At 37.0% G+C, this 72,089-nt stretch overlaps 1 protein-coding gene across 3 annotated transcripts; it reads right to left on the bottom strand.

The window, feature by feature from the left end:
- Positions 1-24,077: 24,077 nt before the first annotated feature.
- LOC131150627 (vacuolar-processing enzyme-like) lies at positions 24,078-70,645 on the bottom strand. 3 transcript variants are annotated; one of them, XM_058101472.1, is made up of 12 exons: positions 70,424-70,645; positions 32,695-32,833; positions 31,406-31,961; positions 29,145-29,309; positions 28,890-29,046; positions 28,092-28,177; positions 27,802-28,001; positions 27,593-27,641; positions 26,912-27,121; positions 26,021-26,227; positions 25,678-25,865; positions 24,078-24,317 (listed from the first exon to the last, which is right to left on the bottom strand). In XM_058101472.1, the coding sequence occupies exons 3-11, from the start codon at positions 31,637-31,639 to the stop codon at positions 25,683-25,685; spliced, it is 1,491 nt and encodes a 496-aa protein (XP_057957455.1). In that variant the 5' UTR covers positions 31,640-31,961; positions 32,695-32,833; positions 70,424-70,645; the 3' UTR covers positions 24,078-24,317; positions 25,678-25,682. The 3 variants fall into 3 exon arrangements, with proteins under 3 accessions (XP_057957455.1, XP_057957454.1, XP_057957456.1); XM_058101473.1 differs by lacking the exon at positions 24,078-24,317 and adding an exon at positions 25,264-25,594; XM_058101471.1 differs by having other exon boundaries at positions 24,078-25,865.
- Positions 70,646-72,089: the final 1,444 nt, after the last annotated feature.

Genomic DNA, 72,089 nt, shown 5'->3' with positions numbered 1-72,089 from the left:
TCTTAGACTTAAGCTTCAATATTCTTTAAGCTTCCACATGTTTTAAACATCTTGGTCCTTTTGAGATTTCTTTTGATCACTTTGTTGATGGAGTATGGCTTTATGGTACTTGTGTTCTTGAACTTTCATTTCTTGGATCCTTTTGAACTTTGTCATATAAGGTTTCTTGAAATATCATCACATAAAAAACAACTTGTTAAATTAACCTTTATTTGTTATCATCAAAATAAGATTCAAAAGCCATGTTAGGCCAATAGAAAACCCTTGACATCATATTTGGATCCTAAAAGCCTTATGAATTGATATGGAGTGTTCTTGGTTATGCACACTATGTCATGCCCTAATATATATATATTCTCTGATGCATCTATGACCTATAGGGATGACTATACTGGTTGGATGGTAAAATGAATTAATCTCTATCCAGTATAGTTGCTTTAAAAAAAATAATGCTTATTCTGATTGGTATACTTAGAGGAATTAATCTTTGATTAGTATAAGCAGTTCATTACATCTAGGCACGAATTCAAATTGATAAGGGAGCATCTAAAAACAAATTCCTATTCTGTTTTGCTCACCAATATTCTTGAGCTTAGAAATGCATTGAAACGTATTGTGGCACGTGCTTGATTGTTATGTATTTATTGAATACTTTAAGTGAAAAATATATTGCTTAGCCATAGGTTCTTTGGTCTTGTCATATGATCCTTGCATTCAAATTTTCTAATAACTTGGGGATTTATGTGCTTGCTTATTCTAGGTGTGTTATGAATTGTGCTTAAGTGTTTAACCAGAATAATGTTGTTTGCTTGCATTAAGTTAAAGTTTCTTTTTTAGCAAGCATGCCCCTAGTACCTTTTTGAAAATATCAAAGGGGGAAGTTTTTTTCTTTTTTTTTTAATGCTTCATGGCAAGAACTATTTTCAAAACTGAAATTCTTTATATCTTGCCTTGTTGTTTATATGAATATATATACATATTTTCACGTGAATAACTGGTTCTGTGAAATACATATGAAAATACATGCGAACTACTTGGACTGAAACTGTGCTCAAACCTACTATTTGCTATCATATGTCGTGTGTTTTTTAACTCAAATCTTTCACGAGCATTATGATACATTTCAATTGTAATGGTTTGTGAAAATTTTTTGTCTAACTTTGTTTATCATGTGTTTTAATCTCTTATGGCTAGTTATACTATTTTGTGTGATAAGTTGTTATATTTTTAAACAGTTACAAAATTTTTATGCCCAAATATTATATCAAAAGGGGGGAGTTTTTTTTAAAAGGGGAAGAACTTTTCTAAGAAAAATTAAATTTATTTTTTGAAAAGGAGACTACTATTTTAAGTTAAGACTTATTTTAAAATAGTCAAATATTTTTTTCTTAACTTAACCCTTTTGTTAATGCCAAAAGGGGGAGAGGGAGAGCAAAATGATAAAACTCTAAGCTATATTGCATGCTACATGTATGTGCTTTATTTTCAAAACTAAATGCATATTATTTGAGATGTCTTCTTTTGTGAATATACTTGATCTTATTTATTTTCAAGTTATGCATATTCTTAGGGGGAGCCTTTTTTCCCATTTTTCTCTTGGGTGTTTGTCATCATTAAAAAGGGGGAGACTGTTGACTTTTTGGGTCTGATCCTTGTTTTGATGCTGACAAAGCACAAGGATCTAATGTGTGTGTCGAGTTCTTAAATAGGTTATATCTCATATCGCACACATGAAAAGGAGAAGTGAAAGCCAAGACAGAACTTAAAGTGCATACAACTTAGTGTGTTCCACAATGAATTAAAGAGCAAAAGCAGAAGACATATTTGTTTTCACTTGTAATGCATTTGATTTTTATATTTTGGTATGTAATAATGCATAGCATGCATGACATGAATGCCAAAGCTCAGGATGACCGTAGACAGACTCTAGGGACTAGCTCTTTTCACAAAAAAAAAAAATTTTTAATAACTAATTGGTCAGGGTCGAAGATTAGAGCTAAAATGAAGTTTGCAAAGACTTCGCCCGACTGACGTTGGTTTTTTTTGTCATATTAAGACAAAATAGGAAATTTAAATGTCCTCAGTCAACCAACCACCCTTGTGTAATAATCCAACTGTAACGACCTGCTATTTAACTAGGGTTTATATATATACTGCAAAATTTATAATGCTCTGATACCTACTAGATCAAACCAATCCATCAACCTAAGCAGTAAGAAGCGAAATTCATATAAACACCATCAAGAATATATACAATACCAGAGTGCTAAAATATGTCCCCAAAATATACATATAATACTGTTTCCCAAAATACCGTCGACTAGGCTAGGGCTATACATAAATATTCTCAAAAATACTCACTCTACTGACAGAGCAGTACTGAGGCCCCTCTATCTGCGAGCCTGATCTGCTCGGCTACTTGGATCACCTGAAAAATGTTAAAGTAATGGGATGATCCAACGCTCAGTAAGACGAAATATGCTATTGCTAGTGTTTGGAAAATGAGTTACAATACCTTAAAGATTTGTTTCTAAATAATCATGTATAACTGAATATGAGAATACAAGTACAAATAACATATACAACCACCACTTGTACCCATGTTGCTTAGCATATCTGTTTTTATAGGTTTTCTATTCATAATACTTCTACTATACATAAGTACCCCCACTGTTACTGTAAAACAGTATATATATATAATAATAACTGAAAACTTCTCTAGATGGTTGTATGTCATGATTTAACCCCTCATGACAGGGTTGTGCGGCCCAGAGGCAGGATCTCCCCTGGGTGGCCGACCAGGAATAAACCACTATACTCCATCAGTCTGATCAGCCCTCCTCAACCCATATCTGATGGAGAGCCTGTCCACTCCTGGGCATTTAATCAACCTACATACCACGTATTATCTGAATAGGTGGTTGCACCCTATACTGAATATCTATATATAGCAACGGTACCATGCTCTACTGAATCTAATCCATTGGGGTCTGATACTAAATAATACATTACTATATACAATCTATCTATTTTACCATGATTCTATAATATATGCATTAGTCATGACGTTGTGATAACTTGTATCTGTATCAACTATATTTCTAAAATAAACTGTAAAACTATATGTCATGGTACTAAAAACTATATAATCATGGTATTCTGAAAATACTATAAATCATAGTTCCTGTCTGTATAATCTGTAAAACATAATCCTGAAAATACTGTAAAAACATATTTCTATACTATACATATATTCTCATGCCACACAGTAATTTAAAACATTTTAAATGTATTTGATAAATTGTATAAATTCCTGCTGTGAAATCATAATCTGATAAAAGCATATATTTTATACCGAAATCATACTAGTATTACCTAGCATAGCATATTTCCCATACTTGATTTCTGCTAAAATCCCCCTACTGTAGCGGGTCCTAAATCCACAGGGTTCTCCACTCAACACCCTGAAAACCATAAATCCTAAAACAAAACATCATTATTTCTACGTCTACTACATTTCCTACAACTGCTACTAAACCAAATTTTTCTTAAAAGACCTTACCCTGAATTTGGGATGAAATCCAACTTCGTCCCACCGACGATCCGCTCCAGCAAACTTGGAGAGAACTTCCCTGGGAGTATTGTGGTGGCCTCAGATCGTCGATCCGGTGAACGACGAGGCCGAAATCGAAGAGAGATGGAGGTGGAGCCATAGGAGAGAGAGAGGGAGTGAATTTCTGTAAATTTCTACGTAAAAATCCAACTTTCAGCTATTTATAGAGCCGGATTCGTCAATGAGACACGTCACCTCGCCAACAAGTCCTGTAGAAAGTTCGTTGACGAACCTACACCCTCGTCGACGAATTTCAGACTTCTGAAAATCCTCTCTCGGTATCTTCTTGTTGACGAAACTTGTCTTCATCGACGAGGCCCTCTTGTACCCTCGTTGGCGAATCTCCTATGTTCATCAATGAGGACCTGATAAATTCTCTTAGTCATTACATCCCAAAGTGCAACGTCGTCAACGAACGCGAAGAGTTTGGCGACGAAGTTGACTGCCTCCTTCTGTTACTGTTTCCATTTCTATCCCTCTTTATTATTTAAATACCCTTATTTTTTGGGTCACTACACCAACAGTCAACTGAACCACTATTCACCCGGAGTCAAAATGTTGACCATAGCTCGTCGACCGACTCAACTTTGAACTGAGCATCCACGGTCGACTGACCTCTGCTCTACCTTCCTCAGCCAAAAGAACCAGTAGTTCAAAATTACTACGATTGACCGACCTTCTTTGATGGAAAACTTTCCTTTGTTCACAGTCGACTGAACCCATGAAGGGTTCTGGTTCATTTGTCTTTAGGTCGACCGACCCAATTCAATCAAGCTGAGCCAAAAAATTGTTATTTTTGTATTGAACGGTCGAACGACCGGAGCTTAGGTCAACCGAACCTCTCAAGTTAGACCATTTTTACTGCGCTATACCGGGTTAATTTTTCATTTAACAATTTTAAAAATTTTCCTAATACGTTCCTAACGGTTAAATTTTCCCCTGAGTCTATATATACCCTCTCATAACCCAAAACTAAGGAAGAGATTAGATTGAAAATCCTCCAAAATATTTTTGAGCTTTATTTTCAAAATCAAACAAAAAGCTTTATACTCTTTTATATTTTTCATTTGCATATCTGTTTTGAGAGTTTTGATTTGTTCTTTTACTCTCCTCATTAGAAAATCTATTGCTCTTGTGGATTGTTTAAAGAATCATTTGTTTGGGCATATATTCTTACATTCAAAGTATTTTCACTCTCATTTAAGCTTTATTTTTGAAAATCTTTGTGAGAGTATTTCTTGAGTTATATTTCTTTGATAAACATTTGTTGGGAATACTTTTCTTAGCCAGTGAATCGTTGCATTTTCATTAAAAATTTCATAAGCTTACATTGTGTTTATTGCATAATATTTTTGTAAGCAAATCTCCAACTTCTCCTACTATTTTTTGAAAATTATGTTTGGGAGAAAATTTTATTGGGAAATTCTTTGAGTATTCATTATATACATTTTCATTCAAAGATTGAAAAATACTTTTGAGAAAATCAAATACTCACATTGAACTTTAATTCATATCATACGTGAGGGCATTTGTACTTATTGTTGTACATTATCTGTGTATAAGAAACATCTTTATTGTACACAAAAATTGATTGAAAACTAAGGTGTAGTCCCAAGAGGGGGGTGAATTGGGTTTTAGATTCTCAACTTATTGTAAGTTTAGTACTCAAACAAGGATGATTTGAATTATAATATCAGCTAGAAATCAATATTCACTTTTAAAAATTTAAGAATGAGTAAATCAACTTGATCTTGCAGTAATGTTAATTAACACCCAACCAATAAATTGATTCAATCAACACAAACCAATCATTCATAATGTAATGCTTTCAACTTTTGAATAATTCAATCCTCTCAACAAGATAAGCAAAACAAGATTCAGACTAAAGAATGATTTGAGCAAAGCTTTCTAGATTTAGCGAATGACTAACTCAAAGTAGAACCCTTTAATGAAACACGATTGAAAATTCCAACACTTTTCCATAATTCAGATTTTAAATAAACTTTCAATTAATGAGTCATGGGTGTTAATCAATCAACATACTCCCTTATGGTTCTTGCAAAAAGCATTGATCAACCAACTTACTCCCGTTTGGTTTCCACAATCCCAAAGTCAAATTAATTTTTAGTTTATTTAATATCCAATCTACACAATTTATAGATTTGAAATTAACAACCACGTAGTTATGTATGTGCAGAAAAGTAAAGAGAGTTTAGGGAAAGAGAGTGAGACCAAGTTTTTTTACTAGGTTCGGCTTATACCCAACCTACATCCTCACCTTAGGCAAGACCACCTAAGGATTCCATTGTAGCATTCCTTTACGAGTGGAACAAACCATTACAATCCCTCCTCTAGGGTGGAGCCCCCTCTCCAAGCGATGCCCCACGCTTGGTACAACGATCCAACAATCATGAACCGTAAAAAAATATCCCTAGAAAGAATCCCCTCTCGCTAGTCCAACAATTCAATAACCTGAACCGTAAAAAACAACAAGAAACAACAAGAGCCTTGTGTACAAGTAACACTCTCAAAAGAGCTGATTAGTACAATTTAAAAACAATATACTTCAATCAAAATCACAATATAGAAAGATGAAGCTCAAGTATATATATATATCACTAGGTTCTTTCTTAGGTTAAATAACTCAGTAAAAATGCAAATACCCATGAGCTTTTCCTAGCAAAACCGTAGCAAGTAATTCAACAAGAGTATAGGTAAGGTAGTTTTGAAAAGTAGAAAGAATTTGATTAATTTGCTACTTGTAGGTTGTTGGTTTATTTGATCCTTGGGTTTAATCATGTATTTATAGAGTTTAAAAAGTATTTTTCGTGTTGCCCAAATTTCTTGGAGTATTCCCCAAGTTTTATCAAGATTTGGTGGCCAAGAAATCACTTTTGGAAAGTTTCCTAGCTATTAAAATTTGAATTTCGAAGGTTCAGGCGCCTAAACTCAAGGGGTCAGTTGTCTGAACTTTAAATTTCAGCAAATTTTGGAAGTTAGTACAAGGTTAGGTGCCTAAACTCACAGGGTCATGTTGGGCTTTTTGTGGAGCCTAGTTGTGTCTTAATTTGGATGACGACCCGACCTTTGTTTAATTAGAGATATCTATCCTAAGGCTTAGTCCATGGAGAGGCGCTAATGGACTAAGCGGTACAAGCCGTACTTGTGGGAGTCCGGGGGCAACGCCCCCGGGGAAAATTTTTGGAGCCTATTCAGAAAGGAACCCTAGGCACAACATATAAAAAAGGGTGCTTTCGGGTGATTAGGTTCGAGGTGGTTGTATCCGCGAGAGAGCGAGAGCGAGAGAATTGTATCGCCGCACTCTCTGTGCTTTCTTCCTGATAATATTGAAATCCCTACAACTCCGTGGACGTAGGCAAAATTGCCGAACCACGTAAATATTGTCTTGTGCGTGTGATTGAATTTTTCTTTGGCATTATTCTTTCTTTATTTATTTCTCACAGGTTTCGGGAATTTGTTCGTATATTCCTAACAACTAGTATCAGAGCCTAGGGTTAGGTTCGAGTGGGAGCAATGGCAGAGGAAGTAGGAAGGGCGTCTGGAATAGAAAAGTTTGATGGCACAGACTTTGGATTCTGGAGGATGCAGATCGAGGATTATTTCTATGGTAAGAAGTTACATCTACGGCTTCTAGGAGAAAAACCTGCTACTATGAAGGACGAGGAATGGACTCTCCTTGACAGACAGGTACTGGGAGTTATAAGATTAACTCTGTCCAGGTTTGTTGCACACAATGTCGTGAAGGAGAAAACTACAGCAGATTTGATGAAGGCTCTATCTGGTATGTATGAAAAACCATCAGCAAATAACAAGGTACATCTGATGAAGAAATTATTTAATTTAAAGATGACAGAAAACGCATCTGTAACACAACATCTGAATGAGTTCAATACTATCACAAATCAATTATCGTCGGTAGAAATTGATTTTGATGATGAGATTCGTGCACTGATCGTTTTGGCTTCGTTGCCAAACAGTTGGGAGGCAATGAGGATGGCAGTAAGCAATTCTATTGGAAAGGAAAAACTGAAGTATAATGATATACGGGATTTAATTCTGGCTGAGGAGATTCGCAGAAGAGATGGAGGCGAAACCTCAGGATCCGGCTCTGCCCTAAATCTTGAGACCAGAGGCAGAGGTAATGACCGAAATTCAGATCGGGGTAGATCAAAATCCATAAACTATAATCGAAACAGAAGTAAGTCCAGACCTGGCCAAAAGGGACAATGCTGGAACTGCGGGAAAACAGGTCACTTTAGGAGACAATGCAAAAGTCTTAAGAAGAAGAGTGAGGATGATTCCGCTAATGCTGTAACAGAAGAGGTACAGGATGCACTTCTTCTTGCAGTAGACAGTCCACTTGATGATTGGGTTTTAGACTCAGGAGCTTCATTTCATACTACTTCACACCATGAAATCATACAGAATTATGTAGCAGGAGATTTTGGTAAGGTATATTTGGCTGATGGTACAGCCTTGGATGTTGTGGGTATGGGAAACGTCCGGATGTCACTGCCAAATGGGTCTGTTTGGTTACTAGAGAAGGTATGACATATTCCTGACCTGAGAAGGAATTTGATTTCTGTCGGACAGCTTGATGATGAAGGGCATGCGATGTTGTTTGCTGGTGGCACTTGGAAGGTTACAAAGGGAGCCAGACTATTGGCTCGTGGAAAGAAATCTGGTACTTTATACATGACGTCAAGTCCAAGAGATACAATTGCAGTTGCTGAAGCAAATACTGATACAAGCTTATGGCACCGCAGACTTGGTCACATGAGTGAGAAGGGGATGAAGATGCTGCTGTCAAAAGGGAAACTGCCGGAATTGAAGTCTGTTGATTTTGAATTGTGTGAAAGCTGCATCTTAGGAAAGCAGAAAAGGGTGAGTTTCTTGAAAAGTGGCAGAACACCGAAGGCTGAAAAATTGGAGTTAGTGCACACAGATTTATGGGGTCCTTCTCTTGTTGCATCCCTTAGGGGTTCAAGGTACTACGTTACTTTCATTGATGACTCAACCAGAAAGGTATGGGTTTATTTTCTGAGAAATAAATATGATGTATTTGAAACTTTTAAGAAGTGGAAGGCTATGGTTGAGACTGAGACAGGTTTGAAAGTAAAGTGTTTGAGGTCGGACAACGGAGGAGAGTACATAGATGGAGGGTTCAGAGAGTATTGTGCTGCACATGGAATCAAAATGGAAAAGACCATTACTGGGACACCACAGCAGAATGGTGTGGCTGAGCGCATGAACAGAACTCTCAACGAGCATGCCAGGAGTATGAGGCTACATGCTGGATTACCAAAAATTTTTTGGGCTGATGCTATCAGTACTGCAGCTTATCTAATAAACCGAGGACCTTCAGTTTCCATGGAGTTTAGACTTCCTAAAGAGGTTTGGAGAGATAAAGAGGTAAATTTTTCTTACTTAAAAGTTTTTGGTTGTGTTTCTTATGTTTATGTTGATTCTGATGCTCGTAGTAAACTTGATGCAAAGTCCAAAATATGCTATTTCATTGGCTATAGTGATGAGAAATTTGGCTATCGATTTTGGGATGAACAAAACAGGAAAATCATCAGAAGTAAAAATGTGATATTTAACGAACAGGTTATGTACAAGGACAGGTCAACTGTAGTGTCAGATGTCACAGCTATAGATCAGAAAAATTTTGAGTTTATTAACTTAGATGAGTTGACTGAAAATACTGTCCAGGAAAGGGGTGAAGATAATAGGGTGAATGTAGAATCGCAGGAAATTCAAATTACACCTGTAACTGCGGTCCGTAGATCTTCTAGGGCCACTAGACCTCCACAGCGTTATTCACCTGCTTTAAATTATCTTCTGCTAACTGATGGTGGTGAGCCAGAGTGTTATGATGAAGCCTTGCAGGACAAGAGTTCAAGCAAGTGGGAGTTAGCCATGAAGGATGAGATGGACTCCTTGTTGGGGAATCAGACATGGGAACTAACTAAATTTCCAGTAGGGAAGAAGGCTCTGCACAACAAGTGGGTATACAGAATAAAGAACGAACATGATGGTAGCAAGCGCTACAAAGCCAGATTAGTTGTCAAAGGGTTTCAGCAAAAGGAAGGCATTGACTTTACAGAAATATTTTCTCCAGTTGTGAAGATATCAACAATTAGACTGGTTCTGGGAATGGTGGCTGCAGAAAATCTACATCTTGAGCAGTTAGATATGAAAACGGCATTCCTTCACGGTGACTTGGAGGAAGACATCTACATGATTCAGCCAGAAGGGTTCATTGTCCAGGGACAAGAGAATTTAGTCTGCAAATTGAAAAAGAGCTTGTATGGTCTAAAACAAGCTCCAAGATAGTGGTATAAGAAGTTTGATAGCTTTATGCTTAAAATTGAGTTCAAGAGATGTTGTTATGTTAAGTTCTTTGACAATTCTTATATCATTTTACTGCTATATGTAGATGATATGCTTATTGCAGGGTCTAACATTGAGGAGATTAATAATCTGAAGAAGCAATTGTCAGAACAATTTGCAATGAAGGATTTGGGAGTTGCAAAGCAAATCCTTGGAATGAGAATTATTAGAGACAAGGCTACTGGTACATTGAAGCTTTCACAGTCAGAGTATGTGAAGAAAATTCTCAGCAGATTCAACATGAATGAATCTAAACCAGTGAGCACACCCTTGGGGAGTCATTTCAAACTAAGCAAGGAACAGTCACCAAAGACAGAAGAAGAAAGGGACCATATGAGCAAGGTGCCCTATGCTTCAGCTATTGGCAGCTCGATGTATGCTATGGTGTGTACAAGGCCAGACATTGCACATGCAGTGGGAGTCGTGAGCAGATTCATGAGTAGGCCAGGAAAGCAGCATTGGGAGGCAGTAAAGTGGATTCTGAGATATTTGAGGAGTTCATTAAATACATGTCTTTGCTTCACTGGTGCAAGTTTGAAACTGCAGGGTTATGTAGACGCTGATTTTGCCGGTGATAATGATAGTAGAAAGAGTACTACTGGATTTTTATTTACTTTGGTTGGTACAGCTATATCTTGGGCTTCTAATTTGCAAAAGATTGTTACTTTGTCTACTACAGAAGCTGAGTATGTTGCAGCAACTGAAGCTGGAAAGGAGATGATTTGGCTGCATGGTTTCTTAGAGGAACTAGGTAAGAAGCAGAAGATGGGCATTCTACACAGTGACAGTTAGAGTGCAATTTTTCTTGCTAAAAATTCGGCTTTTCATTCAAAGTCAAAACATATACAAACAAAATACCACTTTATCCGTTACCTTGTTGAAGATAAGCTGGTAATACTTGCAAAGATATGTGGATCTAAGAACCCAGCAGACATGTTGACTAAGGGTGTTACTATTGAGAAACTGAAGCTGTGTGCAGCTTTAATTGGTTTTCTAGCTTAAGGAGAGGAGGTTGAGTTGCAAGGATGAGGGATTGTTTTTTAGGAGGATTGCAGTTGATATTGGTGATTGAACTAGTCTCCAAGTGGGAGATTTGTTTGGGCTTTTATGGAGCCTAGTAGTGTCTTAATTTGGATGACGACCCGACCTTTGTTTAATTAAAGATTTCTATCCTAAGGCTTAGTCTATGGAGCGAAGGCTTGGGTTGTACTCGTGGGGGTCAGGGGGCGTTGCCCCCGGGGAAAATTTTTGGAGCCTATTCGGAACGGAACCCTAGGCGCAACATATAAAAAAGGGTGCTTTCGGGTAATTAGGTTCGAGGTGGTTGTATCCGCGAGAGAGCAAGAGCGAGAGAATTGTATCGCCGCACTCTCTGTGCTTTCTTCCTGATAATATTGAAATCCCTGCAACTCCGTGGACGTAGGCAAAATTGCCGAATCATGTAAATATTGTCTTGTGCGTGTGATTGAATTTTTCTTGGCGTTATTCTTTCTCTATTTGTTTCTCACAAGTTTCGGGAATTTGTTCGTATATTCCTAACAGGTCAATCTCTTGAAGTGGTTATGTCTGCTGTTTAGGCGCCTGAACAGATAAGGTCAGCCGCCTGATAGTTTTAACCACCTTTCAGTGTTTTGGTCATAACATTTTCTACGAAACTCCAAATTAGAAGTTTTTGATATCAACAGAAAGCTAAGATAAAATCTCCACAACTTTTATGTTGAACACTTTTTAAAATAAGGAGTTTTTGATAGAAAAAAGTACACATCAATGTAGATATAGAAAAAATAACAGAATTTAGAAATCCTGTTTTGGTGCTTTTCATTCCAAAAATAATTTTAACCATTTTGAAATAACTTTTAACCTTATAAAAATATTTTTCAAGTATTTTAATAGGTATCTAGGTCCAAGTAATTAACCTAAGAGCTTCATGTATCCAAATTGAAATTGCTTGAAATACTTACATAAAGACTTCTTAAGACTTTGACATTCTAAGCACTTAAGTCTTCATGCTTTTCCATCTCTTGAGTCTATCTTGACTTCCAACTTCAATTCACTTTAAGCATGGATTCAAATCATCTTTGAATCCATGCATTAATAGTATAAGCTTTATGAGATCTTCTTTCTTTGGAGTATAAACTTTCAATAATTCTTGTGTGCACTTGACCATGTATTCACATACTTGAGTCTTGAAATATCACCACTTAACCAAATATGTTAAGTTCCTCTGATTTGTTATCATCAAAACAAGATTTTAAGCCTTATAAGGCCAACATTGATATATATTGTATTCCCGATGTGTGATCGTCAGAAGATGATTGCACTAGCCTGTAACGTGCACCAGATTGTTTAGACCCAGTTAAGAAAATGAGGTACACCTTTATAAGGTGTGCCCTATAAATTTGACCTGGATTATTCCCTTGACCAGTAAGGAAAGGGTAGTGTAATTAGTGTCGCTCCACCCATTAAGTGAGCATTTAGTGAATCCTCTTACTTTTTAGCTTGAGGCAGTGACGTGGACAAGTTTGGCCGAACCCCGATAACATTTCTTGTGCCTGATTTTAATTTCGGCAATTTAATTCCTGCACTTGAATGTTTATCTTTTATCATTGTGTATGATTGTGAATTACTGAGTCTGCTATATATGCTTTGAATATTTGCTCAGTTAATTGCTTAGGGTATTGAGACTGTTTTAGAAAGACCCTAAGTTGTGTATTACTGCTTATGGTTTAATTTGACCTAGGAAGAAATTTTTAATACCCAATTCACCTCCCCCCCCCCCCCTCTTGGGAATACACCAATTCCAACACCGTAGCTAGAATGGAAGCCATAAGAATGATATTAGCATATGCATCTCACAAAGAATTTAAACTATACCAAATGAATATGAAGAGTGCATTCCTAAACAGATTCATAAATGAAGAAGTTTATATAGCACAACCTCCATGATTTGAGGATATCCATAACCCTGATCATGTGTTTAGGTTAACAAAAGCTTTATATGGGTTGAAACAAGCCCCTAGGGCTTGGGATGAGAAGTTGAGTATATTTTTACTAGAAAAGGGATTTTCTAGAAAAAAAATAGATAGCACATTTTTATTAAAACTAAAAATAAAGATATGCTTATTTATGTGGATGACATTATTTTTGGTGCTACAAACAAAGAACTATGTAACGACTTTGCCAAATGTATGCAAAAAGAATTTGAAATGAGTATGATGGGAGAATTAAATTACTTCTTAGGACTTCAAATTAAGCAAACCAAGAATGGAACTTTCATAAATCAATCTAAATATATAAGGGACATGCTTAAGAAGTCTGACATGGAAAGTAGCAAGCCTATTGGAACTCCAATGAGTACATTCATAAGTCTTGATAAAGATGAAAAGGGAAAATCAGTATAAAGTATTACCGTGGCATGATAGGAATTCTACTATATTTGACAGCTAGTAGACTGGATATAATGTTTAGTGTATGCTTGTGTGCCCGATTTTAGTCAGCCCCTAAGGAATCTCACCAAATAGTCGTAAAAATAATTTTAAGATACTTGATAGGTACTATTGACTTAGGTCTATGGTATCCTAAGGACACCAGCTTTGAGATGATCAACTATTTAGATGCTAATTATGTTGGATGTAAGATTGATAGAAAAAACACAAGTAGGACTTTTCACTTTCTAGGGCGGTCTTTTGTCTCTTGGTTCTCTGGTTCTCTAAGAAACAAAACTTCGTAGCTTTGTCTACCTTTGAAACTGAGTATGTGGCAACAAGTAGTTGTTGTGCACAAACACTCTATATGAAACAAAAATTAAAATATTTTAATTTAGAATATTCAACAATTCTTATAAAGTCTAACAATACAAGTGCGATAAACGTCTCTAAAAATCCTATATCATACTCAAGAACCAAGCATATAGATATAAGACATCACTTTCTAAGAGATCATGTGCAAAAAGAAGATATCGTACTTGAATTTGTTAATACAAGTGACCAATGGGCGGATATTTTTACCAAACCTCTTCTTGAAGATAGATTTATATCTACAAGAAGAGAACTTGGCTTATTACACAATAGGGAAGTCGCTTAGAAGGATACATGATGAATTCTAAGAGAAACTTTGAAAGATAGGCGAGGTCAGGCAACTGATCCTTAAGCCCCAGTCAATTGATTCCTTTGAATTTATCAATTTTTCAGGGTGATCAAGGTCAAGTGACTGGCCCTTAATCCTCATTCGACTAACATGCTACTATCTGGAAAAATATTAAAATATGCTAAATATCAGGCGACTGACCTCGAGTTCAGTCGACTGACTGACGGGATTTTAAATACGAACAGTACGCAAACCCCAAAATTTCAAGCCCCCAGTCAACTGACCCTAGTATGCTCCCCTCTTCTCTTTGATGAGTCCCTAAAATGCATGATTTTAGACCCTCATTTATCTTTTTTTATCTTCATTTTACTATGTAATTTCCCAGAGTTATTATTGTTCAGAGCTGTGCAAGGTTTGTTTGTCTTTTTAGGAAAAATAGGTTAAAACCATAGAGTTAGGCATTACGAGAAGCCAAGGAGGATTTGAAGGACTCAAAACTCAAATCAAATGCTCAACCAAGCTCCTGAAGCTTCATTTTATCAAGGGACAAAAAAGATGATGCTCGACCATGTGGTGCGACTAGCAACACACAGGGGCGACTTAGTTTTCCACTGCAGACTCCAAGGTTCAGACTAAGATCAAATTTCTACAAGGTTCGACCAAGTCCTCAACCAAGTGACTCTCCGAGGTGACCACGTTGAGATACTAAGACAGAACTGAGAGCAAAATTACCGAGAGCCTCAACGAAGTGTTTGACCAAGAAACCTTAAGGGGCGACTATGTCGAGTTCCTAAGATTTCCTGAAGATTGAGATCCTGCAAGTCTCAACCATCAGATTAACCAGTAAGACCCTAAGGCACGACACAGTCGAAGACATTGAAGATTTGAATTCCTAATTTCCCGCGAGTCTTGACTAAGGCGTGCACAATAATGACATAGGGGCGACTTGGTTGACAGCGACAATCTTCTACACGAGAGTTGATGCAAACTTTCCTAACTTGTAAAACAAATCTTGTAAACCCTAGAGCCTATAAGTATTCACTATGAACACAAACTTTGGGTTCCTCTTTGGCCTCTCTTAGGTTAGTGACAAACTTAAGATGTCATTGAGAGCCACTTTAGATTAGGAGTAGAGTAGATTTCAATTCCTATTTTGGTTCTTGCATGAAGTGTCTCACGGCCTGTGACAACTAGCGGCATTCTTGTGCTTCCGTGTATATTACACGATCTTCTTTCATACTTCCTAGAATTAGTGTCAAACGAGATGAATGCAAAGGGATGATCTTTTTACATGCTTTCTTTTTACTACTTTCATTTATTGTTTGGATGGTGATGATGTTTAGTGACAAGATTAGCACCTCTATTGCTCCAGTCAGGTACACATATTAGGCTACAGTCTCCCATAAAGGTTCTCATGATTGTTTATGATAGAGGATACCCTGGTTCCCAATCATACTTCAAATGGCTGGTGCACCCTTGCTACTCTATGCCATCGAACGGCTCCTTGGATTGTTTAGTCAGATTCTGATTAGTTTAGTACGGTAAACTCACTCAACTTAGATCACACAAAACAACATCCTAAACTATATTCATGTCTAAACACTGTTTTGTAGGATAAGGGTTAACTTAGATTTACTTGCTTTCTTTTGCATGCTTTCTTGTAGATTGTTAGACTCCACCCATTGAAAAATATAATTTTTTTACTTCTCTTTGATACAAGGCTATAGTAAACTAATTAGGAAGAGGTCTCATAACTGTGCTTTAAGTCTCCATGGATCAACACCCAACTTACCCACTTTCTACTGAACTTGGGATTAGTTAGGTTATATAAATTTTATCTTTGGTAGTTAAGAACCAAAGCCTTGGTGAGCCTACCACTCTTCATTCTCCTTTGATCCAACCTTCGATTAACCTTTGAAACTCATCACCCTAGGGTTTTATCGTTTATTTTTGAACTCACGATGCCTAGAACAAAGATAGTTGGGCGTAAGACTTCAACACCAAGAGATGATGATTCGTCAATCGAGCAATGGCTCATCACTCCTCATGCTAAGCGTTTATACAAAGAGCATCTTTGTTTGACGGATCCAATTCTTGGTAAATTCTCGATTTTTCATTTTTTGAAGAAGATTTTCTCAACATCCTGCCCATGTTTAGGAACCTTGGTTGGAAAATTTCATTACCTACCAAGTTAAAGGCCATTTTCCTAAACTTGTAAAAATTTTCTATGCCAATTTGGTAAACGGGAGTCAGTAACCACTACTGAAGTCTTGGGTAAATCCTTTGCACTTACACCACAAACCCTGGCTACTATCTTCAATATACACCAAGGCAAGTTCGAATTTCCTCCTTTTGGACAAACATGGATCATGGAGCAAGGATTTACTCCCGAAGAATTTTTACCACTGATTATGGTTGAAGCTCCTACTTACTTCGGACATCCTTCATTGTACAAACAACTGAATCTCCAAGCCCAAATCCTCCAAAATATCATGACATACAACAACCTCCCTCAGGTTGGTTCTCATGACTATATGACATACCAAGACTATTTCGTTATGTGGTGTTTGCTGAAAGAAAAGATGCTAGACTTATCGAGCTTAGTCCTTAAATGGACCCGTACTGAAGCTCGCCAAGTAACTCTTCCTTATGGAGGCATTCTAAATCTCCTCTTCACTCATCTTCATGTTGCCTCTCCTACTAACCTATTCATTAAACGTACCCATTATGCTTTTTTTTTTTCAACCACTCTCAAGCAAATGGGTATGAAAAACACGAATAAGGTTGGTTTCCCAAAGGAGGTAGAAGGCAAAGACAAGCCCCTGAGCTGCAATCACCAGTTCAACACCCTGCTCCTCAGGATGATGCTGCTCCTTCCTGGTTCCTTCCCTTTCATCACCAATTCACCACCTTTAGTAGTGACATGAGATCAAGACTTCAATCTCTTCAAGAGAATTTTGCATCTCTTCAAACCAACTACTCCTCACTTGATTAGAGGGTTGGTCGTATTGAAAAGTATCTAACTAGTTCTTCACACGGCATAGATCCTATGGACATTAGTTCTCCCAATGCTAGTGAATATGGTTCTATTGAAGAAGAAGAAAATGCAACTAACAAGGAAGAAGGTGATGATGAAAGTACTGGAGAAGATGAAGGTGAAGCAGCTAATGATGATGAAGCTGCAGATGATTGATGTTTTTTTTTTTTTTTTTTTTTGTTGCTCTTTGTGCTTTGTAACTCAGTTCTATATTTTTGTATCTTCTGATGTTTTTACATTGCGTACACATCTAGATTAATATAATTCTCTGTTTTTGCGCTATTATGTGTCTTCATTTGACTTTTCTTTGATCCTCTTCTCTTTCTGATTGATGTCAAAAGGGATAGAAAGCTTTGAGAGCAAAATTGAGATAAAAGATGGAAAGAAAAAACTGAGATATGACTATGTAATGATGATATTGAAAAACTGAGATATGATTATGTAATGATGATATTTTTTTTTTTTTAGTTCAACTGAGATTCAAACTGAGATATGTACATTGCTGACATTCATGAACACTTATACATGGTTGATATATTGACCTTAGAATATGAACTTAAACTAATTTTGATAACATCTGATATTTCATTTTTCAAATATTGTTAAGAGTATACTTATTGTAAGAGGGAGCCTTATTAAGGTTCACTCATTTTTGCTCCTTATTTGTCATCATCAAAAAGGGGGAGATTGTTGGCCTAACAAGATTTATGAATCTTATTTTGATGATAACAAATCAAGGAAAGTTAACATGTTTGGTTAAGTGATAATGTTTCAAGTAACTCAAGTATCAAGATCAAGTGACTCAAGTGATCAACATCAAAGTGCTTGACAAAGTCTATGAAAAGCTTGAACTTAATGTGACAATATTTCATGAAGCTAAAGACAAAGCTAAAAGTGAAGCTCAATATGAAGAATGGAAGCTATACATGAAGACTTAATGATTAGAAGAGTCATAGTATTTAAGAAGTCTCATGTAAGTACTTCAAACATTTTAATATGAATGAATGAAGCTCTTAGGAATCTTTTATTCACTTAGAGACCAATTTTTGAAAACCCCGAAAAATATTCTTTAATTAAGTTACATTGAAGTTTTTCAAAAATTGAAGAATTAAAGTCTTGAAAATCAAAAAAATTGTGAAAAGTTGCACGATCAAGCGACTAACCTTTTTATGCTGAAATAATTTGGGAAACAGAATAGGCCCAATTGACTAACCCTATGAGTCTAGGCAATTGACCCCATTCTAACTTTGAAATTTTGCTGGTTTTTATAAGATCGGGCGACTGATCTCGATAGTCCAGTCAACCAACCTTTGTAACATTCAAATTTAAACAGCGAAGAAAAGTTTTTAAATTAGATTGCTTGACCCCCAAACTTTATGAAAACTTGGGAAACACTCCAAGTAACTTGGGGAATACGAAAATTAAACTTTTTCTATCTATAAATACATGTTATATCAAGGATTAAAGACACCAATGCATACAATCAGCATTCAAGCATAATATTTTCTACTCTTCAAAGGTCATTTTGCTACAACACTCTTGCTGAAGTTTTCTACTGAAAATCTGCTAATCAAAGCCTACGGTTCTTTGCTTTTTCTATTGAGTTTCTCAATCTAAGAAAGAACCCCAGTGATAAATTCTTGAGCTTTATCTTTCTATATTGAATTTGATTGAAGTATATTTGTTTTAAATTATACTAATCTACTCTTACTGAGAAAGTTTCTTTGTACACAAGAATTGTTCTTGTTTTTCTTGTTGTTTTTTATGGTTCAGGATTGTTGAATCATTGGACTACTGAGCGTGGGGTATCACTTGGAGAGGAGGGCTTCATCCTACTAGAAGGACTGTGTAAATGGTTTGCTCCGCCCGATTAAGGGAGCTGTATAGTGAAATCCTTGAGTGGTTTGCCTAAGGCGAGGATGTAGGCGGGTATAGCTGAACCTTGTAAAATCTCAGTGTCTTTCTCTTCCCCAATCTCTTTAATTTTCTACATATATAAATTGCATGGATATTTACTTAATTGCTGAAAATTAAATAAGTTATTGGGAATTGCAGAAACCTTGATTAAAGAAAGTATGTTGATTGCGAAAATTTTGATTAAATGAAGTACGTTGATAAATATCAAAAGTTCATTAACATACTTAAATTCAAGTAATTTTTTTGATATCAAAATCTAAGTTTTTGGAAGCTTGCTGAAATTTTTATTTTCTTTCATATTGTGAAATCAAGCTTACCTTATTGATTGGATTGATATATTGAAAAACGGAATTCTAAATATTGAAGTTCTAACCTTTATCATCATTCCACAATAAATACTAAATCTTGGATTGAGTGTTGGTCTTTGCAAATCAATTATACTTGTGTGATTGCTGAATATAAAAGAGTTGGGAAAGACTTAATAAAAAGATTTGTAAAGAAATTTTTAAAAGCCTAATTCACCCCCCCCCCCTCCTCTTGGGAGTACACCTTACTTTTCAATTGGTATCAGAGCATTAGGTTATAGTAAATCTTAAACTAGAAGCTACATAAAGATCCATATGGCACACCTAGGAGTATCTTCCTTTACTGAGGGCCAATTCTCATCTAGACCACCTATTTTTTGCGATGTAAACTACACCTTTTGGAAACAAAAAATGAGAATTTATTTGCAAACTATGGATTTGAAAGCATGGAAAGTTGTCACACATGGTGACCTTATCCCCACTAAAATTGTGGATGGTAAAGAAATACCTAAAGAAGAAAAAGAGATGACCGAAAATGACCATAAGATGTTACTAGTAAATTCAAGCGCTATGAATGCATTATATTGTGCTCTTGATGTAAATGAATTCAATAGGATTATGGCATATAAATTAGTTAAAGAAATCTGGGAGAAACTTGAAGTAACCTATGAAGGTACTATTGATGTAAGAGATAATAGAATCGATATGCTCACTAGCGAGTATGAAACTCTTAGGATGAATCTTGATGAGACCATTACTAGTATGTACACTAGGTTCACCCATATAATAAACTCCCTCAATGTCTTAGGAAAGAATTACTCAACTTATGAAATGATTCAAAAAATCCTTAGAGGACTTCCACCAATTTGGGGACCTAAGACATCTGCTATAACAGAAGGAAGAAACTTGAAAAACACTTCCCTAGATGAATTGATAGGATCACTTCCCATTTATGAGATGACAATAAATGAAAGAAATTCTGAGAATAAAAATAAGAAATCAATAGCCCTTAAAGTTGTTAAATATAGCTCTAGCGAAGAAGAAGAAGAAGAAGAAGAAGAAAATGAATTAGACGATGATGAAATAGCCTTCATCACTAGAAGACTTGGAAAGTTTTTCAAAAAGAATAAGAAGTTCACTCAAAAGTTTAAAGGTTCAAAACCTGACAAAGGGGAGACAAGTAAAAAGGAAACAAAGAATGAACCCCCTACTTGTTATAATTGTTAGAAAGTTGGACATATTAAACCTGATTGCCCACAGCTTAAGAAGGACTCTAAGAAGAAGAAAAAGAAGGCTATGAAAGCTACATGGGATGACTCAAGCTCAAGTGAATCAGAGGATGAATCAAGTGATCAAGAAATAGAGAACATTTGCTTCATGGCAAAAGATGATAAGGTAAACTCCTATATTAGCTCATCTAAAGAATCTAGTGATGAGTCATGCAGTGATTCGTGTGATAGTATGCCTTCATATAGAGAAATGCAAGTTGAACTATTTGCCTTACATAATAGGTTCATAAAAGTAATTAAAAGAAACATAGCACTAAAAGAACAAAATGAAATACTTAAAAATCAACTAGAGACTTCAAAATCAACTGAAAAAGAAAAGGACTCTCACATTAGTGATCTAATGAATAAAATAAATGAGATGTCTCAAGACCTAGTAAAGTTATAAGTAAATGGTAAAAGCAAGAATGATTTAGAAATAAGCAACCATAAAAGTAAAATTGAGGATAAAGACAAAATAATCTTCAATTTTACAAAAGGAAAGGAAAACTTTGAAAAGCTAATAGGTACTCAAAAAATATCACTAGACAAAGAAGGAATTGGATTCAATGGAATTGAAAACAAAAGGAAAAAGAATCTTTACATGAGGTACTTTGCAAAGGAATCAAAATACTATGCAAGCACATCCTCCACCAATGCTTTTGAATACACTACTTGCTTCTTGTGCAAGAAAAAAGGACACATAAAGTTTGAATGTCTATTTAAAGGAAAAAATAAAATCAAAAAAGTATGGAGAGTAAAAATTGAAACTAAACCTGAAACCAAAAAACCTAAAAAGGTTTGGATACCATAGAGTAACATCTTGAAACCCTCTTGTGGGTATGTTTTAGGATCACTCCATCAAAGACAAATGGTACTTGGATAGTTGGTATTCAAGACACATGACTAGAAACAAACCCAAGTTCACCACATTAATGCTTAAGGATAGTGGATATGTCACTTTTGGAGGCAATGCCAAAGGTAAGATAATCGGTATCAGAAAAGTAGGTAAAAACCTATACTTGACTATTGATGAAGTCTTATTAGTAGATGGATTAAAGCATAATCTACTCAGCATTAGTCAATTAAGTGATAAAGGATTTGAAATAATCTTTAAACAAGACAAATGCATAGTTGAAAGCAAAGATAAGAATAAAATCTCATTCATTGCAAAAAGAGTTGATAATGTGTACTGCATAAACTTTGAAAACTTGATCTCTCAAGAAGTCACTTGCTAGACAGTTATGAATGAAGCATGCTGGCTGTGGCATAGGAGACTTGGACATGCAAGTATGGATTTACTTTCTAAACTAGTTAAGAATAACTTAGTCAAAGATCTACCTAGTACTAAGTTTGTAAAAGACAAAATCTGCGATGCATGCCAACTTGGAAAGCAAACTAAGACTAGCTTTAGGCTTTAAAAGCACCAAGTGCCTTACCCTTATCAAAGAAGAGGTAGAGATACATATATCTTGTATGGTTGTCCATAGCTAAGATATAATATTTATGTCTATTCAAACAAAGTGGAGTAGAAGGTACACTAATATTAATGTATGATTTCGAGAATTCCTAAACTCTTTTTAGCATCTTTAGTGGGTTTGTTGATTTGTTTTCCTTTTATGCAATCCACACAAACTTCAAAATTTGAAAGGTAAGAGTTAGTAAGACTCCATTATTTATCAATTTCTTGATTCTTTCTCTAGAGATATGTTCCAATCTCTTATGCCACTACATAAGGAATTTTCCTCGACAATACATGCTTAGCACTAACAATACTGTGCAAGGTCATGAGGCTACTTTCATAGGTAGAATTTAAAATAAATTTATCTATACCATGAACTAAAATTCCACTAACAATTGCAACGTAATTTTTTAAACAAGATAAAATTCTAACTAGAAAAGTTAAAAGAAAATCTAAGAGGTACTAGTATTGAAATATGAACCTATTTCAAGAAAATGAAAAAACATAGAAAACATTTTCTAAATCCAAATTTTATCTAGATCATGATAAAAGTCTAAAGGTTCTTATAGCCTCCACACGTGAATGCACTCTATTTCTTGACTAGATGCCTTGTGCTCTATAAGGTGTTGGCGATGTGAACTGTACAACCAAAACAATCCATTAGGTATTATTAGGAACATTAACAAAATTAGACTCATAACACACAATAGACATGAGATTACCTTTTCTACCATGCCATTTCTTAAATTTGGAGCGGTCTTTATTTATGTGACCTCTTTTCTTGTAGAAAAAGCATCCATCTTTATTACCATTTGGTTTCATTAGCTCATTATTAGTTTTCTGCCCTTTAGAACCACCACTTTTACCCCTTTTGTCATTTCATCTATCATGGGCCACCATAGTAGCACTTTCCATATTCTCATTTTTCAATCTCTTTTCCCTCTTGAACACACATAGTCAAAAGTTATATTTTATGTCTAATAGCCTTTTCATTAGGGTGATGGCTAATGCCTTATCAAAACACACGAATTGATCTTCTATAGACTTTATTGAAACCTTCACCCTTTCCACATTCTCATTTTTTAATCTCTTTTCCTCTTTAACACACATGGTCAAAAGTTATATTTCATGTCTAATAGCCTTTATATTAGGGTGATGCCTAATGCCTTATCAGAACACACAAATTGATCTTCTATGGACTTTATGAAAACTTTCACCCTATCGCTCACTATTTGGGATAGAACCTCTAATGCTCTTATTTGTACGAGACTTTATGAGCATTTGACTTGGATGATTAGAGTGATCCTAGTTGTTATATATGGCAAGTTCTACTAGTGTACTAGTTGACCCAGTGTTATCAAGTGGTTCATCCACACAACACACTAAGATCAATATCCATGCACCCCAACTTTTTTTTTTCGAAGAATTTGATTATTCCATTCAAGAAAATTTTAACCACTTAACAAATGATGATGCGATTCATAATTAAAAAACATATGAATTAATTACAAATAAACAACCAATGAACGAACAAACATCATGATCAAACTTAAATATAAATTAATCAATGTTAATTCAAAAGTAAGTTCAAATCTTGTTATGGGTAGAGAGGTGCATAATGCGTCAAATTTTCTTAACTAGTAATAAGACTAATGAACGAAAACATTAAAACAAAAGATTCCATAACTATTTGTTCAAATTATTAGCTCCAAAGATTGATCCAAGTCTTGAGCAGTGATGAAATAATTCGAGTTCTTGAGTAGTTATATAAACTTCCTTTTAATTCCTTATGACCTCTACACTTAATGGTATCTGAAGGGCCTATATATATAGCTTAGGCTCAATGACCCTACTAATAGTGCATAGGAAACTTAAAAAGATTTTTATCCCTACAAAAAAAAACATCATTGATAACATTATATCCACTAGATATGTTTAGGAATTTGTGATGGCAGTTAATTTTATCATCCAGTAAACATATATAATGTAAACAACTTTATTCAGGTCATTGGGCTACATTATATTTCCTTTGGAATCAATACATAAACTCTCTCTGAAGGGACAGAGTCTCCATTTGAAAAAGTACGGAAATATTTCCAACATCAAATATTAAGTTTTCTTGGGAGACACAAAGTCTTCATTTGGAAATGTGCGAAGATATTTCCAACATGTAATAGATCCAATTTGCTTCCAAAAGCTTGCATTGCTAGTGAATTCCCTACAAAGTCATTATAGTAGCCCAATTAATGATTTAAGATAAATCCACAATTCACTATAACATTTTAAACAAGGTTTCCATTTTAGCGAAGCAAGTAAGTCAACTTGTTAAAGAGAGATGAAGCACAAAGTATAAGAGCCTTGTGTAGAAGATGCGAGTATTTGATTGATTCCACTCTCCTTAATAACAATTTAAAATCAACAATATTTAGAGAAGCATCCCTTTTCGAGCGAATATGCAATTTACTACGACTCTTCAAATCACTCATCAAAGTACACGACAAATCTCAAATTAAATTTGTAATAAATATACTAAGAGACCGATTCAAATTTTCACTAATCAACTAGACAGTTAAAGAGATACTTTCCAGTCACCAAATAAGCCAATAGATAAGAATTTAAATTCTATCTAGTAAAAGTCAAAATTTTCTTATATAAAAGATAAATTATTTATAGAAAAAAAATTTACTTCAAGCAAGTGGGACAACGTGATAATTATAGAAAAATATTAATCCAATAATATACGAGATATTACAGCATAATAATCATGTTCATGTATTGCAAAATTAGCACGTGAAGAAAAAATTCAGCGGGTAGGAGTATTCTGCCATGCATGAGATGTTCCAAGGGGGTTTTGTCTCATGACCAATCTAACTAATAATCTCATGACCTGAATTTTTCAATTGTCAAGCACCCTAGCCACATTAGCCCGTTAACTATAAGGATGGCCTAAATACGAGTTGAGCATGGCGATCGTCTTCCCATTCAGTTGACGTTGAAATATTTTTTTACAATCCAAACAGTACGCTTGGACTGAAAAACAATTCAGACTCATGGAAGTTCACGCAACAGCACCCCATACACATCTGTGCGAGCGTGTGAATGAAATGCATCACGCAAGAAAAAATATAACATCAACTACATACAAAACATAATAGAAGAAAGTATCCGATAAATATTTTCCTTTTCATCTCACACACAAAGATTATTTAGTCTGTATTTTTATTATGCATCACATTCCTCTAACTGGATTGATGCATGAAATAATACATGATTAATCGACCAACATTGTAAATTTGCAATGACCAGACCAGTCTGTAATACTCAACACTACCTTAAATAGGTTGATTTGTATGTATATATACACAAATTACAAAGGATGCATTGCCATGCACACACTTAGTAGTAAAATAGTTACATTGCACCCCTTCATAGAGTATCGAGACATCCTTCTGCGCTGGTATTTACACTGAACTGAAGCAATCAAAAGAAACAAGCCTAGGAAAATGCCAATATATTTCAGTATATAGGAGATAGCAATCAAAATATAAAGTATCAATGGTTTGGTTTGCATTTTGTACCGCAATCATGCACTAAACCCCCCATAAAGAGAGCTCCAGCGACCAGAGGGAATGCTGATGCAGGCTTGGGCAGAGGCCTCAGCCATATGCTCCATTTGAATTCCAGCATTACATATGTTAGCAAAGGAACGCATGTGTTTCATCCCGTACTGGGATAGGGATCCACAATGTGTCTCAAAAGTCCTCACCTGCATAGAGGGTAAATGCATTTTATTCACGGTTTCTCTTCCAAAGAAAGAGAGGGGAATTGGTGGGAATCGCAAATTGGTCAAATATAAATTGAATAAGATGGACTAGAAATTCTTCATAGTTGCTAACATTAGGCCTGGTATAGGGAATTTACCAGTGTTTTGAGGCAGTCCCAGTCATCGACAAGGGGTTGCCCTGCAGGCCGAACTGTGCCCATCACCTCAGGACCTCTTTCAATTCCAAATAAAAGCTTTCCAACTAGTGTCAGGGTCTCGTCTATGTGCATTCTGTGCGATATTGCTTCTAGAAATTCCTTTTGAGCTTTAGTTTTCCTAGGAGAACCTTCGGGGGCCTTGCGATACTGTAATTTTAAAAAATAAAAAATAAAAAGCTTGAGTCTCACAATTATTAGGGTTAACAAAAGTGGCTGCCCTAACACCTAAACTTCTTACCCAGACTAAATTTTTTTTTTTCTTTTTTTTTTTTGGAGATCTAAAATCTGTCCACATGTACTAATTCATTGTTCGACATCCAGTTAATCTGCACTTTTGCCTTTCCCACTAACTTTAAAAAATTCAACTTGAGCTATCAGCTTCCCAACCTAGTTTAATGGTTTTCATTCTTAAATTTACAAATCATTATTTCTTGTTACCCATTAATCCATCATTGGGCAGCTTTTGATACCACAAGGAAAAGGTAGATCTAGTAAATGGTTCCAGAAACTCCTGCTCCCAGAATGCTGTTATTATTCGAGTAAATGCACTCTATCTCGTGTGGATTTGTTTTTCCAATAGTACCCACAGCCATTTATCATTTTTTTTTTTAATTCTTTCAATTTTGTAATACTTCATAAGAAAGAATAATTATCTGAATAACTAATTAAGGGGAAAAATAATACAAAGCTTGGAGGAGATCTCCAACTAAAGGCAGCAAGTGCAAGAACCAAAACTAAACAATTAAATAATTTTGGTTTTCCAACAAAAGATTCATGAGCAAAGGCAATAAATTGGTTCACTACATTTAAAGGAAAGTTAAAAGCACAAACCTTGTCCCAAAAATGGAGGAGATCAGCATCACGCTGGTTAACAGCTTTTGAAGGTGAATGTAACGAATTCTCATTCACAAAAGTGTAGTTCTCATTTGCAGGATTTGTACCAATATACTGGAAAAGATCATCCTTGCTAAGCCCAATGTCACCATATTGCATTACATGTGAGGTATAATATGAGTGGGGATCTGCAGTTCTCTTCTTAACCTGAAAATGCCAGCACAACGAAACCACAAAAATCAATGTAAGCAATTGATAAAAGCATGTAAAATGTGAGGGCATCAAGCCTCTTCTCCAGCTAAGCTTTTAGGACACAACAGGATCCATATTATACCAGCACTCATGGTTTATGTGAAGTGAGCATTTTTTTGTTCATTAATATATTTGGATAAGAGACCAAACTTTTGAAAGGAAAAAAACAGTTCAAAGAGAGAATTCCAGAAAAGGGGAACCCAAGAAAAGAATAAAAGTGAAACAAGCAAGTGAAGGTAAATGATCATCAACAAAATAGTATTGGCTCCTCCTATTACCAAGTAGTCTGTTTAATGATTAACAATATTTCTGCCAATTCATATGTATCAAAATGTTTGATTTAGTCAAATTGTCATGGAAAACATGAGTAATCGTAGCTGCTCCTTTATAATGAAAAAAACACCACAATCAAATCTGAGCTCTTACCAGTTCATACTGCTGATGCAAAGTTTCCGTTTTCAGATTGTGTATGTCACTGTTCAGAAGCTCCAAATATTAGTATTCACAAAAAAGAAAGAAAGAAAGAAAATAAAAAACGGTGCGTCTGCATTTCTGACATTTCGCGTTGCACGTCTCTATCAACTTCACTTCAATAACAAAATGTAATGCATATATAACAGAAATGCAACACATACCTGTCCTCCATCCAGGCAACACTGTACAAGTCCCCCAAACAAGTATCATATTCTGGGGGAGGACTAGGAGACTCGCCAGGGCAATAGGTTCCCCAACTGCTTTCTACTGCATTAGAGGCTGTAGTTGCATATATATTTAAACCTTCTGGAAGAAGACCCTCAAATATACTTCCAGATTCACAAGCTTCAAGATAAAACACCTAAAGATTTACAGATAAAAGGCCACCATAATTAAATTGTTCACCAAGTTTTATATGTTGCATTTGACTGGTAAGGGCTAACAAGTTTACCAGACTCTGATAAGTTCCAGCAGCGTGCTTCTTTTTCAAGACATCTATCAAATCTTTGGCATAAAGGTAAGGACCAGTTGGCATCCCTGATGATAAATCATGAGACATTACAATTGAGTATTACTTGGATCTGTACCATGGATCTTCCTTACCCTACCCCAACCTTTTTATTGAGGATTAACTGACAATGTTGAGTTTAGATAAAACTATGTGCAAGTTATTAAATCAAGTTTTAGTCCTGGACAAAAAATTATAACCAGATAAAATCATATCTGCTCAAGATTAGAAATTGGGAGAGTTCTATCTTTTCCCCCTTTCTTAACAGATTTTTATCAAGGAAAGATCTTCTACAGCTGTGATTTAATTTCTAGTAACATGAGACCTTTTGGAAGATGGACAGACAGAAAAATAACATTTGCAAGATGGTTTCCCAGCTGTATGCTGTAAGACCAACAATTATTTTCCTTCTTCCACCCATCCCCCCGCCCCGCCACTTAAAATAAATTAAACTTGGATGAAGCATAAGGAAAAATTTTAATCTAAACATATGCTCTATCTCGGAGTACGGTGCTCAAAGCCCATGCTTCTCATTAGATGTACATTGGCAAAATGCAGTTTTTCTGGCTGCTTAAATAAGGCATAGACCATATAAAGAACCCACACACCAATAAAATAGAAACCACATGGAAATGAAATTTTTTAACCATGCCAACCAGAAGTAAACCATGTGAGTAGTCCATCTAATCAACGAAAGCAGACAGCAGTATTTTTTAGAGCAATTTCTATACTAATACTAACCAAGTACCCCCGGACCACCATGGTCAGTATAGTATACAAATATGTGATCTTCTGGACCACTATCCACAACCTTCCCGCTACCCCCCGTAAGTGCAGTTTTGTTTCCAAGGAGAACAGCTAAAAAGTTGCCAACTGTAACATCTTCTCCAATATAATCCTGCCACCAGAAATTACCAACACGAGGAATTAGAAAAGAATTTACAAACATTATCAGCAGGCTACTACCAGTATACATATTACAGAGAGAAATTAAACCTTTGGAACTCCTTCATAAACATCGGCACCTTGTGGATTATTAATGATGACTCCAGGCCTAGGGTTCTCTTCATTAAAAGCAATATCATCATACATAAAGACAATGATGTTTTCATCTTTCAGCCCACCTTTCTTCAAGATTTGATAGGCATGACAAACATCAGACTGAAAAACACAAAAGCCCACCAATATCATCAATCAGTGAACAAAATGGGAGATAGAATCCATGTGCATGCCCACATACAGAGAGAGCGATGACCTCACTGCATATAAACACAATCACTAACAAGAAGCCCAACTCGTACTTTTGATAAGCATGAACATATTATTAATATTTCAGATATCAATGTATGAATATGCATGGACCAGTAATTAAATTTTAATCTCCTTGAACAGTTCCATGCTTGGGGCTCCATCCAGCCACTGTTTTAAAAAAATTAAAACTGAAATTCCATATACATTTCTAACTTTCTTTGATAACCCATTTCCTACTCAAATAAATGAATTAAATCTTATGTCCATTACCTACTCAAAACAAAAAACAGTCACTTCTTCCATATTTTTTTAGAAAGGAAAGAAAATAATAAGAGAGGGAAAAAGAAAAAAAAAATCTCTAATCCATAATTGAGACATAGTTATCAAACCAATCAAAACACTGGACATTGATAGCACACCCCAAAATTGGAACTTTACAGCAGTTTACTCACGAAAGATTTACTGGAACTACTCCAACCTGTAATGAATCATATTCAAACTACAGCTTGGCAGCTAATTTTCCACGAGCAGACCACAGTGGAAAGCCAAGACCAGTAGATGAAGTGCAATGACAAGATTAGTGCATATATCCAAAATCCAAAGTTCGCAGTGCCAACCATAAAGGGCTCAAAAAAGCATTAGCTATTCTCTGAAGGTTCAATGGCTATTATTGAAATGTTTACCCCCATAAGTGATCCTCAAAATTTTTAATACAAAGTGAGGTATTAAAGGTCCCATCTATTATAACAAGTAAATAGCAATCAAAAGGCTGTCTGCCTAATGCTTCCTAGAAGATGCTTATGCGTTAGCTATGCCCTGCAATGGCTTCGGGAGTGCATACACTTAACACTTGAAGTGAATCACTGCATCCTTTACTCATTCCTCTATGAATCTGAATGTCCAAATTAAGACTAGAAGGAATGAACAACGAAGCCCATTATTTATACCCAAAGCTCCATAAGGTCCATGAATTCACCAATTAAGCACATTCTAGGAAGCAAACAAGGATTAACAATATACAAATGAACTTGGATTGGGTGATTTGGAGAGAAAAGAAAAGATATCATATTCTCCCCCCCTGAAATCACTCATTTGGATTGCACTCTATAAAACAAACGGTTAGGAACAGTGACATTAATACACTTTTTCAAATTTGAAGAGAAAAGAGACTACTTTAATAATAAAATGTCGAAAAAATATATATATCCCATCAAGTATGAAACTTAAAAATAAAAGGAAAAAACAAAAGGCAAATTTTGTAAAATAATATCAATCCCTTTCTCCAGTGATCCAAACAACATAGGAGGGAAATTACTCTTCCTTTATTTTCTCTCCATTAAAAGAAACCACTATTATTTATTTTCTTCTCTCTCACAGCTATATCTGTGACAATAAAGAAAAAATACCACTACATATCTTACTTTCATTCATTTTCCAAGTTTTTATAAGCAATGAAAAAGCATCGAAGAAGAACAAAACTCAGAAAAGCAAAAGGTGGCTTGCACCAAAAGCCATATTAGCTAGCCGACAGAATCAGAGCTCCATTTTCAGACACAATAGCCAGAGAGAGAGAGAGAGAGAGAGAGAGAGAGGCAAACAAACAAGAATATAACTAAACCCAAGAATAACCATATCCATATAAAAAGAAAAGAACAAAGCTAAATACAAGTAGGTCATAGTTAGATATAAGACTTAACAGAACAATGGCAATTCCACAAATTAAGCAATAAGCGCTTAAATTCAAATAAATAAATAAATAGCAACCAAGAAATAGCTGAAATTAATAAAAATAAAGTAATGCAAAACCACTTTAAATCAAATCTAAACAATACGTCAGTAATAATTAAAAAGACTAGAGATACCTAGAATCAGTACTGCAACCCGCCAGAAACAGAGTAAAAAAATAGCTCAAAATAAAATATCGAGCATTTCAAGAACAAAACGAAACCAAATTAGGAAATTGCACAAATAAATCAGGCTTACGTAAAATAAAGGGAGATAACCACCTGATGCCTGTAATTCCAGTAGCCAGACGAACCAGCAATCAGAACAGCCCATCTGGTCCCCACAGAGCCCTCATCGCTCGTCTCGTCAGCATCATTTCTACCACCATGGAAGAACCTAGAAGCTTCAGACGGCAACCTGATGAGGCCGTCTCCAGCGGGGTCCCGGATCGCAGACGCCAAATAGGAGTGGGCGAATAGTACAAAAGCGACAATACCGGCGGCGAATGGAGTCATCGCTTCCCAGCGAAGGAGCGATGAACCGGTACAACTAGATTGACGATCCTGAAGGACGGGAGTGGAGGGGAAAGGAGGGGTGGGCTACTTATAACATTGCGCTACGCTATGCGGGAGTGATCTGGCGTGGCGCTGAAGGAACCGTTGATGACGTTTGATTCCGTGGGCTTCGTTGGTGGGCCCAGAATATTAGTTGGATTCCATGCCCTACTTCAGGCCCGCAATGCGCTATTGCTTAAGCCACGGTTTCTGATTGGTTACAGTAATTTGGTGTCGTTTTTGTCGTTTTGTCGGGGTGTCCCTCGGGTTGAGCGAAAGCAATCTGAAGGGATAAAGGGGGAAACGGATTTCAGGGATAACTCAATTCGGTGGAGAAAAATAAAATAAAATAAATTAATTAGTGAGGCTATTAAAAAAATCTAGATTTTATGCTGAGATTCTAAGTCAAATTATTAATGTTTTAAATTAAATTAGATAGTCAATTTTAAATTCTAAAGTGATGTGCTTCACCCCTTTCCAACTGATTTAATAGTCAGTTTTTAATTTTTTTTATTATATGAAATAATTTAGAGTTTTAAGAATTGTTTCAAGCAGCTTATATAGAAGTGATTTTGAAAAAAAAAATGTTAAATTCAGTGAGCGTTTATTATAATTACTGAATTGAAAAAGTATTAAAAATTATAAGTGATATTTGATTATTTTTAAAATATGTGGTGTTTGAATACTTACGAGCATTATATAATTATTTTTAAGTATTAATTAAACTTAAAAATACAATATTTTTAATTAATAATTTTATTAATAATTGTTTTTAATTAATATTTAAATATTTTTGCTAAATTAAATAAAATAATATTATTAATTAAGAATCTTGTCATTAATGTATATTTATAATATATGACTATCATATTAATTTACAAATAATAATAATAATAATAATATTATGTCCTAAAATTATACACGCATACACTCAACAAATACAAAAAAAAAAAAATTAGAGAAAATCAAAAGAGAGAAAAAGAATATGAATTTACATGATTCGATAATATGCTTACATTTACGAAGTCCTTATACAATTTTCACTTTCAAATGAACCTTACGGTTTCAATCCTTGACTACAATGTGTATATATAGTCTCATAAGAAAACCCCAAAATTTCCTCATATGAAGACGCTTTGAAACTTGTTCCTCCACCTGAAATCACACAACATTGATTCAGCAACTTGTAATATGGAGTAAGTTCAAGCAATGTAAGAACTTTTCCTTACTAACAACATTCGTCAACATATCAGCTACATTTTCTTGTGTAGCCATCTAAACCAACTAAATTTTATTAGTACCAATCAACTCTCGTATCTGCAATGTGTTTTGTTCTAACAAGATAAACTTGGTTCATTGCTAAGTAAATAGTATTTTGATTGTCACAACACATGTAGCGCCCCAAACTTAGTGGGGCCCAAAGTGCTATTTCCTACACATATATCTCTGATACCATGATCATAACAACTCGAACCCAAACAAGGGGTCCCGAGTGTCCCTGTCCATAACTCAATACAAACATGCAACGAAAGATAATTAAACCTCAAAACATTTTACCAGAGTTCTAACCATCCCAATTAACGATATGTGTCTCCATGTTATATATTACATCCCAAAATAAAACATAAACATAGTAACCCAGTGTCTTGTTTACACTTACAATAACTCAAAAATCTAATCCCACCCCCGTAGCACACTAGGCTCAATTCCCTATAGGACCTAAAAAATGAGTTGGGTATTGGGTGAGACACTTCTCAATAAGACATATTAGATTAGCATTAGTGTGTCGCTATCATAAGTTTTAGTGTGATTATAAAACATTCATATATTTAGACATTTGAAAACTATACTCACACCTGAATAACTGAAAATACACAATTTCCCTGATAACATAGTATCGGCTCATTATAGCCCATTTTTCATAAATAACATATATGCATAGAGAACCCTCCTGATTGGACTATCATGTAACATAATATAACACCATGTATAAACCTTCATAATCGGGTTGTGCGGTCCGAAGACTGGACTTAGCTTTGGTTGGCCTACCACCAAGCTAAGTCAACATGATTTATTTGCAAATACGTCTACAGGAACAATTTGCCTTACCACATCATGGTCTAGACTCAGGAGGGTACCTCAACTCTTCACAGGTCAAATCGCCTGTCTACCACCTACATTTCTACTACAATGTGGCTGCACTAGTCTTTCTTACTAGTTACGGTACCGAGCTTCCATAGTATCGAGTCTCTCAAGGTTCATAAGCCATATATATAATTTACATAGTAAAAACAGTAACATGATCTCGTTTTCATAATTCAATATAAAACCATCATATTCATAATTCTATGTCGAACCTTTCATTTTCATAAATCGGTGTAAAACCATCATACAATGACTTTCGGTATAAAACTGGCATATCATAACTCTATATAAAAACTGTCATTTCATAGATCCACATTATTCTTAACATTTCCTGAGATTAGTATAAAAGCATATCTTTCACTGTGTAATACCATAAAAACATAAGGTTTAATTATACAATAATAATGAACATTCTCATGCCACACGTTCTGAGTGATACACCATAATATCATAAACCGAGGAAAATATAATTTACTAAAAATAAAGGTATAATCATCTCTAAGGTCTAATTTAAGTCAAATATATGATTAATAGGAAAAAGGAGATGATTACCCTACTTACTTTAGTTTTCCCCACATACGTATAATAACCAAAACTGACATTTTCATATACTCGGTCGACTCATTCAAAAAATCATATATAATATTCCCGTAATCATATACTTCAATTTAATCAGTTCACATTTAAAAAATAACTGACATAATCTAATCCCCTTACTTGATCCTGAAAATATGTCTATAGCATTTAGAGGACATAAACGCTAGCTTCCTTAAATTGCCGAGGAGAGAGAACCGACTAGTCGAGAGGAGGGAGAGAGGACCGGAGAGTACGTGTGGAGAGATCCTGTGTAGGGACCCGAATTTGAAAAATAAATAAAGAAAAGAGAACAGAAATTAAAAAGTATGAAACAGCATAGCTCGTCGACGAGGCTCCATTTCTCGTCGATGAAGTCTCTTCAGTTGTTCGGCGACGAGACGCAAAGACCCATCGACGAAGAGATACCGAGGTATTTTTAGAGATTCTGAAATCTCAGGCTTGTCGACGAGGTCACTTACTCAGCCATGAGCGACTTTCTTCGGCTTGTTGACGAGAACTCCGACTCATCAATGAAGCTAGCTAGGTCAACCTAGTTATAAATAGAATATCCTTTTCTTCCTTGCCAAGTTATTCCATTCTTTCTCTCTCTCTCTCTCTCTCTCTCTCTCTCTTTCTCTCTCTCTCTCTAGAACTCGAACCAATCCTATCTCTCTCCCTAGGATTCCATGCCATATGTTGCTGGAATCAACAATCTAATATCACTACGTGGATTAGAAGGAGAATCTTTATAGTTATAGCGAATCAGATTTTCGATTTGAGGATTTTTGGGTTTTTCCCCTAAAATCGAGGTAAGCACCTAATTTTGTTTCTAATTCGGTACATATGTAGTAGTCGTGATTATAATGAAGTAATGTTCTTTGGTTTCTAGGTTTCGAGGATCCCGGGTCGTTGTTTTGGATCGATCCATTTGTGTTTCGATTTTCGGGATTAAGGTAAGGAGATTTGTTTACATCAATATTTTTAGAAAATTGAACTACTAGAAAGATAGATTATGTTTTACTGCACATTTTGACTGCTTATCTGCAAAATTTTACCAGGTATAAATGATGTTTCTTACAATTTTACGATTTTTGGCAAAAATAAGGGTTTTGGCATATGAACTCCAAATTTTCCAAAACTACTTTAACTGCTTTAAAACTAAGGTAGGAACTGCTTGATACCCAGGTTTGTGGTCTAAATGGTATTTTTTCGAATTATATATTGATTAAAGTGGTTTTTGATGAAACGAACGTGACATGTGATATGAACTGGAACATACTAAACTTTTATTTTTGTGAATGGACTAAGAAAAACTGAAATTCCATTTTGTTATCTGAAAAAGTGGAAAACAGGTGTCGGTTAATCGCCTATCTTTATAATGTAAAAAAGGTTGAACCGAGAGCATTTGTGCCGATTAACACCACTGACTGATAGAAAATAAAAATGCATAAAAGATTGCATGATTACGGTTGTGAAAATATTGGAACTGAACATGTTGTTATGTATTACTGTAAATTATATATATGATTGATTGGGACCACAACTTGTTACTAAAGGATTTGAAAGACACTCCAAAGGAGTTGAAAGATACTCCAGTTTATCAGAGGCTTTAAATAGCCAGAGGCACAGTTCCATTGCTTGTTAAGGTACAGTGCAACCACGCATGTGAATTAGTATGGGTATCGAAATAGTCGGCTTGCATGAGTGAATGGGGCCACTAGTGAAATAATGGACCAGGTGGGGCAGTCGGACTATATATGTGATACTTGACAGTGCCTGCACGAGCAGGGTCCTGTCAGAGTTATCAGTGCACAACCCGTGCCATGGGGTAATTAGGCATATTATGGAAGTTTCAAAGCTGGTCATTGTCCTAAATTTTCATATACATGATTTAAAAACTGAAATAGGCAAAGTCACAGGGTTGAGTACCATGTGGAGGGAATCGTACAACATATGAGCCTATACCCTACCCTAACCTTGGGGATTCTCGCTTGTAATGATCTTGTATTATGTTGATATATCTCTGATAGTACTGTACTGTGTATGTAATTCTGTGCAACTGTTTTTAACTGGATTAAACTCATGTAGTCACGTGCTGTCGCAATATCTTCCACCTTACTGAGAAGTGTCTCATCTTAATATTACAACCTTTGTTTCAGGTCCTATAGGACATCGGTTCTAGTTCTCCTAAAGGGACTTTGGCGCGTATAGTGTTGTCAGTAGATGTAAGTTTTTGTATCAGTTCTGGGTAGTTAGCCTGGTAGAATGTAAGAGAGTGTAATATGTTTATGTTTTAAACATGGATCCTTTGTATTGAGGAATATATATAGAACTCTGAATGTGTATGTTTATGTTTTCCGCTATGCATGAATACATATATATATGAGTTACACCTATTTGTCCCTGTTTAGGGCGAGTTATTTATGTATGTTTATCATATACAGGTATTCCATATGTGTAGTAGCACTCTGGGTTCGTATAATGGACCGGGGTGTTACAGCATGGTATTAGATCCCTTAACCAGTAGGAAGTGTGATGTGATTCATACTGCCTGGTTAAGGGTATACTTAGAGCTTAGGTTACTAGGTTCTGTAGTTTAGAATATACCAAAGTTTAGGATGTGAATAAGATTAGCGAGTGTTGCTTTGTATACCTAGAGATATAAATCCATTGACAGACTTCTATGCTTTTTTGGATCATTCGAAAGGTTCAAAAAATCACAGCAATCTATTGGTGGTTTTGTTTCTAAGTAGAAGGGTAGAACTCGAGTAAGAATGAGCATGTGAGTCATTAGGGTACGTCAGTACTAGGACTGTTATTATAGGAAGTAAGTTTGAAGTATTGTTGTGCCAGTTGGTTAAGCTTTTAATTGATTTCCTCAATTGCTTTTCAGGATGGAATCAAAAGATAATATTGTCAATGATGGAGGCAATAGTAGTGAGGGAGCTGGCCTTGAGGCTAGCAGTGATTCCACGAATGTTCTGTGGGACTTCGCTCAGCAGTAGATGGCTGAGGTGGTTTCGATGAATAGGGGGTAGGATCATCCTATGGCTAAGTTGGGCTATTCTATCGATCAGTTTACGCAATTAAAGCCTCCTATTTTCATGGGAAATGCAGATGCAATTCAATCTAGGAATTTGGGGAGATTGAGAAGATTCTGAACGTTCTGAACTGCATTGAGAAGCAGAGAGCAACCTTTGTAACGTTCAAGTTGTCGGGCGAAGCGGAGAGATGGTGGAAATCTATAAAGATGCTTGAAGAACATCGACCCATCCCTGTAGTAGTGACATAGGCTAGGTTCAAGGAATTATTCTTTGAACAGTATTTTCCAATCATGGTCAAGAATTCCAAGATGGAGGAATTTATGAGTTTGGAGTAGGGGCAGCTGACAGTTCAACAGTATACTGCCAATTTTTAGGAGCTATCCCGTTTTGCTCCATTCATGGTTTCGGACGAGACAATGAAGGCCTAGAAATTTCAGAGGGGCATGAGGAAAGAGATTCTTAAGCAGGCTACAATCTGGAAAATGCAAGACTTTGTCACTCTAGTTGACAAAGACACGGTAGTTGAGGAGAGCCTGCAAGAGGATGTCATTCAGATCTCGCAAAAGAGACTTACGCCTTCCAGTTCTTATAAAGGGGCAAAGCAGGGCAACTGGAAGAAGAAGAACTGTAGTGGTACTTATTAGAGTACCACGTCTACTTCTGTTTGTTCTATGTGTGGGAAACTTCATGCAAGGCAGTGTTGGAAGGCTATGGGGGCTTGTTTACGATGTGACAAGATGGGACGTCAAGTGAGGGACTGTAATTTGCCGAGGTATGGCAGAGCTCCACAGCAGCCTTATAGACGTGGTGCGTAGGCTCCACGAGATGGGCAGTAATAGGTACTGCCCAGGCTAGGGTGTACTCCTTGACTCCAGGTGATGCAGAGAACGTTGGGGATGTGGTAACAGGTAATATTTACATGCTTTCCAATAAAGTTGTTATATTGTTTGACTTGGGAGCAACGCATTCTTTTATCTCCTGGGGATTTTTTAAATTGTGTGGATTAGATATGAACTGGTAGTGGCTACGCCATCGGGATCGGTAATTATATGTAGCAAAGTAGTCCGTGACTTTCCCATAGTGATTCAGGGAAAGGTATTACCAGTTGGCCTTATAGTATTTGACATGTATGGCTTCGATGTCATCCTAGGGATGGACTGGTTGTTTTCCAATTATGCCAGTATCGACTACCACAGGAAAGAAGTGATGTTTAAACCTCCAGAGGAGTAGGAATTCAAGTTTGTAGGGTTGTGCGTGCATTCTGTACCACAGATCCTTCAACTTTGCAGGCTGGTAGATTGCTTCGGAAAGGATGCCAAAGGTATCTAGCGTTTGTGAAAGACACGCCAGCAGAAGAACGTAAACTGGAGACCATTCCTGTAGTGCGAGACTTCCCTGACTTGTTTCCAGAGAACTTGCTAGGATTACCTCCAGACCGTAAAGTGAAATTTGTTATAGAGTTAGCTCTAGGTACAGTGCCAACATCGAAACCTTCATATCATATGACTCCAGCTGAACTGAGAGAGTTGAAAGAACAGCTTCAAGAGCTGCTACACAAGAGATACATTCGACCAAGTGTTTCTCTTTGGGGAGCACTTATGCTATTTGTGAAGAAGAAGGACGGGTCAATGAGGATGTGCATCGATTATAGAGAACTTAACAAGGTAATGATAAAGAACAAATACCTGTTACCCAGGATCGATGATCTATTTGACCAACTACAGGGCACATATATTTTCTTTAAGATTAATCTACAATTTGGGTATCATCAGTTGAAGGTGAAAACGGAGGATGTTCCAAAAACAGTTTTCCGAACTCGGTACGACCATTACAAATTCATGGTTATGCCATTTAGTCTGACAAATGCACTTGAAGCATTTATGGATCTAATGAATCGGGTTTTCCATGAATACTTAGACTAGTCTGTCGTGGTATTTATTGATGACATCCTAGTGTATTCTAGGAATGCTACAAAGCATAAAGTTCATCTGAGACTGGTACTGCAAATGTTTAGGGAGAAGAAGTTATTTGCTAAACTAAAGAAGTGTGAGTTCTAGCTAGAACAGATTGCATTTCTAGGGCATGTAGTGTCTAAAGAAGGAGTATCAGTGGATCTGAGTAAGATAAAGGCAGTAGTGGACTAGGCAAGACCGAAGAATGTTCAAGAGATTAGAAGTTTTCTGGGTCTTGTAGGTTACTATAGACGTTTCGTAGAAGGGTTCCCCAGTTTAGCAAGTCCATTGACGCAACTCGTGAGGAAGAACGTGAGGTGTGATTGGACTGATGAGTGTGAGCTGAGTTTCGAGGAGCTGAAATGGCGACTGGTTACTGCTCTAGTCCTGACCATTTCATCTGGGGATGGCGGATTTATTATCTACAGTGACGCCTCTAAGAAGGGTCTCGACTGTGTTCTAATGCAGTAGGGCACGGTGGTTGCGTATGCTTCTCGTCAACTTAAAGAGTACGAGAAAAACTAGCTGACACATGCTATGGAATTGGCAGGTATAATGTTTGCATTGAAAATATGGAGACACTACCTGTATGGTGAAAGGTGCAAGATTTTTACTGATCATAAAAGTCTTAAGTACATTTTCACCCAAAAAGAGCTAAACATGAGACAACGTAGGTGGCTTGAGTTGATAAAAGACTACAACTGTACTATTAGCTATCATCCAAGGAAGGCAAATGTGGTAGTTGATGCTCTGAGTCGGAAGTCAGTTGATGCGTCAGTCTCAGCAGTGGAAGTTCAGCATCATATCTATATGGACCTGGAAAGGTTGGGCTTTAAGGTAGTGGAAGGAAATCATCAGGCTATTCTTGCTGCTTGGTGGTACAATTGACCTTACAGGAGAGGATCCGAGCAGCGCAAAAAGAGGATCCAGAGCTGGTTGAGGTTATAGAAGGAGTTCAGAGTGGGTTAAAGTCGGATTTCAGTATCTCCGGTGATGGGATTTTGAGATTTCATAATAAGGTATGTGTACCAAATGATGTCGGGATCAAACGGGCCATTGTGGAGGAGGCACACCATTCATTCTACACCGTACATCCTAGCAGTACGAAGATGTACTGGAATCTGAGGGAATCTTTCTAGTGGTCGAACATGAAAAAAGAGATTGCCCATTTCATATAGCAGTGTCTGACATGTTAGCAGGTTAAGGCAAAGCACTAGAGTCCAGCAGGACCACTTCAACCACTTGACATTCCCAAGTGGAAGTGAGAATACATTTTGATTATGGGATTACCTGCAGCGATGCATAGGTAGAATGCAATATGGGTTGTAGTTGATCAGCTGACTAAAACTGCACATTTCATTCCAAATAGAGTCAGTTATTCTTTGAATAGGCTGGCAGAGCTATATATGCAGGAGATTGTACGACTCCACGGTGTTCCCGTTTCTATTGTTTCAGATCGAGATCCACATTTTACATCTCATTTCTGGAAGAGTCTACAGGATGCTTTGGGATCGCAGCTCACATTCAGTACGTCTTTCCACTCGCAAACGGATTGGAAATCTAAGTGGACTATTCAGACGTTGGAGGATATGTTACGGGCTTGCGTACTGAACTTTGGTAACATTTGGATACGATATCTATGATTGGTTGAGTTTGCATATAATAACAGTTACCTAGCCAGCATAGAGATGGCACCTTATGAGGTTTTGTATGGTCGTCTGTGTCGATCTTCGTTGTACTAGGATCAAGTAGGTGAGCGGCAAATACTGGGTCCGAAATTAATTCAGCAAGCCTCTGCAAAGGTCGAGTTGATCAGGGAGAGAATCAAGGCAGCTCAGAGTCGGTAGAAGAGTTATGCTAATACTCATCAACAAGAGCTGGAATTTGAGGTAAGAGATATGGTGTTTCTGAAGATCGCTTTGATGAAAGGGATAATGAGGTTCGGAAGAAGGGGAAGCTAAGTCCTCAGTATATCGGGCCTTTCAAGATCCTAGAAAGGATAGGTTCGGTAATTTATTGGGTGGCCTTACCCCCAGCACTATCCAGAGTCCATGATGTGTTCCACGTGTTAGTGCTGAGGAAGTACGTATCAAATCCATCACATGTGCTGAGTTACGAACCTCTAGAGATCAGTGATGCTTTATCATATGAGGAGGTACCAGTGCAGGTGTTAGATCAGAAGGTTTAGCAGTTACGAACTAAGGGAATACCACTAGTGACCATGCAATGGAAGAAGCTTCATGGGAGTTAGAAACTAAGATGCATTAGAAGTATCCTCAGTTGTTTAGAGACGGATGAATTAGTCAGGTAAGTGAATGTATGTATGTTAGTGCGTTTGGTAAGTAGATATGACCTTCGAGAGAGTTTTGTATGTATATTGTAAGCTCTCAAAGCTTTATATAGTAACCATGGTATTCCTCTGCCATAAGTGAGGGTAGATAATAAATTTGGACCGAAGCTGCTTTATGGGTAGTTGCCAACTCTTCTATAGATCTCTGGCGTAAGGTAGAGTGATTTTGGTATCAGTTGGCGAATTTCAGGGACGAAATTCTTATAAGAAGGGGAGACTGTAGGGACCCAAATCTGAAAAATAAATAAAGAAAGGAGAAGGGAAATTAAAAAAGATAAAACAGCAAAGCTCGTCGATGAGGCTCCATTTCTCATCAACGAAGTCTCTTCAGTTGCTTGGCGACAAGATGCAAAGACCCATCGGCGAAAAGATACCAAGGGATTTTCAGAGATTCTGAAATCTCAAGCTCGTCGACGAAGTCACTTACTCGACCACGAGCGAACTTCTTCGGCTCGTCGATGAGAACTTCGACTCGTTAAGGAGGCTAATTGGGTCAACCTAGTTATAAATAAAATATCCTTTTCTTCCATGCAAAGTTATTCCATTTTCTCTCTCTCTCTCTCTCTCTCTCTCTCTCTCTCTCTCTCTAGAACTCGAACCAATCCTCTCATCTCTCTAGGATTTCGTGTCATCTGTTGTCAGAATCAAAAATCCAACATCACTACGTGGATTAGAAGGAGAATCTCTACAGTTATAGCAGATCATATTTTCGATCTAAGGATTTTCGAGTTTTTCCCTAAAATTGAGGTAAGCATCTGATTTCGTTTCTGATTTGGTACATATGTAGTAGTCGTGATTATAATGAAGTAATGTTCTTTGGTTTCTAGGTTTCGAGGATCCCGGGTCGTTGTTTTGGATCGATCCATTCGTGTTTCGATTTTTAGGATTAAGGTAAGGGGATTTTGTTTACATCAGTATTTTTAGAAAATTGAACTACTAGAAAGATATATTATGTTTTACTGCACATTTTGACTACTTATCTGCAAAATTTTACCGGCTATAAATGATGTTTCTTACTATTTTACGATTTTTAGCAAAAGTAGGGGTTTTGGCATATGAACTCCAAATTTTCTAAAACTACTTTAACTGCTTTAAAACTAAGGTAGGAACTACTTGATACCCAGGTTTGTGGTCCAAATGGTATTTTTTTCGAATTATATACTGATTAAAGCAGTTTTTGACGAAACAAACATGACATGTGATATGAACTAGAACATACTGAATTGTTATATTTGTGAATGGACTAAGAAAAACTGAAATTCCATTATGTTATCTGAAAAAGTGCAAAACAGGTGTCGGTTAATCACCGATCTTTAAAATGTAAAAATGGTTGAACAGAGAGCATTTGTGTTGGTTAACACCACTGACTGATAGAAAATAAAAATGCATGAAAGATTACATGATTACAGTTGTGAAAATACTAGAACTGCACAGGTTGTTATGTTTTACTGTAAATTATATATATGATTGATTGGGACCACTTGTTACTAAAGGAGTTGAAAGATACTTCAAAGGAGTTGAAAGATACTCCAGTTTATCTGAGGCTTTAAATAGCCAGAGGTGTAGTTCCATTGCTAGTTAAGGTTTAGTGCAACCACACATGTGAATCAGTGTGGGTATCGAGATAGTCGACTTGCAAGAGTGAATGGGGCCACTGGTAAAATAATGGACCAAGTGGGGCAGACGGACTATATATGTGATACTTGACAGTGCCTGCATGAATAGGGCCCTGTCAGAGTTATTAGTGCACAACCCGTGCCATAGGGTAATTAGGCATATTACGGAAGTTTCAAAGCTGGTCCTTCTCCTAAATTTTCTTATACATGATTTAAAAACTGAAATAGGCAAAGTCACAGGGTTGAGTACTATGTGGAGGGAATCACACAGCGTATGAGCCTGTACTCTACCCTAACCTCGGGGACTCTCGCTTGTAATGATGTCGTATTATGTTGATATATCTCTGATAATATTGTACTGTGTATGTAATACTTTGCAACTATTTTTAACTGGATTAAACTCATGCAGTCACGTGCTGTTGTAAGATCTTCCACCTTACTAAGAAGTGTCTCACCCCAATCTTACAACCTTTGTTTCAGGTCCTAATGGACGTCGGTCCTAGTTCTCCTAAAGGGACTTGGGCGCGTATAGTCTTGTTAGTAGACGTAAGTTTTTGTATCAGTACTGGGTAGTTAGCCTAGTAGAATGCAAGAGAGTGTAATATGTTTATGTTTTAAACATGGATACTTTGTATTGAGTAATGTTGATGGTACTCTGGTATATGTCTAATAGAACCCCGAATGTGAATATTTATGTTTTCCACTGTGCATGAATACATATATGTATGAGTTACACTCGTTTGTCCCTGTTTAGTGCGGGTTTTTTATGTATGTTTATCAGATACAGGTTTTTCGTATGTGTAGTAGCACTCTGGGTTCGTATAGCGGACCGGGGCGTTACATCATGGGCTAAAGAGAGTGAAACCCTAATTTGGAGAGAGAGAGAGAGAGAGAGAGAGAGAGAGAGAGAGAGAGAGAGAGATCAAAGTTATGAAAATTTAAGCTTACTTCTCACTTAAATAAGCTCAGCCCAGGGAAAACTGTCGATGGTTATCTTGAAACCGTCGACGATTTGGTCACTTACCAAACCAATTTTCCTGGTTTCTTATATAAAAACTCTCAGTTGGTTAAACAGTTGATGGTTTTCCTGAGTTCCCTGAAACCGTTGACGGTTTGGTCCTATGCCAGACCTTTTTCCTTCTTTTCTTTTTTCTTTCTTCTTTTCTTTTCTTTTCTTTTCTTTTTCTTTTCCTGGTTTAGGTTCCTACAACACAAATGCATAGTCTACTATTTTATTTCAAGTTCAGTTATCAATCCCTTCAACCACATAATCTCCTTTACAGCCTCTTTCACTACCATATACTTTGCCTTAATGGTAGATAATGCAAAAACTAACTGTAACATGGATTTCCAAAAAATAAGTCCACCTGCCATAGTGAATACATAACCAACGGTGGACCTTCTATCATCTAAATCTCCTACATAATCCACATCAAGGAATCCTTGTACTAGAGCTAAATATTGTCTTGTACAAAACTCAATTCCAAAATTTGTAATGCCTTTTAAGTACTTGAGGATCCACTTCAAAGCACTCCAATGTTCCTTGCCTAGATTTGCAATAAACTCACTCACCATACTAACTCCATATGCAAGATCTAGATGAGTACAAACCATGACATACATTAAGCAACCTGTTGCATTGCGTGTGGTACCCTCAACATCTCCTCCACATCCTTCTTTGATTGCAGACATTTTTTTGAAAATAACTTGAAATGATTTGCCAATAAGTAGACACTGGCTTAGCGTTGCTCATGCTAAATCTCCCCAACATCTTCTCTATATAAGCCTTTTGTGAGACCCAGGGATTATGATCTTTCTTGTCTCTCTATATATCTATCTCATGGATCTTATTTTTGCAGAACCAAGATCCTTCATCTCAAAATCTTTACTTAATAAGAACTTTAAACAATTGACATCATAGATATTTTTTGTAGCAATCAACATATCATCAACATATAATAGTAGAAAGATAAATGAACCATTAGATAAACTTCTAAACTAAACACAACAATCATTCTCATAATGAGTATATCTGATATCCATCATGTATGAATCAAAGCACTTGTGCCACTACCTTATCAATTGCTTCAGGCTATACGATGATTTCCTCAATTTATGAACATAATTCTCCTTGTTATGTTCCATGAAACCTTTTGATTATTTCATATAAATTTTCTGTTTTAAATCACCATGAAGAAATGTTGTTTTAGCATCCAAATACTCCAACTCCAAATCAAACTGACCTACCATGACCAATAAAACCCGAATGGAGGTATGTCGAACAACAGGAGAAAATACTTTATTAGAGTGTACCCTTTCCCGCTAAGAGTACCGTTTTACTAGTAGTCTGACCTTGAATCGTTACCATTTCTTTATTAAATATCATTTTTTTTTTCCTAAACACCCATTTGCATCTCATTGCTTTCCTTCCTTTATGAAGTTCCACCAACTCCCAAGTTTGATTTTTGTGTAAAGACTCCACCACCACTAACTACAATAAAGGAGACCATATCCTTAAAACCATATCTTTACGGTGCATGGATAAGGTGTTTGGGTTTGTCTATAGCTACATAATGGTCATCTGATTGCCACTAATCATGTTGCTCATATGACCATAATGCAGCTATAAACAAAGCATTCATTGCACTTGAGTTTATTTAAAGTTGTTTCATATCAATTTCACTTAATTCAATTTCTTCTTTGGGATCTTCCTTGTTATTTATAATCCTAGAAGGCACATAATCACCGTGGGTCACTACTTTCCAGACTTTCTAATCCATAGTTTGCAAGAATATCATTATGCATTGTTTCCAGAAGGTGTAGTTAACACAGAAGAAAATAAGAGGTCTAGATGATGATTGCCCTTCACCGAAAGGGGATACACCAATGTTTGCCATTCCAATCTTTACCTAACCACTTATTACGCACTGCTACAACTTAGGCTTTGACACCAATTGAAATATTGAAATTAAAGATGTAATCGCAAGAGGGGCGAAATGCCCCGGACCCACCACATGGGGCCTAGAGTGTTATAAGACAATACATACGTCTCTGATACCATTCACACGAAAGAACTAACTAAACAATCCCAAATAAAAACTAGAGTACTATATATATTTACATATGCAAACCCATAAAAAGGTACAACCATATTCACCATATTACATAACTAGAACAAAACATTAAACATAAAACTATACACATATCCTTTCTTTTATCCACCCACAAAATCTAACCCTGCCCTAAAGCTTTCTAAGCTCCATCACCTGAAGGACCTAAAAAGATTAGTAAATTCGTCGGGGTGAGACATCCCTCAGTAAGGAAGAAATAAGTTACAACAGTGTGTGGCTGAAGTGTTAAATATATAATTACAAAGTATACATATGTTTATGTTTCACTATCAATAGCAGCTAAGAAAAATGCATCTATTATCACATCATTATCGACTTCTCTGTTACCTAATCACATACACACATACATAATTACTTTTACTGATAATTCCTAAGAATAGGGAAGTCTACCCACCCATACAAGTAGCTTTCTTCTGCTTTAGTACTGAAACCAGGGCACTCACCTTCCTCAGTAAGCCCTTGGGTTATGTATCCAGGTAAAGTCTCTGAGGTTAAGGAAGCTTACCTGACCATACAAGTAGCTTCCCTCAGCTCTAGTACTAACAAAAAATTACCAAAGCACTCGCCTTCCTAAGTAAGCCCTTGGTGGAAAGTTCTACTTTACCATGAATACCCATGCAATTAAAGTTACATGCAACTAATGCTAATCACTTCACAAAGTTCCACATGTACATGCAAATCACAATCAATCCACATAAGATATACACATACCTTATTCACACCCACAAAGGGTCCATATACACATAGAATGCAACGTCCCCACACAGGACTCTAATCCATATAAAATACACATCCACACAGGACTGGTCCACAAAAGACTATCAACCACACGGGTTACTACATAATCTTCTCAACCACACAGGTTACAACACATACCACCTTGTTCATGGTAAATAGGTAAAACAAACTCCTCATACCACTTCCAATGTTTTACCCCCTAATGTAAACGCTCAAATAACGACCTCCTCATACCACTGCCAACGTTATATGACGGTTATATCAAGTATGATATAACGACCTCCTCATACCACTGCCAACACTATATCATAATTTACATGAACCATAAAACAATACACATCCAGTACAGCCCATTCATAGTATTTATTTATCCAAACAACATCATAACCAAACAAAATTCGCAATCCAAACAGTAACCACAAACGAACAACAAACGAAATCAAGCAGTACCCACAACCATTTAATTATCAAAGTTATTTTCATGTCACACAGTTTTTTCCCAATATTATATATAATCAAAAACAGAATTTTCAATGCCAACACTATTCAAAAAATTATACCTAAATTTATAGAATTTATACTCAAATTTAACTAGTTTTAATAATAATAAAAAAAATTGTTATAATGTATTTCCCTTTACCTGCTCCTCAAGTTCCTGCCTAAACTGAACGGAAAACGAGACCCTGTAATCCAAAATTCCCAACTCACTCAAATCTCCGAAAAAAATACTCATTTAATACTTCCTAGGCTCCATATAATTATATTTAACAAGAAAACTCCAAAACATCTCACTTACCCTGATTTTGGGATGCTGCCCCAAAACCCCAAATCAACAATCTACTCCGGCAGCTTTGCAGAGAACAATCCTACAAACCTCATGGTGGTCTCAGATCATCAAACTGGGCTAAATCCAAGCCAGCTTCGAAGAGAGAAGGTAGAGGGGCCGTTTTTAGAGAGAGCAAATGAGATAGGAGTGCTTTCTTCACTGACAAATGAAATAAATCGTTGTTTATAGGCAGGGACTCATCAACGAGACATGTGGATTCATCGACGATCCCATAAAGAACATTTGTCGACGAGACCGTAAAGTCATCGACGAGTTTCAGTATATCTCAGACCTCTTGGTAAATCCTCGTCGATGAGACATATGCCCTCATCAATGGGCCAAGGAAGAACATTCGTCGACGAGACCAGTTGGTTCATCAACGAGGCCTCCCTGACACTCCTTTTAAAAATTCCTTTTTCTTCCCTTCTTTCTTTCCTTTCCTTTCCTTTTATTATTTTTATTAATTAAATTTTTCGAGTCGTTACATTCTCCCCTCCTTTAGAAAATTTCTTCCTCAAAATTCGTTAATCACCCATTTTTCACAACTAAAAAACTAACTAACCACATTCATACATTTCAATCATTTCTAACATATGCAACATCGAATCATACAAAGTCAAACAAAATTAATACTCATGCTAACATAGACATATTACCTGTGTCTTTAGCATTGTCCTCCTCAAGTGTACCCAACATATAAAGATGTGCCGGGGCACCGCCGCCGCGAGGCATCGGGTTGTTCCTCTGATTCTTAATTAGAATAGGTGCATTGTTTGGCAATTCTCGACACTCTCGAGCTATATGGCCATATTTTTCGCATCTGTAGCACATGACACCTCTACCTCGGCATTCTCCCCAATGCCTTTGATTGCATCTAGGACATTGGGGGTGTAAAGTATCAACCTGACGTCCTCAATCATTCCTTTCTGACCTCTGACCTACAATATCTCTATCTCCCCTCCATGACCCCTGTTTGACATTTGCATGAGGACTAGAAGACATAGGTCTTTTCCTTCATTTTGACTCCTTTGCACCTCTCTGCAGACTCGATTATGCAATAATGGCTTTTTCCACCAGTTCCATGAAATCCTAAATCCACAAACATATCATGTGCTCGTGAATCCTCTTATTTAAGCCCCTTTCAAACCATCTCGCCTTTTGGTGTTCATCTGGAACCATAGAAGGTGCAAAGCGAGAAAGTTCTAGGAACCTAGCAGTATACTGCTGAACAATGAGGCCCCCCTTAGTCGGGTTGAAAAATTCCTCCGCCTTCGCATTCCTAGTGGTAACGAGAAAGTATCAGTCATACAAGACCTACTTGAAATGACCCTAGGTCATTGCTATAGGTACTACTCGCTGTTCTTCCAACAATTTCATCATAGGCCACCACCGTTCAGCTTCTCTGGCCAGCTTAAAGGTGGCAAAAAGAACCTTTTGCTCCTCAGTGTAGTTCAACACTGCCATTGTCTTCTCCATCTCTTGCATCCAAGTCTTAACCTTGATCGGATCAGTACCACCCTCAAAAGCATAGGGTTTCAAGTGGGTAAATTGATCAATCGTGCAATCCTGGTTCACTGGTGGGTAGCTTGATCCCCCGATATCTCGTCTCATTTCTTCTCTAACCTGACGAGCTATACCTCGCAACAGTCGGGACGTCTCAATATCATCATTACTAGAAGCTCCCAACTCATTTCCTCCTCTATCATCCACGCCTTCGCTTCTCGGATCCATCCTGAATATATATATAACAAAGGCAAGTTTAGAATTTTTATAGCTTAATAAAATTAACATAATTATAAAACAAGAAAAAAAATTAATGTCCAAATCTTCAATTAAACATCCAACGTCCAATTATCCATAATTATATTAACCATCAAATTCTAATTCCAAATTATAGTCTCTCTGCTTGGAAACATCACCGTCGATGGATTTGCCGTGGTCTTCTGAAATCATCAATTGATTCATAAAATCACAGAAGTCCATAACTCAAATTCCTATCAGTACCTTAATCTACCCATTCCTACCCTTATTCAACTCAAACCTATACTCTAGTATTAATCCTCCTAAAGTCTGTGGAATCAATAACCTAAAGCTCTGAGCATTTCCAAAACAAGGCAGTGTGAATCTTATCACACTTCCGGGTAGCTATGGCTCTGATACCAACTATAATGCCCTAGACCCGCCACGTGGGGCCCAGAGTGTTATGAGACCATACATACGTCTCTGATACCATTCACGTAGTAGAACTAACTAAACAATCCCAAATAAAAACTAGAGTACTATATATATTTACATATGCAAACCCATAAAAAGGTATAACCATATTCACCATATTACATAACTAGAACAAAACATTAAACATAAAACTGTACACATATCCTTTCTTTTATCCACCCACAAAATCTAACCCCACCCTGGAGCTTTCTAAGCTCAATCACCTAAAGGACATGAAAAGATTAATAAATTTGTCAGGGTGAGACACCTCTCAATGAGGAAGAAATAAGTTACAACAATGTGTGGCTGAAGTGTTTAATATGTAATTACAAAGTATACATACGTTTGTATTTCACCATCAATAGCAGTTGAGAAAAATGCATCTATTATCACATCATTATTCAATTCTCAGTTACCCAATCACATACACACATACATAATTACTTTTACTGATAATTTTCGAGAATAGGGAAGTCTACCCGCCCATACAAGTAGCTTCCCTCTGCTCTAGTACTGAAACTAAGGCGCTCACCTTCCTCAGTAAGCCCTCAGGTTATGTATCTAGGAAAAGTCTCCGAGGTTAAGGAAGCTTACCTGCCCATAAAAGTAGCTTCCCTCGGCTCTATACTAACATAGAATTACCGGAGCACTCGCCTTCCTCAGCAAGCCCTTGTTGGAAAGTTCAACTTTACTATAAATACCTACGCAATTAAAGTTACATGCAACCAATGCTAATCACTTCACAAAGTTCCACATGTACACGCATAACACAATCAATCCACACAGGATATACACATACCTCAGTCACACCCACACAGGGTCCATATCCACACAGAATACAACGTCCCCACATAGGATTCTAATACATATAAAATACATGTCCACACAGGATTGGTCCACACAAGACTATCAACCACACAAGTTACTTCATAATCTTCTCAACCACACAGGTTACAACACATACCACCATGTTCATGGTAAATAAGTAAAACAAACTCCTCACACCACTGTCAATGTTTTACCCCCTAATATAAATGCTCATATAATGACCTCATCATACCACTGCCAATGTTATATGACGGTTATATCAAGTACGATATAACAACCTCCTCATACCACTACCAAGGCTATATCACAATTTACATGAACCATTAAAAAATACACATCCAGTATAGGTAAACACATCATTACATTCCCATTCACAGTATTTATTTATCCAAACAGCATCACAACCAAACATAATTCGCAATCCAAACAGTAACCATAAGTGAACAACAGACGAAATCAAGCAATACCCGTAACCATTTAATTATCAAAGTTATTTTCATGCCACACGTTTTTTTCCCAATATAATATATAATCAAAAACATATTTTTCAATGCCTGCACTGTTTATAAAATTATGCCTAAATTTATAGAATTTATACTCAAATTTAACCATCTTAAAATAAATAAATAAAAAACTATTATAATGTATTTCCCCTTACTTGCTCCTCAAGTTCCTGCCTAAACCGAACAAAAAACGAGACCCTGTAATCCAAAATTCCCAACTCACTCAAATCTCAGAAAAATACTCATTTAATACTTCCTAGGCTCCATATAATTATATTTAACAAGAAAACTGCAAAATATCTCATTTACCCTAATTTTGGAATGGTGCCCCAAAACCCCAAATCAACGATTTGCTCCGGCAGCTTTGCAGAGAACAATCCTATGAACCTCGTGGTGGTTCTAGATCGTCAAACTGGGCTGAATCCAAGCCAGATTCGAAGAGAGAAGGCAGAGGGGCCATTCTTAGAGAGAGAAAACAAGAAAAGAGTGATTTCTTCTCTGTAAAATGAAAGAAATCTCTATTTATAAGCAGGGACTCGTCGACGCAGCACGCAGATTCGTCAACGATCCCATGAAACATTCGTTGACGACACCGTGGGTTCGTCGACGAGTTTCAGAATATCTCAAATCCTCTTGGTAAATCCTTGTCGATGAGACATGTGCCCTCCTCGACGGGCCAAGGAAGAACATTCGTCAACGAAACCAATTGGTTCGTCGACAAGGCCTCATTGATACTCCTTTTAAAAATTCTTTTTTCTTCCCTTCTCTCTTTCCTTTCCTTTTCTTTTATTATTTTTATTAATTAAATTTTTCGGGTCATTATAAGGGGGGTGAATTGGGTATTTAAAAAATATTTAGCAAAATCTGAGTTTATTTTAAACCTTTAAAATTAAACCAATCACGACCTCACACCAATGTCAAACAATTAACTAATTAGCGATCATACTATACCAATTGACAATCCTAGATATATATATATATGAGAAACTGAAAACATAATCCAAATTTTGATCTTCAGCAATTTAAGCAATCAGTTAGTTCAATATCCAAATCTAAATTTCAACAATAACAAAATATTCTCTTACGACAAAAATTCAATAATCAGATAAGTTATATAATTATTCTTTGAACAATATAAACAATCACCATAGTTTTTACCTCAGCCAACCACAAACAGATTCAAGTATCAGTACTTGTCTGAATTTTTAGCCAATGATATATCAAGGAATCAATTTATTAACTTGAAGTAAGCACAATCAATCAACGTTCAGAAAATTTCTCAATAAATTCAAAACATGCACACATATTATAAATTACAAAATTTAAAAGATAGGGAAAGAAAAGTGAATACCAAATTTTTTACAAGGTTCAGCCTATAGCCTACGTCCTCGCCTCAAGCAATGTGCTATGATGATTTCCTTTACCACTTCATTCAATATGTGAAGTATTCCTCTCTTCGTTGGTAGGTGGAGACCCCTCTCTAACGAGAACACCTTCTTGCTAGGCAACGATTCAAAACACTGAACCATCAAAGTTGCAAAAACAGCAATACAAGATATTCGTACAATATAAACACTCTCAGCGGAGCAAAAATTGTACAAGTTAAAGCACTATATACTTCAAATAATCAATATAGAATTAAAGCTCACGAAGATATCTCAAGTATTCTGATTGTAGGATGAAGATTTAAGAAAATAAAATCAGAATTTCATCTAGGGCTTTCAGTAAGAACTTATAGTAGATTTTCAAAATGAATATCAAGAGTATAACAAGAATTTCAATTGTATGTGTGAGCATTGGTTACCCTGATTTGTGAAAAAGTAATATTTATATAGAGTAAGGAAGATTGTCATTTTCTCCAAGTTTCGAAACCAATCAATTGAATTTGGAAAGAAATTGGCACTTTTGGAAAGTTTAAAACATACGCTTCAGTTGCCTAAACTATGAGGTCAACCGCCTGAGCTAATTCAATTTAGCGCTTTAGAACAAGCAGTTGCAGTTCAGTCGCCTAACCCCAAGAGTTCAATTGCCTGACCCTGTTCTGTTTCTTTATTAACACTGCATTAGCATATCAATCTCCTGATGGAAAATTATCAGTCGCCTGACCACTAAACTATTTAGTGTTTTTCATATTTTGATTCCAAAACTTGTTTTTGTTAACTTTGAAAAGAATTTTAGACCTTATAAAAATATTTTCCATGCTCTAAATCGGGTCTCTAAGTCCAAAATAAATCCTAAAAGCTTCAACCACAATATGGAAATTAGAAGTACTTATATGGGACTCTAAAACGATAAATACAAATTGATTCCTAAGTCTTCATGTCATATAGCTTCAATAATTGTTCAAGCTTTGATCAACTCTTCAATACACTTCTCATTCCTCATGACTTGTAGCTTTAAGTTTAAGCTTCATTCAATCTCTTCAAGAAGGATCACTTTACTTTGTAAAATACTTTATTCCTAAAACTTAACTTGAAAGCACACTTAGTAACCTTAATTTTTTATCATCAAAATGAGATTAAGCCTTACTAGGCCAACAAGAAGTAGCTGGAGACAACCTATCACACTCTATAATATTTTTCTTGATGACATGTGAGCATTTTTTATGAGATCAATGAAAAGGGTTTTTTTTACCTTTCTATTCTAAATTGTTGTCTTATGGGTGAAATCACGATGTTTTGATCAAATGATGGATGGTCATCTTTGGCCGACCAGTATGCTTAAAAGAACCAAGTAATGGATTGGTAACCTATTTGGAACCTTAATTTTAAACCAAAATTTTCTTAAAGTTAGTTTACTAAAAATTTAACCTGGGATTGGGTTCCCTAGTGTCTGGCAGTTCATTTAAGGCAATGGTTGGTACTGAAAGGAGGGCAGACTATCATTCTGCTACCCAAAAAAAAAATCAAAGAAGAAATCCCTTCCCAGTGCTATTGATCTTGAAAAATTTATTTCTTGAATACACCATCAAAGGATCACCCCCCACACTGGGGCAATTTTAAGAAGATCAATATAAAGCCCCAAGTGAATCCCAAATAAAAAAGGAAATTAAGATCCCTTCACAAAAAAGGAAAAGAAAAAGATATAATAAAAAATTGAAATACAAAAAAAAGGAAAAAAAATTAGGGGCATACTTCATTAGGTGATCCTTGACAAATACTACCCAAACAAAAATTATGACTTTGAGCCTTGTTAAATTTTTTCCTTCTTTAGCCTATACCCTCAACCTGCATTACTGTCCAAAATGAAAGTCCTAGCCTAATTGGTAGAATTTGAACTACATTATAACCTGCTCCTAATAAGATACATTGACAGCTTGTTCAAAGAACAAATTCGGTCAACCTTGTGCACTACTAAGGCCATAAATGTCATTTTGAGAGGGTTTTTGAGCCTTAGTTTCCCAATTCTTTTGGAAACATGTATCCTTAGCCTACGTTTCATCTCGTGTCTTAAAGCCCACCATGAGATTCGAATACTAATAAAAATACCTGATAAAAAACTAATTGTAAGTTAGGATGAAAAGCTGAAATAGGCTATGAAACACAAATCAAGAAAGTACTATTAAAAGTTGGCATCTAATTTATAGTGGAGTAGTGTGGAAGTGGGTACAATAGATGGAAAATATCAATTCTCTCAAACAGAAAAAAAGTTCAGGATAAAAAAAATAATTAAAAAAACAAGTTTGGGTTGAAAGAAAAAGGTGGTTGCTTGTTGATTTGGTTCTCAAAGTTATCATCAAAGTTGCATGACATTCCTGTCACGCCCCGAACCCGGAAATGGGACCCGGGGGTGAATGTAATCTAACATGTCCCTGTATCCGATAAAACATCCAAGGATACAGTACAAAGGATGAGGGTCCAACCCCATGGGGTTCCCAGGCACCCTAAACACATCCAAACACAACAGAATATACGCAGCAGAAAAGGTCATTATATATATATATATATATACAGTACCATACCAGAGTCTATACATGAGCAGAACACGGCTCTATCAAAAATGTACAAACGGGTGCCCAAATACATCTCAAAATGGTAACCCACCAAAAATACAGTCCTAGCACTTACCCAAGCACTAACCACAGTACACCGACCACTACGCTCCTTACACTAAGACGCTAGTTTCGGTTACTCGAAGGACCTAAAAAAATGTACGTACAGCAGGGGTGAGACACCTCTCAGTAAAGAAGAACACAGGTTATATCGGTGTGTGGCATTTGAGTGTTATCATGATACAACATACACGCAGTTAAATACACTCACACATACACATGATCAGCAATTCCAGTGTCGTCACACCCTTCGGCCTGAAGTTGGCCGGCGACATACGGTGTTGGCCCGTAGCCATCCCGTGAACACGGTGCCACCGGCACATGGCTAGTCCCCGACTCCCATGGCATCGTACCGGTGCTAACTGGTGGATCCACACCCTTTGGCATGATCTGCCAGAATAGGCTCACGCCCTCGGATATAGAGCCAGACACTTTTTCCTACGTGGCAAGCGATAAACACACACCCTCGGATATAGAGCCGGACACTCTTAGTACCTGGAGGAATTCGAAACCCCGTTCCTACTAGCATTTCAACAGTCACACACACATGCATGCTTATATAACCAAAAAAACCACACCCATTTGGTAATCTAAATCATGGTTTTCCAAACAAATACAGTTTAAACAAGTCAAGGCACGACCATCCCAATAACCCAGTATAAATCAACATATAAGCTCAGTTTTCAACAAAACATGGGATGCAACCCGTCGCCCCCCTTTTTCCCAAAACTGTAATAATGAAAAACCCATAGTTTTCCCCATTAGATCCCCTCAAATGAGTAGCCAAAACACACACAGGACTGTAAACCACAGTTCTACCGAGTTCGATTTCAAAAATAACCAATATAAACACAGTTCCCCTTACCTTTTCCCCGAATAGCAAATCCCGAACTCCAAGGCCCCTAAACAGTGAACCAAGTTCCAAAACCTACAAATCACAATACAGAATATACTCACAAGATTGTTTCCTACAAAACTGCCAGATCAAAATTGAAAATCGAGCCTTACCTCGATTTTACGCCAAAACCCTAAAATCTCCGAAATGGGATTCCGATTTGTAGAACTTGAAGAGAATCCTTCCACGATCCTCGTGGTAACTTCAGATTCACGATTCTAGTGACGAACAGCAAAGAAATCTAGAAAGAGGAAGTGTAGGGAGAGTTCTAGAGAGAGAGAGAGAGAGATATTTGAGTTTTCTTAGTAGTTAAGCAATGAAATTTCTATTTATAGCCCCTTTGACCCAGGCAAACTTGTCGACAAAATGGTGTCCTCGTTGATGAGGCTCTATAGTCCTCTCATTGACGAGATAGAGGATTCGTCAACGAACCCTAATATCACCTGTTCTCGAAACTCCTAAGCTTCTCCTCGTCGACAAGCCTCTGAACTTCATTGATGAGAGATGCATGGCCTTTGTCGATGAACTCTAGCTTCATCGACAAAGCCTGTTCAAATACCAATTTTACCTCTCTCTTATTTATTTAAGCCCGCTTATCATGGTTCGAGTTCTTACAATCTCCCCTCCTTACAAAAATTTCATCCTTGAAATTTTCCATCTCTCATTCACAAACTCATACACAGAATACATATACACGACAAATGTCAACAAGAAACTGGCAACTACTACAACGCAGTCCCATTACACACATACACATACACATACATACCCTCACTTATGGTGGAGGAATATCGTGGTTTATATACAACTGTCTCAAGAGTTCACAATACACTCACTCCAGACGAATAACCACCTATCCCAACCCAAGTAAGATAATGTACAAGTGCTCAAAACAACTATGGATACTTCTGGCGTATTTCCGTTTTCAGTTCCCAGGAAGCTTCCTCAACCTCGTGGTTCTACCACAATACCTTCACTAATGGTATATCTTTAGTATGAAGCTTCTGAACTTTACGGTCCAGAACCCAAACAAGTATCTCCTCATATGCCAAAGTATCCCCAATTTCTAACTCATTGTAACTGATAACATGTGAAGGATCCAACACGTATCTTCTCAACATGGATACGTGAAACACATCATGGACCCTCGAGAGTGCTGGAGGTAATGCAATCCTGTAGGCTATCGGACCCACTTACTCAAGAACCTCAAATTGTCTGATATACCTCGGGCTCAACTTGCCCTTCCTCCCAAATCTCATCACCCCTTTCATTGGAGTAATACGCAGAATTACCTTACCCCCCACCTCAAATTCTAAATCACTGCGGCGAATATCTGCATAACTCTTCTGCCGACTCTGAGCTGATTTAATCCTCTCCCGGATCAAACCTACCTTCTCAGATGCCTATTGCACGAGTTCAGGTCCTAACACCTGACGTTCACCAACCTCATCCCAATACAAAGGAGATCGACACCTCTGACCATACAAAGCCTCGAACGGTGTCATCCCGATACTAGATTAGAAGTTGTTATTATAAGTGAACTCTATAAGTGGCATAAACTGTACCCAGTTACCACCGAAGTCTAGCACACAAGCTCGCAGCATATCTTCCAATATCTGTATCGTCCTCTCCGACTGTCCATCAGTCTAGGGATGGAACGTTGTACTGAAAGTAAGCTTCGTCCCTAGTGCTTCCTATAAACTCGTCCAGAATCGAGAAGTAAACCTTGGATCTCGATTTGAAACAATGGACACCGGTACCCCATGCATTCTCACAATTTCATACACATACAACTCCGCCAGCCTACTTAAAGGATAACTAACTTTCATCGGTATGAAATAGGTAGATTTCGTCAATCTATCCACAATCACCCAAATAGTATTCTGCTCGTGAAGTGCTGGCGGCAATCCGGTCACAAAATCCATGGAAATATGCTCCCATTTTCACACCGGAATAGATAAAGGCTATAACAGCCCTGTCGGCCTCTGATGTTCAGCTTTCACCTGCTGACACATCAGACACTGCTCCACGAACTGAGCAATCTGCCTCTTCATACCAGACCACCAAAAGGTCTCGCGCAAGTCCTGATACATATTTGTACTACCATGATGTACTGTATACAAAGAACGATGCGCTTTCTCCAGAATCATCCTTCTGATCCCATCATCGTTCAGAACACACAGTCTAGTCACAAACCTCAATACACCCCCTTCCGAGATGTTAAACTATGTAGCCAGTCCCTGCTGTACCTTTTCTATAATCTCTACCAACTCTGCATCACTAGCCTGCGCGGCCTTTATACGCTCAAACAAAGTCGGCTGGACCACCAAACCAGCAAGATAAGCCTAATGATCACCAACCATCAACTCTATACCCAAGCTCTCCAAATCTCGTCTAATGTGACACTGAGTTAGATACAGCCGTAGGCATTGACTTCCGACTCAACGCATCAACTACCACAATAGCCTTCAACTGATCATGCAATCGTAGTCCTTAATCAACTCGAGCTGCCGCCTCTGCCTCATGTTCAACTCCTTCTATGTGAAGAAATACCCGAGGCTCTTATGGTCAATAAAGATCTCACACTGCACCTCGTACAGATAGTATCTCCAAATCTTCAGTGCATATACCACAGCAGCCAATTCTAGATCATGCGTAGGATAGTTCTTCTTATATTCCTTCAATTGCCGAGAAGCATAAGCAACTACTTTACCCTACTGCATTAGCACACATCCCAGACCTTTCAAATACGCGTCGCTATAAATCACAAATCCACCATCCCCAATGAATGGTCAATACTGGAGCAGTAACTAGCCTGTGCTTTAATTCCTGAAAACACTGCTCGCAATCACTAGTCCAGTCAAACTTTACTCCTTTCCTGGTCAGTCAAGTCAGAGGCCCAGATAGTTTAGAGAACCCCTCCACGAACTGACGATGATAACCCGCCAGTCTTAGAAAACTCCGAACCTCCTGCACATTCTTCGGCCTCACCCAGTCGACCACAGCTTCAATCTTTCTAGGATCAACCGATATACCATCACTAGTTACCACATGGCCTAAGAATGCAATCTGACTCAACCAGAATTCACATTTCTTCAGCTTAGCATACAGCTTCTTCTCCCGTAGAATATGTAATACTAACCTCAAATGATCCTCATGCTCTTCCGAACTCCTCGAGTATACCAGAATGTCATCAATGAACACCACCACGAATCGATCCCGATACTCATGGAAAACCCTGTTCATTAGATCCATGAACACCACTAGAGCATTCGTCAACCCAAAAGGCATGACTAAGAACTCGTAGTGGTCATATCTGGTTCAAAAAGTTTTCTTCGCTACATCCTCCGATTTGACCCTCACCTGATGATATCATGATCGCAAGTTGATCTTCGAAAAGACCCGCGTGCCCTGCAACTGGTCAAAGAGATCATCTATACGTAGTAAAGGATAACGATTCTTCACAGTTACCTTGTTAATCTCATGGTAATCAATGCACATCCGCATCGACCCGTCCTTCTTCTTCACAAACAATACTGGAGCTTCCCAGGGCAAAACACTAGGTTGAATATATCCCTTGTCCAGTAATTCCTATAACTACTTCTTCAACTCTCGAAGTTCCGTCGGAGCCATCCAGTACAGAGCTTTAGAGATCAGTGCCTTACCAAGCAACAACTCTATCGCAAACTCCACCTCACGATCTAGAGGTAAACTAGGTAAATCATCTAGAAACACATCTAGGAACTCGCTGATTACCCAAATGTCCTCGAGTCTCAACTCATCCTGTGGCAGTTCCTTTATACAAGCTAGGTACCCTTGACATCCATCCAAGAGTAGCCTCCTCGCCTGTAGTGCCGATAGAATCTATGGCGCTGGACGCACACACGATCCCACGAGTTCGTACTCCTGCTCCCCAGGAGGTCTGAAAACTACCACCTTCCTACGACAGTCGATTATAGCATAACTGGAGAACAACCAATCCATTCCCAGAATGACATCGAACCCCGACATGTCATATACAACAAGATTTACCGGTAGCATCTTTCCCTAAATTTCCACTTGGCAGTCTACCAACATCTTCCTACAGAAAGATACACTCCCAGATGGCGTAGTAACAGATAACACCTTGTTTATGTCTTAGGTTTCAGTCCCACACCATCCAAAAAAACTCACAGATACAAAAGAGTGGGTTGCACCCAAATAAAATAAAACAGAAGCCTTATTCGAAAGCAATAATAAGGTACCTGTCACCACGTTCCCTGCATGCTCAGCATCCACTGGAGTAAGAGAATATACTCTGGCCAAAGCTGTATTCATCTGAACGGTTCCCCGAGGTATCTGATTGCTCCCTTGGTTCCCACTGAATGCAGGCACATATCGCTTCAATGCACAACAATCACGAGCCATGTGACCAGGCCGACCACAATTATAGTAGTTACCTTCAAAAGACCAACACTCACCCTCGTGACGTCTGAGGCACTTGGTGCAATGACCACTAGTTTGGCTCCCCTGAGTATCCTAGCGCTCGGTATTCTAGTGGTAGCCCAAGCCCTTGTTCCTCTCCCTCCACGATCCCTGTTGAGATCCTGTCTGAGAACTAGAAGGTACTGTCCTCTTCCTCGATTCCGAATCCACCTCGTCCTCTCGGATACCGGTCTCAATCACCGTGGTTTTATCCACCAACACTGAAAACTCACGGATCTGAAGCATACCCACTAATCTATGGATATCCTTCCTCAAACCCTCCTCGAACATCCGAGTATTCTCATACACGCTCGAGATCAAACATGGTGCAAAGCGGGATAACTCTTGGTACCAAGCCGCATACCCCTGCACCGTCATACTCCCCTGAGTTAGAGTAGAAAATTCATCTGCCTTCACATCACGTACAGAAGCCAGGAAGTATCTGTCAAAGAACACCTCCTTGAAACAGCTCCACGTCATCTCCTCTGAACTAGCTCTCTGCTTCTCCAGCAGACTCACTGCAGTCCACCATCGACCTGCCTCCCCAGATAGCTGGAAGGTGGCATAAAGGACTTGCTGCCTATCCGTGCAGTGTAGGACCTCCAAGATCCTTTCCGTCTTCTCCACCCAGTCCTCCGCCATCATTGGGTCAGGTCCTCCAAAGAATATGCATGTGTGTGAACCTCTCAATGGTGCACCCCGCAGCAATAGGAGAGCGCTCGCGTCTCCGCCCGATCTCCCGTAACACCTGCCTCGTCAAACCTCGAGGCACATAAGGAGACTCATCACTCGTAGTCTCCTTGGAGCCACTTCCTAGGTCATTATCCTTGGGCTCCATTCTGCATCACAATAGGATTCTATCAGTATCCCTACGACACATAAAGTTAAACCATGATCTACACTAATCGTGTTAACTATTCCCTACCAGGTCTAGGTCTGTCCTATCACACTGACACGAAAGTCATCAATGATCAACCTTATTTTTATTAGAATAGTCATCCCAAGAAAAACACGGAATGCCGTCAACAAATCCCGATCTAGCAACCGAACAACCCTCAACCAACTCTACCCATAACCACATCCTATACTCTGGTATATACTCACAACTAAGCTTAACCAAGTCTACAAGCTCTGATACCAAGTTGTCAAGCCCCAAACACGAAAATGGGACCCTGGGGTGAAAATGTAATCTAACTTGTCCCTATATCTAATAAAACATCCAAAGATACAATACAAAGGATGAGGGTCTGACCCCGTGGGGTTCCCAGGCGCCCTAAACACATCCAAACACAACAGAATATACGCAGCGGAAAAGGTCATTCTATATATATACAATACCATACCAGAGTCTATACAAAAGCAGAACATGGCTCCATCAAAAACGTACAAATAGGTGCCCAAATACATCTTAAAATGGTAACCCACCAAAAATACAGTCCTAGCACTTACCCAAGCACTAACCGCAGTACACCGGCAACTACGCTCCTTACACCAGGATGCTAGTTCCGATTACTCGAAGGACCTGTAAAAATGTGCATATAGCAACGGTGAGACACCTCTTAGTAAGGAGGAAAACAGGTTATATCGATGTGTGGCATTTGAGTATTATCATGATGCAACATACACACAGTTAAATGTAGTCCAGTACCAGTTTACACAGTGCATACACGCACACATACATATGATCAGCAATCCTGGTGTCATCACACCCTTCAGCCCGAAGTCGGCCTACGACATATGGCTTTGGCTCATAGCCAACCCGCGAACACGACGCCACCGGTACATGGCTAGTCCCTAACTCCCATGGCATCGTATCGACACTAACTGGTGGATCCACACCCTTTGGTCTGATCTGCCGGAATAGGATCATGCCCTCAGATATAGAGCCGGACACTCTTGCCTACGTGGTAGGTGACAAACACACACCTTCAGATATAGAGCCGGACACACTCAGTACCTGGAGCAATTCGAAACCCCGTTCCTACTAGCATTTCAACAGTCACACACATATGCATGCTCATATAACCAAACAAACCACACCCATTTGGTAATCTAAATCATGATTTTCCAAAAAAATATAGTTTAAACAAGTCAAGGTATGACCATCCCAATAACCCAGTATAAATCAACATATACGCTCGATTTTCAACAAAACCAAGGATACAGCCCGTTGCCCCCTTTTTCCCAAAACTGTAATAATGAAAAACCCATAGTTTTCTCCATTAGATCCCCCCAAATGAGTAGCCAAAACACACACAGGACCGTGAACCACAGTTCTATCGAGTCTGATTTCAAAAATAACCAATATAAACACAGTTCCCCTTACCTTTTCCCCGAATAGCAAATCACGAACTCCAAGGCCCCTAAACAACGAACCGAGTTCCAAAACTTACAAATCACAGTACAAAATATACTTACAAGACTGTTTCCTACAAAACTACTGGATCGGAATTGAAAATCAAGTCTTACCTCGATTTTACGCCAAAACCCGAAAATCTCCGAAACGGGATTTCGATCTGTAGAACTTGTAGAGAATCCTTCAACGATCCTCATGGTAACTTCAGAGTCACGATTCTAGCGAAGGACAGCGAGGAAATCTAGAGAGAGGAAGTGTAGGGAGAGTTATAGAGAGCGAAAGAGAGAGAGAGAGAGAGAGAGAGAGAGAGAGAGAGAGATATATTTGAGTTTTCTTAGTAGTTAAGCAATGAAATTTCTATTTATAGCCCCTTTGACCCAGGAAAACTCGTCGACCAAATGATGTCCTCGTAGACGAGGCTCTATAGTCCTCTCATCAACGAGACGAAGGATTCGTCGAAGAACCCTGATATCACCAGTTCTCGAAACTCCTTGGCTTCTCCTCGTTGACGAGCCTCTGAACTTCGTCGACGAGATATGCATGGCCTTCGTGGAATGAACTTTGGCTTCATTGACAAAGCCTATTAACAAAGTATTTTCTACTCAAGATCATATTCTCTTGAATAGGGGCATTATTGACAAAGTATGAATTGGAATTTGAAAAATGATGAGTGAAATTGAGATATGACAAAGTTCGGTTTTAGAATCTTGTTTGTTGAATGGATAGGCGTTGGTTCACGAGCAAACTTGAAGAGGAAATTTGTGCATCTTCGTGCATAGCATCAATAGTGATAGGAAGCAATCCACATGTATTTTGTAAAATCATTGCATAAGTAAAGTTAGGATATGTCCTCGTGTCAAGCATCATCATATAGATTTTGTAAATAACGTTCATTCCACGAAGCAATCCATGTGCATTTTGTAAAATCAATGCATGAGTAAAGTTAGGATGTGTCTTCATGTCATGAATCATCATATAGATTTTGTAAATAGTGTTCATTCAACTTCTCACCCCTTCAATTCATTGTCTTCCATAAATTAGAGATTTGTGTTCTACTTAGGGTATGGGACATTAGTTCCCAAATCCAAGTAGCTATTTCCAAATTTCTTTGTCTATTTTGGATATTTGGGGTATTAGTTCCCAAATTTGAGTAGTCATTTCCAAATTGTTCCGTTTACTTCAGATGGGGCATTAGTTCCCAAAATCCAAGTAGTCACTTCCAAATTGTTTTGTCTACTTTGGATATTTATGACATTGGTTCTGTTTGTTGGAATTGTTGTGATCCCAAGAGTGGGGTGAATTGGGTTTTAAAAAGTTTTCGACTAAATTAAACATTTATGCCGATTCACCACATATCATATCCCATTTTAATTATGGTCGTGTAAGTAAAACTAAATAAGCAATATGCATAGACATACATGTGTATCTCATTTAATGTAAATGTGTGCATGCAAATAATTGTGGCAGTGAAAAAGCAAGGATACACATATGAAAATTAAAGTGCAATAAATAAATGAGATAGAGAGAGAAATCGACACACGATATTTGTTATCAAGGTTCGGCCAAACCAACCTACGTCCCCACCTTGGGCATACCCCCTAAGGATTACACTAACCCTACTTACTTAAATGGGAGGAGCAGAAGTTGTTTACATTCTCTCTTTACGGGGAGAGAAAAACCCTAGTTTAATTTTTGGGCTGAACCGAACCGGTCTCACTTACGGGCCTGAGACTCCCCAGTTATATGTTAGGCTGAACCGAACCGATCTCACTTACGGGGCTGAAACTCCTCAATTCAATTCCGGGCTGAACCCATTCGATGCATTTAAAAATATTTTTATACATAAAAGTGCTTCTGAAAATACAAGCAAGGATGTACACGTTTAAGCTTATAAAATGCACACTCTAATATGATATAATTTATGCTCAGTAGAGTAAGGGTGTTATCAAATAATTATCTTTTCTTGTCCTTTGCCTTCTTCTTTTCAACATTATTGTCCTTGCCTTCGATTTGCACGGAGAAAGCACTATTGCTTTCATTTTCTCTAGTTCTCAGCCTCTTCTCCTCCATTAGTAGTAAAGCACAGAATTCCTCAAATGTTAGTGCAGGAGTTCTAATCTACAAGTTAAGAGCCGTTACCAAACTGTAGTATTTTTATGGCAGCACTCAAATACATCTTTGAGCTAACTCCTCCCTGGTCTTTTATATGCCCACTGTCGCCATCTGATCACACAGATTTTTGATTCTGATGATGAATACTTTTTCCAATTCTCTGTCATGTAACTTTTCTACAGCAAGTTGATTCTCCAAGTTCTAAATGTGTGTCTGGTTCCTTGTTTCATATTGATTCTTTAAACCATTCCAAGCATCTGCAGCCTTGGATGTATGTTGGATCAACGTAAGTACAAAATTGGATACACTTGTGACTATAGCACAAAGTGCATCTGCATTCCGCATTTTCCATTCTTTGACAAAGGCAGCATTTAGAGGGATGATTACCTTAGGATTGGTGGGATCAGGCGTGCCAATCGGTTTTGGATCCATACCTTGAGCTGTATCAAGTAGTTCATATGAATCCAAAATAGCACTCATCTTGAACTCCCACAAAGTGTAGTTCGTGTCGTCTAGTGTTCCTTCTATGAATGCTGGTGGATGTATCCGAAGTGCTGGTGGAGATGTAATAGCAAAAGATGAAGTTCCTACCATTGCAACATCTCAAAAATTATAGTTGTTTCTTCTTTGTAGCCTTCAGCTCTGATACCATGTAGAATAACAACACCAAGATCTATTTTAAAGAAACGATTGAAGAGATAATACAAAGTTTTATTACAACAATTTGTCCAACCATGCACTCACTAAATGAACTTCAATGGCGAAAGGACAACAAATAGAAAAACAAAAGAGGACACAATCTTGCAGTCGAGATGTGTGTAGTGCTCCGGTGGGGGAGGGGGTCTTATTTATAGCTTCTGATCCATGGAAAAAGCACATGGATGGCTCACCTACCATGGTAGGTCGTGGTAGCTCACATACTATGATCGACTTTGACATTAGTGGCTGAATTTGACGCTAGTGGCCATCTTTGACATTAGTGGCCGACTTTGACATTAGTGGTCGTCTTTAACATTAGTGACCGTCTTTGACATTAGTGGCTGTCTTTGACATACCGTGCCCACCATTCATACTGGATAAGCCATACCATCTCGGAGGGCATTGCCCTTCATAACCCCCACCAGGGGCGCTACCCCCGAACCCCTGTGTCTCGGAGGGGAACATTTTTTGTCTTCATAGTACCATTGCGGTCTACAGCTTCGACCTCATCTAAACCATACGTCAGGTAAGTGTGTCAAATTAACTTGTGGAAGTTGGGCATTGCACATATATACACCAACAATTTTGACTACCTCAACAATCCGAGTAGTCACATCCAAGTTTTTTTTACTACCTTAGAAAATATGAGTAGTCATATCCATGTTGTCTTGACTATCTCGGCAATCTGAGTAGTCGCATCCAAAATATTTTGACTATCTCAGCAATCCGAGTAGTTGCATTCAAATTTTTTTGGCCATCTCAGAGGCACGTGGCATTAGTTTCCAAGCCTGAGTGGTCGCATCCAAGTTGTTTTGACTATCTCGGCAATCCAAGTAATTCAATTTGGACTATCTCGTTAATCCGAGTAGTCGCATCCAATTTTTTTTTACTACCTCAGAAAATCTGAGTCGTCGCATCCAAGTTGTTTTGACCATCTCAAAAATTCAAGTAGTCGCATTCAAATTATTTTTACTATCTTGGTAATCCGAGTAGTCGCATCCTAATTGTTTTGACTATCTCGATAATCTGAGTAGTCACATCCAAATTTTTTTTATTATCTCAATAATCTGAGTAGTTGTGTCTAAATTGTTTTGACTATCTCGGCAATCTAAATAGTCGCATCCAAATTGTTTTGGTTATCTCAAAGGCATGTGGCATTAGTTCCCAAACCTGAGTAATCATATCCAAGTTATTTTGGCTATCTTAAAGGCATATGACAATAGTTCCTAAATCCGAGTAGTCGCATCCAAGTTATTTTGGTTGTTTCAGAGGCATGTGACATTAGTTCTCAAATTTGAGTAGTTGTTTTCAAAATTGTAATCTACCTTAGACTTGTGGCATAGTTTCCAAACTCATGGTAGTGATCTTTTTTATAAACTAGGACAATTTACACCTTATTTTGTAAGTATATTGAGTTGACCTAAATTTCATGCATCTATGTAAATCTATACATTTTATTTTCCTAGGGTTTTATTATATAAGGCCTAGTCCAAAATTTGTATCTTTTATTTTTATAGATTTGTTACTTTAGGAAGCCAAGAGTCAGGTTATTCAAGTAACAAACCTATAAAGAGGAGCAGCTGTAGACACCTCATTTTGTTTGGGGCTTGTATAACACAAATGGACATAATTTATTAATGCAATAAAATGAAAAAAACATACAAGAAAAAAAATTGAATACATAAAAAAAATTTAAAAAAAAAAACAGAAAATGAAATAAAGTGGACCAACATCTTCATCTTTAAACTTGGAAGCACAAAAAGAAAAAACAAATTAGACATGTGAAAATTTGCATAAGAAATATGTGGTCAAATTATGGTTTAATGCAAGCACAAATTAATCGATTCAATTCAATTTTGATTGATCTAATTAGGTGCTACTTATTCAAATTAGAATTGATTGAATTGATCCCCCAAGCCTATAAAAAGTGGGCTTCTGAGGGTGAGAGACACAAACTAACATAAAGATGAATTGCTTAAGAATTGTTAAGAGTTTGAGTGCTTGAAGTTGAGAAGGTGAAGGAAGATAGAAGATCAAGAAGCTTGAAATGTAGAAGCAATGAGAAAATTGGCAGTGGAGATTCAAAGTAGCAAACTTAAATATTGGAGGAGTTAGAAGACAAAGGTTGGTTCATTTAATTTTATTTAGTTTTGTTTCGTTTCTTAGATAATTAAAATTGTAAAATTTTATATTTTAAATTTTATGATTTAAATGCAAGTAGGAATTTTAATTCGGATTGATTACTCACATCCGGATTCAATAACCTAGATCCAAATAGTCATACCCGATTATCTGAGATTCAACCCAAATCCGAGTCAACTTGACCCGAATCTTAATCAGTTGATTCGAAGACCTAAGGGCTAGGTCAAACTTGGACCTGGGTTAATTGACCATTGATCTTTAACTCAATCTTAAGCCCAACTAAACTAAAACCAATAAACTTATTTCCCAATTTGAACCTATTGGACTCGACCCAATTGGTTGAGCCCCATTTAATTAAATCCAGGCCTAGCCCAATTACCCTGCAACCCATTTAATTAAATCCAAGCCTAGCCCAATTGTCCTGCAGCTCATTTAATTAAACCCAAGCCTAGCCCAATTATCCTACAACCCAATCTTAAATTCAATTCTAATGCCTAATTGTCCTACAACCTAATCTTAAATCCAAGCCTAATGCCCAATTATCCTACAACCCAATCTTAAAACCAATCCTATCAACCCATGCTCCTAGCCCAATTCAACCATAACCAAATTTAAACTAGCTAACCCAAAAAGGACTACGCCTTCCGAAGGCAACATTACACAGTCCTCGCAGTCCAGTCTATGTTTTTTTTCGGATGGGGGGATTGCTACCACATCGGCAATCAGTGTCAAACTTCTATAGCCAACCCGAAATTGCCACATGGTGGGTGACACCAATCACCACTTGGCAGGTGATGTCATGCTAACGTCACCTTATTGCAGAAAATTCAAAAAATAAAATCACTACGTGGTAGGTGACATCACCTTACTACAATAAACTCAAAATAAAAATTAAAAAAAAAAAACGGAGCCACATGTCTCCACGATTGGCGAACATGTGGCACACCCCAACTGGTTCTGATCGGTCTAATTTTTTAACCGCCAGTTCAATTTAAATTTTTAATTGATTTTTAAATTTTTTAAAAAATAGTAAAAATTGGAAAAATAAAAAAATTAAGAATAAAAAAATAAAATAAAATATTTGAGTTATTTTGACTCAAATAACAAAAAAATGAAAAAAATAAAAATACCAAAAAAATGAAGAAAAGTCTTTAAAAATCCTAGAAAATTTTGGGAAAAGGTTGAAAATTTTTCAGAAAAAATTCTACATAATTTTGGAAATACTGGGAATATTGTAAAGACTATTTATTACTCAAATTTGATTATTTTTTATTATTATCTATATATACTCTACTTTTTTGTGTGTGCGCCCCAATAATTAAACAAAGGCTAAAGAGGTATTTCAGACATAATCTACATTAGTTCTAAGAGGGATTTATCTAACAAGATTCCCTCATTTGGAGGTCTTATTAGACATTTCTAAATTACACTTTATTTTTATTTTTATTTAGTTATTTATTTATTTATTTATTTTAAATAAGTTAATTAAAGACTATTAGATTCAATTTAAAGATAATTCATAATTAATTAGATATCGTTCGTAGAACGGGTGTGTAGGGGTGCTAGTACTTTCCCCTTACATAACTGAACTCCCGATCCCAACTTTGGTAAATGCAGACTGAGACTACTAATTCATTGGCTTAGGATTGGTCTAGAGACCAATCAACGAGTAATAATGTGGTGAACTAACCGCACCTAAGTAAATAACAGGTTAGTGACAGTTCCATCAAACTTTAATATTATTATTTTTCGTCATTCCGAACCCTTCTCTAAGATTTTGCGGCACATAACACACATGCAAATATAGTCCTTTGGTAGTTGCTCCTGCCACCCAAGGATACCAAACTAATATATACAATTGAGGTAAGAAAAAAAAAGTTTCAACTTTGCATACATGATAATGAACCACCCCTCCCCCCTCTCTAAACTTAATAGCAAGCAGTTAGTTTCCAAAAATCAAGTTCATATCAAAAACTACAATGTTGGAGTAATAACAATACAAACATTCAATAAAATTTTGAGCTTTTCTTACGAACACATAATCTATCACAAAAATCACCACATAAGCATGCTTTCAGAGGCTTAGGTTGATGAGAAGTGTACACTATTTTCTTTGAAACCTTGAAGACGAAGATCCAATGAGCTTGAATCTCAACCTCCTACTAGAGCTCTTCCATGGAGATCTTTACGAGTGACTTCTTGCAAAAGGAAGCTTGGCTGCTAGGGTTTGAGCCCTCCTTCTCCTTCTCCTTCTCTCTCTAAATCTCTCTCGTTACCCTCTTCCTTAGACGTACATATGCTTCTCTTTCTTCAACATGTGTTCCCTTTCTCTTGAGCCTTAGCTATTCTTTATAAAGAAAATGGAGTTAAAGTGTTGCCCTAGTTATCCTATTACCAAAATGCCCTTTAAAATAAAAAGATTGCTCTCTTTGTCCTAAGAAAGGTATTTGGGCAAGATTCATGCTTATCCCCAATTAAAATTTTAATAAAGTAAGGATAACACCCAATTTAAACTAATAATGACTTCCAAATATGAAATTGAGGCTTTAAATGGCTCTGGACTCATATCCATACTGAAAATATCGAAAAGAAGAGTAATACTTTAATTAAATGTTCTAAATTCCAATTTTACTCTTGAGTGCTCAATTAATTTTAAATTAGCTAAAGTATTGGTTAAATTAACCCTAGACAAAACAGTGTCAACTTTTTTTTTTTTTTCCTATAATAATTTTATTACTTTATGATTTTTCTTTGGACATTTAGTAGCAATATGCCCTTTTTCAACACAAAGTAGTAAGTATAGGATTTTGTGCCTTGCTTCTTTTTCTTCTTTTTATACTTGTTTTATACTTTCTTTTCCTTTTCTTATGGGATTTTTTTGTTGAACATCCTAATTCCCAATTTTCCTTTCGAATTTTATCACAATAGGTTTGTCCTTCACTAACTTTTGCTGGTTGATATTTAACCTGCCTTTGTTTTTCCAGTTAAACAATATTGATTTAGAGTTATATAAACGAATGACTTTCTCCTACCCAAAGAACCGATGCCTCCTATATTTTAGGGTAATCTTTCTTTATGATTTCATTCCACTAACTTGGTAAGTTATGGAAATATTAATTTAGGATATATCTTAGAAAGTCTATGAGTCATTATTGGAACAAAGAAATCAAATACTTTAAAAAAACATGATACAAATACTTTAAAGAACATGAAACATAATTTCCTTAAAATGAAACGCATCTTGACCATCAATTTTGAATAAGGGTTTTACATTGAATTGTCCTTAAGAAATAATGGAACCCAACCTTGATTACTTACCGATTGCACATCTAAAGAAAAAAGAAAATAATAATGTACTTTAACAAGTGTTTTAAGATGTTGAAAAGTTTATCTATAAACAATATAAACTTTTACATAATATTATAAAATCAAATACATGAAGAAACTATGTGGAGGAGTAAGCAATATTTTATAAAAATATTTATTTCAAGCTGCTTACACGTATTTAAATAAAAATTGAATACAAATTTTTTTTTTTTTTTTTTGTAAAATAGTTATGCTTGTGCAAATTGAAATTAATTATCATTTTAAAAATTATATTTATTTTTTTGGTAGTTGCCAATTGGCATGTTTATATTCAAAAAATTTTGTTCATAGGAAGTGGTGTAACTTAAAAAAGTAAAAATTGAGAAAATTAGATTTAACATTTGGAGGCTTGTAAGGGTAGAACTAGTTGTCATATTTATAATTATAAATTAGTATAATAATA

This window comes from Malania oleifera, chromosome 3 (assembly GCF_029873635.1).
Source record: "Malania oleifera isolate guangnan ecotype guangnan chromosome 3, ASM2987363v1, whole genome shotgun sequence".
In the NCBI taxonomy this organism is placed as follows: Eukaryota; Viridiplantae; Streptophyta; class Magnoliopsida; order Santalales; family Ximeniaceae; genus Malania; species Malania oleifera.
Note: the sequence above shows the minus strand (reverse complement) of the source record. Positions and strands in the feature narration are given on the sequence as shown.

What these genes read in the sequence shown, in the direction of transcription:
- LOC131150627 (XM_058101471.1), bottom strand. Translation starts at nt 31,639, where the DNA reads ATGACTCCATTCGCCGCCGGTATTGTCGCTTTTGTACTATTCGCCCAC. An exon ending in ACTGGAATTACAGGCATCAG is followed by an intron (nt 29,310 to 31,405) that starts GTGGTTATCTCC and finishes TGTGTTTTTCAG; the next exon opens with TCTGATGTTTGTCATGCCTA. An exon ending in TCCTCCATTTTTGGGACAAG is followed by an intron (nt 26,228 to 26,911) that starts GTTTGTGCTTTT and finishes TTAAAATTACAG; the next exon opens with TATCGCAAGGCCCCCGAAGG.